Here is a 72,089-nt window from a genome sequence, read left to right as displayed (position 1 = left end):
TTTCTCTCTGCTTATTGTGTGGTACCCAAAGGCCTTTTAATTGGCAGCTAAACTTTAACTTAGTGTTAAAACAAAAACCTTGAACAGATAGATAAAAGCTATTTCTCTCTTTCTTGGCAGCATTGGAATAAGAAGGAAGAAGAGCTGCTGGAGTCCTCTCCATTAGCAAGGGACATCAAGAACCCTATCTTTTCTAACTTCTGTGTGATTGTGAATACATGGTGCTGTTGGTTTTCTCTCAATGTTTTATATATTTTTTTGATCTTAGATGAGTGAGTATCTGAGATGGAATGGAGTAGGTGATGACATATTAAGATCCTAAAGTTTGGAAAAGCCACCAGAGGTCCGTCACCTGAGGTCTATAGTAGAGTGTTTCGATGAGGAATAACCCTGAGGAGCAATCTGTTTGACTTGCCCGAATAGTAGAGGACCAACCAGGAAGGTGAAGCATGATAGCCTGCAAGCAAACAGATGACTCAACCACATATGAGTCTGTCATACTCCAGAGTAACTTTTATTGCAGAAATGTTTGGGTAGCCACTTCTTCAAGTGTGAGTCCACTTTCCCCAGGGCCTAAAGTGTAACAGAAAGAGTGTGCCCCAAATTGGCAATATATTTTGGTATTTCAGGTCTTGTTATACATTCTTAGCAAATATCTCTTCTTCAAATCTAACTAATGTTAATTGGTTAATTGATACAGAGTAGTGATCACTGGTCAAACTGATGTTGTAGGAATATTAACTTGTTGAATAATATTGAGGAAACATTCATTATATTGAATAATATTGATGGGGGCTCTTGAGAAACAATATAAGAAAAACATAGGCCACTGGGGTTTCCCCCCTAGACCTCTGAGGGGAGGTATATCCCGCTATGTTCTGGAGGAGTGGGTACTGATCTGTCCCACTGTAGGGGTGGGGAGAAATTGGGAGAGTAAACTTAGAGCCTATGGGCTACAAAAGTAGCTGACTTTATTTTATCACGAATGCTTCAAACTATAAATGGTACTTGTGAAGGCTATTCAGAGACCCATATTTGCTACAAAATACATGTGGGAAGGGGGCTTACACACCCTTTTCCCAATCCCTCATTCACTTCTTCCACTTGCACTACTAGAGACCATGTAGTTGGCATAGCAACATAGTAAGAGAGTGGGACCCAAGACTACTTTGGGTTATGGTAACTGGATTAGGTCCCAATTGATTGTTTCTAGATTCCATTTGAGGGGTATTCTCACATTATCTCTCTGCAGAATTCTTGCGGCCAGTCTGCATATCACTATTAGTAGGGGACTACATCCCATCCTTGCCCCTACCAATTAAAAAAAAATCAGTGTTTATAAACAAGCAAATACCATGGTTCACTCTATGACCATTTGGAAAAGAGATCAGCTTATTCTTTGTGTCTTTAGAAGAGAGAACTTGAATCAGTGGGTGGAAATTACAAGGAGGCACAATTCACATTTACCAAGAACTTTCTATCAATTATAGCTGTCCAGAAATGGAAAGACCTGCCCGGAAAAGCAATGAGTTCATATGCATAAGAGACATTTGAGCAGTGACTTCCTATCTGTCAAGAAATACCATAGAAGGTATTATTGCACACATGACTCCATCCGCCATCTCTATGGTTTGGTGTTGTTAAATCCTAGATCTAGAATTCACTTCCACTTCCCCCCATGCCCCACTCCTTGGATTCCCTTGTTTACTTCTGAACTCTGCACAAGAAGTCTTTTAGGATTCCTCCTGCTGCTACTTCCTTCTCAACCAAGTTTCTTAACCAAGTTATCTTGCCTTTATTTTATATATGCTTATTTATACACACGTCTCACCCTACAGTCAGTTAATCCATCAGTAAACATTTATGTATCAGGCACTATGCTAAATTCTGGGGATAAAAAGAAAGATAAAAACAGTCTTTGTTCTCAAGGAGCTCAGTTTAATTGGGAGGCAACATGCAAACAATTATGTACGAACAAGCTGCATACAGGACAAACTGGAGATAATCAACAGAGGGAAAGTGCTAGAATGACGAAGGATCAGGAAAAGCTTGACATTTTGGCTGATGACATTTTAGCTGATACTTGAAGCCAAGGAAATCAGAGATGAGGAGGGAGAGTATTCCAGGCATGGGGGGGGGGGAATCAGTAAAAATGCCTAGTTTGTCTTTGTACATCCTTGTCACAAAGCAGTGATTTTGGCACATGTTAGAACGTTAACAAATAGATAGATTGATTTGGAAGGAGCTTAAACTGCTAAATGATCTCTAAGAGTTTTTCCAAGAGTGAAGAACCTGGAAACTTGTTTCAAGGAAGGAGGACCATTCAAAGAGACATGTACATGAATTAAATACACATAAATGACTCATCCTGTCCCTTAGTGCTATTCCAAAGAAAGGGGAAAGGGGAGAAGAGAGAAGAAAAGGGAAATAAAAAGAAGAGAGGGAATAGTGAATGGGGGAGAGCTGGAGTAAAGGAAGTGGGGAGGGCAAAAATAAAAGGGGAAAAGCAAATAAAGGTCATAGATTTGGCTTTCTCCGGAAGGGATTTTAGAGATCTCCAAGTGCAACTATCTGACTAGAAAGAAAGTGAGCCGAAAGGGGGGAGGTGACTTGCCCAGGGTCACACAACTAGTAAGTATCTAAGGCAGGATTTGAATGGAGAGAATGTGGAAAAAAGGAGGGAGAGGTGGCTAATGCAGTGGTAACATTTTATTTCTTTTTAAAAAAAATAATATTTTTTACCAATTACCTGTTAATACAATTTTTTAACATTTTTTTAAAAAAAGTTTTGAATTACAAATTCTATCATTCCTTCCCTCTTCTCCCCTCTCCCTGAGACGTTAAGCAATCTGATGTAGGTTGTACATGTGCCCTAACATAAAACATTTCCATATTAGTCATTTTGTATAAGAAGACTCAAACAAAATAAAGAATGAAAGAAAGTGAAAAATAGTATACTTCAGTCTATGTTCAGACAATATCAATTCTTTCTCTGGAGGCAGAGAGCATATTTCATCATGAGTAGTGGTAATATTTTCTATACTGAAATGAAAATGACGAGCATACAAGTTAGTAGTTTCCCTATGTTTACATCTCACATCATCTTTCTAAGGCTGACTAAATTAAGTTTGTTTTTTTTTTAACCAACACTCAGTATAATATATTTTTTGCCTCTTTGTTTGAGGTTTCTTCATGTATTTCACATACTCAGAAATATCTAGAACAATGCAAAAGAACTCCATCATAATAGCGGAAGTCAGTACATGGGTTTGACTGTTCTTAGGGGAAAGGGATTCCTTCTGGAACATAAGTACACACTCTCAGGCCGGCCACATGTAGACACCAGCTAGGAGGCTCAGTGGATGGAGTGCTGGGCCTGCAGTCAGGAAGACTCATCTTCCTGAGTTAAAATCTAGATACTTCCTAGCTGTGTGACCCTGTGCAAGTCACTTAACCCTGTTTGCTTGAGCTTCCTCATCTGTAAAAATGAACTGGAGAAGGAAATGACAAACTGCTCCAGTATTTCTGCCAAGCAAACCCCAAATGGGGCCATGAAGAGTCAGACATGCCTGAAACAACTGAGCAGCAACAACAACAGACACCTCAGCAAGAATTGTCTAATTGATCTGATAACTGACTACCTTTCCCCAAAATCTGGGTTGTGCTCCTTGAGTTTAGTCTATAATAACCAGTAATAATGGCTTGAACTCACATAAGGTTTTAAAGTTTTAACATTTTAAGGTAACAAGACAGTGCGGTGATAGTTTGCTGGACTTGGGGTCAGAACGGAGTTCCTGGACTGACTTCAAATCCTGCCTCGGACACTTACCTAGGTGTATGACCATGGTCAAGTCTCTTAACCTCTCTCGGTATCAGTATTCTAACTTGTGAAATGGGTATTACAGTAATAGCAATACTCTTGTGAGGATAAAATGAGATAGTGTGTGTAAAACACTTTGCGAACCTTAAAGTGCTATAGAAGTGGTAGCTATTACTGTTTACAAAACACTTTACAATGTACATTTACTATTGTATAACAACCCTATCATGTAGGGCAGTGTTAGTAGTATTCTCCCACTTTTTCTAATACTCCAATGAATCTGTGATCCCATGAATGTGGCCAATCTCCTCAAGGATATAGATTGCAACCCATCCTGTCCAGGCTCTACAATAAGTTGGGGCCTTCTTTGGTTCTTCGGACATCAAGATGGAGTATGGACACTGGCTTTTATCTTGTCATTCCCTGCACATGTCCTAGCCACCTTATTTTTTGATCATCTATTTCTCTGACAACCTCCTTGACTCCACTCCTCCCATATAATTTCTTATATTCAGCAACCTATTCATATTCGATGTGGTCTTCTTCCTTGCCTTTAACTATGAAGACAGTAAGATTATCTGACTTGCAGGCATACACCATCGCTAGGCAGATAATGAGTGCTAATAAATGCTTGTCGACTGGCTGTTAACTGACTTGAAAAATATTGGTATAAAAATGGGCCTTTGTTCCAGAGAGGATCCTGGGGTCATTACAATAATTTAGCAATTTCCCTAAAGTGATTCATTTTGACATCCTTTTCCTATTTAATTCTGGGCCCAACTCAAATTCTCTCTCTCTCTCTCTCTCTCTCTCTGTCTCTCTCTCTCTCTCTGTGTAACCTGAATCTCAAAGTCCATTGACCTGTGACCCTGTCTGATGGCTGCTGGGATCGAGTGGGATCGAGTGGGAGAGAGGAGAGGTTCATTCAGTCATTCCAATATCATCACTTTCTTGATTATCTTCAATTCTCTTGAATCTCTTTTGACTCTGCAATAGCTTCAGGCATTTTCTGGCTTCCAGCTTTGAGGGAGATAGATGATATCCACTTCATTTGAAGTTGCTGAACAGGGAATAAGACTCTAGAAAGAAGCCAATATGAGAGGAGCTTGCAGTCTCCATCACAGTCCCTGTCCTCAGCTTGCTACACTAAAGACTTTGGCGGAATTTCCCTTTGGGGGAGATACGGGATTTTTGTCACTTGGTTGAACAAAGTTATCTTATTTCCAATGGGAGCGGCCCTTCACTATGTATTATCTGGTGTATATTCTCCTATGTATACTTTCTCTAATTTGTGTTTTGCTATTTATTTGGATAAATGGGTTTCTTTGCTGCTTTCTCTGAGTATTCAATGTGGAATTGGTATTTGGTGGGAAGGAAATGAAGTCTTGAATATAAAGCTCATATCCCCCTTTTCCCTATTAATGAACAGTGATTAGAAGTTTAGCTTGGACTTAAAAACTATATCCTTTAGACTAATAATATTTGTTATTGTGGTTTAGACATTGCAGTTGTATCCTCTTCATGACCCCATTTGGGGTTTTCTTGGTAAAGATACTGGAGTGGTTTGCCATTTCCTTCTCTTGATCATTTTATAGTTGAAGGAAATTGAGAAAAACAGAATTAAGTGACTTTCCCACAGTCACATAGCTAGTAAGTGTCTGAGGGAAGATTTGAACTCAGGCAGATGAGTCTTCCTGACTCCAGATCCAGCACTCTATCCACTATGCCACCTAGCTTCACCAATATAAACAATTAAACTTGGGCTATTCTCTCTCTCTCTCTCTCTCTCTCTCTCTCTCTCTCTCTCTCTCTCTCTCTCTCTCTCTCTCTCTCTCTCTCTTGTCTGTCTATACATCCATCTATCTATCTATCTATGTATTTATCTATTTATCTATCTGGCTATCTATCTATGTTTGTTATTTAGACTTTTTGTAAGTTGCAAATCCTATCCTTCCTTGCAGAGAATAAACTGGTATTCCTTGCTAGAAATGTATGAAGAAAAGCCTGTAGTTCCTTAAAGCAGAGGTTCCATAACCTATAATCAAAGAATATATCCCTAGGCCATCCTTCATATTAGCAGTCAAGTTATTTAAAGATAACAATTTATACTGAGGAGTTCTCTCTTAGGAGTTCTTACTGATGGCTTACTCTCCAGCATATGTAATTTACTACTTATCACTATTTTCCCATGTACCCCTAAACTGCTGCCTTCTTTCCCTATGTTCCAAAAATTATGATAATGATCATCTCAACCTGAATGAAATAAAGTTGTGGGTTTTTTGGTATTTTGGGGGAAGTGCCCAATTTCCTGGGACTATAGATAGTAGATTTCTGAGAGTATTCTTATCATATATTCACAATCCCATTTGGCCAATCGCTGCCCTAAAATCCCTCAAAACTGAGGCTGAATCATCTGTGACATGTTAAAGATTGATTTTTTTTTTTTTCGGTATAAAAAGGGAAAGCTAGAAACCTACTTTTCCTGCTATAATCACCATAAGCCAGCTGGGAGTGGTCAACCTCCCCACCCCCAGATGCTAATCTGAGTCTTTAGACCTTTTTGCTTCACTGATAGCCGGTGGAGAACCATCTTTTGGCGATAATATCCAATCTGGAATGATACCATCTTTTCTTGGCTGCTGCAATAACCATGAGCCATCTGGTAGTTATCATCTTCCACCCCCACTAGCTGATCTAAGACCTCTTTACTTTAGCTGGTGGAGAGCCATTTTGGTGCTGTTGCCCAATCTGTGATGTTTTAATCCCTTCCATCCATATGGGGAGCTGCCACCCCCCCCACCCTGATCCCCAGAACATACATTGACTAACATAAGTTGCCTCTGTGCTGCCCTCATAGCTGGTGAAGATCCAAGAGAAGACTCAGAGCCAAGCAATATCCTGTCTCTAGCACCCAACTTCAGAGAATATCTTTCAGCATACCTTTTTGGGATATGTAAATTCTCTAAATGTGGCCTATTTCTTTTCTCCCTGGGTATGCTGATTAGTTTATCATAAGAGCGATCATTTAGAGGGCAGTTACTTCTAAATGTAGGAAGTAATGTGAATAGGAACACTTGAAATATTCTATTCAGGGGTGGGGACCCTGCAGCCTAAAATATGGCCCTTTGACTGAATCCAAACTTCATAGAACAAATCCCCTTAATAAAAGGATTTGTTTTGTAAACCTTGGACTAGGCTACACCCGAAGACCTAGAAGGCCACATGTGGCCTTGAGGCCACAGGCTCCCCACCCCTGTTTTATGTAAAGCACTTTGCAAGCTTTCAAACATTCTGTGTGTTTGAGGGAACAATGTGGTGCAAAAAATGCTTGACCTAGAATCAGAAAAACCTGAGTTTAGATTCTGTCTTTGACATTTAGTAGCTGTGTGACCCTGGCCAAGTCACTTGGATTCTCTAAGCCTCAGTTTCCTTATCTATAAGTGGGGATAATAATAGCATCTACATCACAAGGTTTTTACAAGGATCCAATCAATTAGGCAATTTTGTTACAACCATGTTAAGGTTAATATATTCTTTAAAAACTATGCAAAAGAAGTTCACAGCTTCTTATACAATGACTTTTTTTGGTTTTTGTTTATTGCAATCTTCATTTTTGTTGATGATTGAATTCATAATAGAAAAGGTATTTTAAAATAACTTTACTCTCTGACTCAAAAGTTCATTATTGGGAAAATACCTTGATGGAAGGAATTCCCACCATGCTGAGATTATCTTCTCATTGGTCATTGGATGAAGATCTCATATTAAGCAGGAGGCAATATAGCATAGTGAGGTCAGGAGACCAGTTCATTTCTAGCTCTGAAATTTATTAGATATGTGAGCTGACAAGTTCCTTATCGTTCCTATGCTTCAACTTTTTCTTCTGTAAAGCTGAGGTCCTCTCGCCTTGACGGGTAGTTAGTGATACAGTCGATCAGGCATTGACCTGAGAGTTGGAGACAACCTGGGACCAAGCTATACCTGTGGTACATTCTAGCTGTATGACCTTGAGCAAGTCAATTAACCTTTCTGTATCCAAGGCAACTTTTAAAGACCATAAGTTGCAGAGCAGTTGCTCATCTGAATTGGTAGAGGGAGTTGCCTCACGAGAATGCCTTTCACTAATGAAAACACGTTCATTTTCCACACAGCTATCCTTCTTCAGACTCCTCCATCAAGCCATCAGCAACCTGATCATCCTACAAGATCACATCAACCTTGCTACTCACACCTCATCAGTACCATCTACTTCTGGGACCTGGGAGCCCCTCCCCAAACCTCTAAGCAGGGCACCTAGGACAGCCATCTCTTTATCTCCCACCCAGATTCACTCATTTGGATTTCTCCACCATGCCCCTGTGCTAAGTACCCCTCCCTTTCCAACTTCCTTTCTTGTAATTTTTTCCCTTCATTAGATTGTAAGTTCCTTGAGGGAAAGACTATCTTTTATTTCTAGATTTGTATTCCCAGTACTTAGCACAGTACCCCACACATAATAGGCACTTAATAAATATTTATTAACTGACTCAAAACAAAACAAAAAACTCTAAAACTACCAACCTCACATTGTTTCTGGAAGCTGTCATCAGATGACTGATTTATAACTACCTCTTTCCAGGATGTTTTCACAAGTTATTCAAGGTCACAAAGACCAAAAAACTTATAGCTGTCTCAGGTTGTCATGAGGATGAGGGGATAAGATTTGTTATGTTGACCTCAAAAGGCAAGAAAGGCAAAAGTGGTGTTATTTTGTATTGGGAAAAGTAATAGATTTGCAGTTAGAAGACCTAACAATCCAACATGGCCTTCAGTCTATGCAGCCCCCTTCCACTTTTGTGGCGATGTTGGCAAAAAAAAAACTCAAAACAAAACAAAAAACTCTAAAACTACCAACCTCACATTGTTTCTGGAAGCTGAGCCATTGCCGGTCGTCTTGACTTTACCCTTGCCATTGGACTCTGATGACTGTGGAAGAAAGACTTTGCTAAGCTCTGTCTCACTTAAAGCCAGTTCATGAGCAAGTCAAGACATCACCCTCGTGATGTTATTGGTCCCCTTTGAGAATGAAGGAAGAACAACAATCTGGAGGGAAAAGTATTTGCAAACCTTAAAGTTCCATATAAGCCATCATTGTTAAATACCAACTATTAAATTAATGTCTGCAGATGTCCTAAAAACTATGATTGTAGCCCCCCTTTATTGCTTTGCTTCTACTTTGCCAACATCACCACAAAAGTGGAAGGGGGCTGCATAGACTGAAGGCCATGTTGGATTGTTAGGTCTTCTAACTGCAAATCTATTACTTTTCCCAATACAAAATAACACCACTTTTGCCTTTCTTGCCTTTTGAGGTCAACATAACAAATCTTATCCCCTCATCCTCATGACAACCTGAGACAGCTATAAGTTTTTTGGTCTTTGTGACCTTGAATAACTTGTGAAAACATCCTGGAAAGAGGTAGTTATAAATCAGTCATCTGATGACAGATTGCTGCAGTGAAGTGAGATCCCCTACCCACTTTCTTGGCCCCTGTGCCCTTGTATAGCAAGTATCAATCTTGGGGATCACATTTTTATGCAAATATACCTGTCAGCTGTTTGCATTGGTCTTATGGAAATAGTTTTCTATGATGCCTGATGTGGGAAACAGACATGCATTGGCCCCTGACTTCTTCTCCTATCTTCGATATTTGAAGCACCGGGGCTTCCAAGCCTTATATAAATCTAAATCCACAGTGGAAAGATAGGTTATTCTGTTGTAAAGGAGATGAAGACTTTAGTCATTGAAATATAAATAGATGGAAATAGACGGGTAATAGAGGGAGGGATAGATAGACAGGTGGGTAGGTAGATAGATAGATAGATAAATGGATAGATGGATAGACAGAAAGATGGACAGACAGATAGATAAATAGATAGATAGAAAGAAAGAAGGAAGGAAAGAAAGAAAAAGAAATCTTGATAGAAGAGCTGAACATAACTGAACCAACTGAATTACAACAGCCTCAGAGGGAAGACAGTAAGATTAGAGAGGACTGGAAAAGGCTTCTTGCAGAAAGTGAGACTTTAGCTTAAAAGAAGCCAGGAGAGTTAGGAGGTAGAGATGAGTAGAGAGAGTTTTCCAACTAAACTCCCTTCTAACTTTGAAATTTTCTGAGCTTGTGATTCTCTAATTCCCCTTTTCATCTCTAAAATGGACATAATGATCATGTTTGTACTGTTTTTCTCATAAGGCTGTTTGTTGTGAAAATCAAATGAGATAATACATGTATGATAGCAACCAATATAAAGGCCAGCTAGTCAGCAGGAAGGGACCTTAGTGTTCATCCAGGCCAACCTTTGCATTTTACAGCAATTATATTGGTAGTGTCAGATGATGTACAGTAAATGATTTGACAGCCGATGGGTAGTCTTTACCTCCCCACAGTGTAGAAATGCTACCTCTATTTAGCTACACCTACACTCAGAGGCGTGGGTTTACACTTCCTGTTTCCCTGCTGAATCTAATTCAGATCTGCCATACTTAGATGTTCCAGGGTAAACTATTTTTCAGCTTGATGTACTGCTGTGAGAACAGGCTTCTATGGCTGTCACAATCAGGATCTTAAGCGGTTTTTGTGGGTTATCAGCAAATCATGCTTACCCCTAAGTTTACAAAGCAATGAATGGACAAAGGCACTCTGAATGTAGCCTCTCATCTCAAAGACAAACCTCTTTCACCTAGCCTGTAGGGCTGCCAGTTCAAGGCAAAGAATATTTATTAGGTTCTTTCTCTAGATGAGACATTGTTTTGTTCTAAGGGGATATATGTGCACAAATAAGATTGCTCCTGATCTCAAGGAGCTTACCATTTCGGAAGATTAGGATAAATTAAGACACAGATCATTACAATAAAAGTAACCACATGATCAAAGCACTGGAGAGGTTTAGACATGTAACTGAATTTAAAAAAAAAAGTAAATTGCATGTAACATTTGGATTTTGGTTAATGGAATAGATCAGAGAATCCAATTCTGCATGATTCCTCTCATGTACTGAGAGGAGAATTTTGCAGATGGGAAAGTATGATCTTTCTCATACTCAGTGATTTGCCCCAAGCCACACTGCTAGCAGGTGCTAGAGCTATGATTCAGATTGGCCCTTCTGATTCAATGCACTACATGGATTGTTTTTATTGTATTTATTTAGTATGCAACACAGACCTGAATACTTCTCCTGTCCTTCTTTCTGCTGGTCTTTATAAGTTCCTTTAGGGACTAGAACCTGAAAGATAACAAAATGGAATGGTAAGAAATGTATTTGGAGTAAAAAAAAAAGACAAAAAACAAAACCTGAACCTTGAATTCCAGCTCTGTTTCTTACTAACTGTAAAATTGTGGGCAAGTCAATAATCTCTTTGGAACTTAATGCTTTTTTTTAGAGGTCCTTTGCCACATGTTCAATTTCATTGTTTTAACATTAAAAATAAAAGTATCAAACCATTCTAAGCATATTGCTCACTTCTTGAAAGTGGAGAAGACGTTGAGATTGAACTCCACAGCATGGCAGCAGCTTCCTTATAAGCTGGTGTCATGTTGCCTTTTTAAGTCAGAACAGCTTGCAGACTGAAAGACAGTCACCATTTAATTTTGTTTTCCCTGTTAAGATGTCTTATAGAAGGAGCTATCAGGATGTTCAACTCAGATTTAACCAAAACATGTGAAGGACATGAGCAGTGGGCATTCAGCAAATGGGGGACCTCAACAAACTCTTGTGCTGTTCAGATGTACTTCACGTCTTGTTTATAAACAATTCATAAAAAGGGCAAGACAATCAGTAAATTGACCAGTAACTAATCAAATTGACATGAGAAAAAAAATCAATTTGCAAAGTACCAAACTTACAGTAGACTAGTTTAACCCAGAACTACAAGTCTGCAAGATCTTCCCAACCTCTAAACTGACTTCACTTCTTTAAAGGTAATCTACAAAAAACCCCAAAAAAGCAACTTACCCCACCTCCATTGCTGCCTCCCCTTCCAAATGCCCAACAGTGCATTTCACACATTCCCCAAAAGATCCAGAGCATCAGAGCTAACCTTGGGGATAACCGAGTCCAACCCTAGCTTGACCTTGAACAACCATAATAATTTCATGAAATCTAAATGAGACCAAATTTTAGTTTCACAAATAAAATGTGTATTCATTATTGACTTCAGTTTTACTCTAGAATGTCTTTTTTATTTGAAAAACAAATACTCCCAAGTCAAAATTTGGATCTCTTAAAGTGCACCAAGTTCCTTGGGAAAGCTGAGTCCCACGATCAAGGGTGGGAACGCTATACTTTAGCTTTGGGGCTCATCTCAGTTTCTTCTTTTGCCATCCCAGGTGTAAATCTAAACCATACTGGCAGTGAACTGATCATGAAAGGAGTCCAGGTCTTCCCTGAGAGATTCCAGATTGCTGGGGGCAGTGCAGCGGTTCTTCTCCAAGAGGGCATGAGCTTCATCAATGTCAGATATCATGTTGGCCCCCAACCACAGGCAGACTTTATCCACAGGAGGAACTGAAGCTTTGAGGTAAAGGCTATCAGGCAGTAAGAATTTAGTTTCCAGGGGCTTTGTAGTTTCTTTTTTCTTCTGCATGTATTTTGAAATGTGTAATGTCTGATTTCAGGAATCTCACTTTTAGTCTTTTTTTTTTCTGAGTGAGGTTAAGTTCCATAAACTTGTGCTTCTGATACAATTTCTTGAGTACAGTATCTGCAGACTCATTCGGAGGCTGTTTAATAAAAGCATCTACATCTTCTATGAACAATGCCTCAGGGATGTCCAGGTCCCTGCAGTGCCTGTTTCCCCCTGCCAAATCCCTGGTGCTCAGGATCTCCTTTGAAGCCCACCATCTTGGAAGGAAGCTTGATCTTTTGCTCTTTTTAAACTAGAGGACTGAATAGACAGTTAGGTAGCATAGAGGATAGGATGACAGGCCTGGAGTCAGGAAGACATTTGTCTTCATGTGTTCAAATTTGGCCTCAGATACTTACTAGCTGCATGACCCTGAGCAAGTCATTTAACCCTGTTTTCCTCAGTTCCCTCATCTGAGCTGGAGAAGGAAATAATAAACTACTCTAGTATCCTTGCCAAGAAAACACTAAATAGGGTCATGAAAAGTCAGATAGGACTGAAAATGCCTGGACAATAAGAAGAGGATTGAATGATGGGACCTCTGAAGTGTCTTCCAGCAAAGGGATCTGTACATAGTAGGTGCTTAATAAAAGTTTATTATAGATTAGTGGATCCTTTAGAAAAAAATAAAGTCCCATGTGGTTTCCTTCATATGTTGAGTGACAGATTGCAGAAATGACATTTTTTATGAAATGGGTCAGTATTCAGCACCCAATTTAAACTTCTTCCAGAGAACAGTTGCATCAGTATGAATCATCTCTAAACTAGAACCTAAAATTATGTGATAAGACCATCTGCACAGAATAGTTTCTGTTGAAAATATATTGCACAATTAATTAATCAGGGGCAGTATAAGCTCTTTGTGAGTAGGGATTGCTTCATTCATTGTAGCCTGGCACAATGCCTGACACATAGTAGGCACCTAGTAAATATTTGTTGATGGATTTATTAACAGAAAATACTTATGGTTTTTTTGGAATGAAAAGATGAAAGTCTGAGTACTGATTTTTCTACCCAGGGCTAGGATTAGGAATGGGCTTGGTGGGGGTGAGGCACAACAAAGAATGTTTTTTATATTATATTTTTAAAATGTGCCTTTTTCATGATAGGAAATTTCCCCCTCCATGAAACATAGGTATTTGTGTGTGAGACCCCCAGAAGTGGATGACATGGCAGGGGGTGGGGTAGAGGGAAGAGAGACAATTTTCCAGTCTTGTCTAGTGCATGCAAATGCTTTGTTTTGCTTCTGTTACTAGCTGTGGGATCCTTTGTAAGTAACCTCTCTCAGCCCCAATGTCCCTATCTCTAAAATGGAAATTATAACACTTGTGCCTCCTGACTCCCAGGGGATATGGTGTGCTTTGGTGGAAATAGCTCTAGACTTGGGAACAAAGTGATGGGTTTGTATTCCAGCTCTTCCCTTTGCTATCTCTGTGTCTATGAACAAGGCATTAGTGTGTAAGTGTAAGATGAGGATAATGGACCAGATAATTTTTATGGACCCTTAGAGCTCTATGATCCTGTGGTTGTTGTGATAACCGAATGAGAGGGTGCACATTTAAACCCCCAGGGAGGGGGAGGGAGGCTTTTGGACACTACCTTGGTCCTGTTTGACAATGAGAATGGGACACTGGGCAGTCCCATGCTCTTCACCCTACTGGTTGTGCACCTCACCTAATACCAGGAGAGGATCAAGGGAAATGCCAAGCTCTTTATAGTTCATCCAGATCCTCTACCTCTGTTCTTCGACTCCTCCCCTTTTCAGAGAGCTAGTGCTGACTCCTTAGTCTAGGAATGTGGATTGTGTAGCTTTATCCAATTAAATTCTTATTTGATTCCAGGCTTCCCACCACTCCACTGAGGGTAACTCTACCCTCCTCCTTCTGTGCAGTATTTAAATAGGATTTTAATTACAATAACAATAGCATAATGGAGATAGCCACACTAGGACGTTTGATTGCACATGGTTTCTTTACCTCTTATCATAGAATCAAAAGGAATGAAATCAAAATGTTAGGTGACATAGAGGATGGAGCACTGGAATCAGGAAGTCAGGAAGACCCAAGTTCAAGTTTTCCCTCAGGCACTTACTAGTTGTGCAACCCTGGGCAAACTACTTAACTTTTTCCTGCCTCGCTTTCCTTAGTGTGCAAAGTGGAGATAATAATAAGACTCACCTCCCAGGGCTATTGTGAGGATGAAATGAGGTGATGTTTATAAAGTGCTTTATAAACCTTCAAGTGCTATATAAATGCTATTATTAAAATGTATTAAAAACAACTTCCCTAGGGAATACACGCTCCCAGCCCCTCTCAAATCTAGGTGATCTTTATTCAGTCTGTATGCACACCTCAGAACAGGAGTTTCCAGTCACACTTTATGTGCCTAGACTGTCACTCCATCAGCTGCTATCACCTCTCTTAGCAAATATTTTCCATCACCTTTCTACTCTTGGCCTTCATTAGGGTCAATGTCTGGTCATTTGAGGGAACTCATGATCAGCAGCAATTCTGGTGGTCTCTGGTTCTTCCTTAAAGGGGAGGTAACAACTGGCTGGATGCAGGCACTAATTCTCTCTGTAGCTTTTCCTTGCTTGCAGCAGCTCCACTCTGGTCATACTGCCAGTCTCATCTGCCTTACCATGACTCATGAACCAACTCTGCCTTATCCTAGCTTTGCTGTTAGTCTCCTCACAGAAAGCTGGCTGCAGGGCTAAAAGGAGGCTCTCTGTTTACCAGGGCCACCTTCTCTCCCCTTTGCCTCTTCTTCTGTCATAGGTGGTGAATTGAACACCCTAACATCAATTCCAGCCCCGGGACAATCTTTGGCTTTTTAAGTCTTGGCCCAGCTATGGTAGGTAGGACCATCCAAAACATGAGATCGATGGCCATCAGATTATGTATAAATATATGCAAATGCATATGTGTATGTGTATGTATTTGCCTATTTATATGCTCCAGGAAGGGTGGCTAGGTGGTGCAGCTGATAGAGCTCAGGAGCCGGAGTCAAGAAGACTCATCTTCCTGAGTTCAAATCAGATACTTACTAGTTGTGTGACTCTGGACAAGTCACTTAACCCTGTTTGCCTCAGTTTCTTCATCTGTAAAATGATCTGGATAAGGAAATGGCAAACCACTCCTGTACCTTTGCCAAGAAAACCCCAAAGAGTCAGGTATTACTGAAAGACTGAACAACAACATGCTCCAGGAGCAAATAAAAAATGCTCTGTTTGATATTCAAAACTCTTCATCACCTACTCCCCTTGTACCTTTCTGGTCTTCTTATACCACCCTTCCTAATATGTACTCTTCAAACCAGTGACACTGGCCTCCTAGCTGTTCCACGAATGAGGTACTGCATCTCTCAGCTCTGGGCATTTTTTCTGGCCTCCCTGATGCCTGAAATGCTCTCTTCTTTGCTCATACTAGTGACCTCCTTGGCTTCCTTTAAGTCCCAACTAAAATCCAACCTGCTACATGAAGTCTTGATTCCAACTTTTGATTCCATTGCCTCCCCTCTTTAAAATTATTTCCTATTTATCCTATATATAACTTGCTTTGTGTATATTTGTTTCCGTGTTGTCTCCCCATTAAACTGTAAGCTCCTTGAGGGCAGGGACTGTCTTTTGTCTCTTTTTTCATCCCTAGCATTTAGCACAGGGCCCATAGTAGGTGCTTAATAAATATTTATTGAATTTACTTGTATGTACATGTGTATATGTATATATGTACATGTCTATGTATATGCAATGTGTATACATGGTTTAAGTAGTATAGATATAAATACATATGTACATGTGGATGTATACTATATATATATATATATATGTATATATGCCATCTTTATATGTGGGTATACATATATACATGATTCCCATTACATATGTGAAGTTCTTTAGTAAATGTTTCAAGTTCCAGGCTTGCACATTTCCTAAGCTTTTTTGTTCTCAAATTATAAAGTATTTCCATAAATGTGTATGTGATGATTGTTTTTACTTACAGTTATAGAAATAGAGTCTGAAAGAGTTCTCAAGACATAATTTAGTGCCTCACACAATGGCCTGAATGCGCACAGCCAGGTCCCAAGTAGCATGAATAAAAAAATCATATGAAACAGTTGCGTATATTTGGATTCACACTATTCAAAGTTATGATTAATGTAAAATACAGTCATTGGTTCTATCCCAATGGAAATATGAAATGTGAATTAGAATAATGAAACCTCTTCATAGATTCATTATTCACACAAATCAGGACAGAGCTGCACTCAAATGAACGTTTACTGAATGATAATGATAATGACTCACACTTATATTGTGATATGAATGCCTATGTATGTATATTGTGTTACAATATCATTTTTGCTTCTCCCAGCAACCCTCAGAACTAAGCATTCCCATTTGCAGATACAGAAATTGAGGCTTATCGATATAAAATAGCATGAAGGACATTGCTTGAAAGGGAGCTTAGATGAGAGTGAAGATATACCAAAATAAGTTTGTTCACTACCAGAAAAATGAATTCATCTAGGTGCTATATATGCTGAATAGTGGATCATGGGAAAGCATCTTCATATCAAAAGAAATTTTAGATCATGAAGTGACCTTCCAAGGAGTGAAATTCTCTGTGGTATCAGACATTGAACTTGGTATGAATTGCAGCTGCCCTAGACCACCTCAAATTGCATGCTGACTCAAGCTCCCATCTCTTGAGGCCTTATTCATGTCATCACCATGCCCACCCTCCCACATGCCACTACAAGCCCTTCCAGCATACACACCAAGAGGCAGGAATAGCAAACTAGTCTGTGCTGACATGCTGGGCTGTTCAATGACTCAGGCCTTTCCAATTTGGACTCAATCTTTTTAAATACTAAGGATCTCATAGGACCACAAGATTTGCATCTGAAAGCCCCCTTAGATTTCATTTGGTCCAACTATTTTATAAATGGGGAAACTGAGGATCAGGGGAAGAAAGTGACTTGACCATAGTCATTTCAGTAAGTTTTGGGCCCAAGTCCTCTGACTTAAAATCCCTGCTGTTATATCATGTTGTCTTTCAAACAAACCCAAATCACTTTCTCCCCAATCTATCCCTGTTGACACAGCTGAACAGTGAAAGAGCCCTTAGCAACGTATGATTGATGTGCCCTCATTTTAGACTGTGATTTTTGCCTCTGGGTATTCCAGTTTTTCTTATCATCATTTTGAAAGGCACAGGAATCACTTCCTGAGAGGTCAATGATGTTCTTGGTCTGTGGAGATGATGTAGTTAGGAGAGCAACTGTCTTCTTTGAATTTGGGCAACTTGATCACAGAACAGCTGATACAAGGCCCCACTTTCCCTCTTTGATGGCCCAGAGTGGGGTAATCTGTTGAGTGTCATTCAATGACAAAAATGTCTTTCTTTAGGCAATTTTTTTGGCTCCTTGTTCTGAGACGGCTGAGGATGATAGTTCTCAGCCAAAAGGGGATAAGGTCTGTTCTCAGAAACTACCTGAACACATAGCCCTTTACCTGTTCCACTGCCAAAATTGGGGATTTTCTACAATCCTCTTTAATAAGATACAGGTCTTATATAATATTCTGGCCTGGCCAATAGACAGGGGACAATAACACTTATAATCTCTACTTGACAGGGTTCTTGAAATTACAGCATAAGTTTGAAAGCAATAAAAATGGTGAAATGTGTTGATGAAGCTGATGACAATCACAGTGATAATGTGATATTTTAAATATATGAAGGAAGATGGTATTTAGAGAAACAGTTCTCATGGATCAGGAATAAATAATTATAGTTGTGACACAGTAAAAAAATAAACATACACACACAAACATCATATGTGTATGTGTAGGAAGACTTTGAGACCAGAGGGATCCTTATATATGTCCTGACAAGGTGTTAAGTGATGTTCCTTAACACACACTGATGAGTTCTGTTTGCTAATGTCTTGCTTTTAATTTATTTTCTCCATCCATCCAACTCAGTAGCTGTGGTGATTGCTCGCACATGGCAGCTGGAGGATGGACTTATCCAGGTGAACCTGAGTAGGAATCTCAAGATCCTGAATTCTCATTCTGCTTTTGGAGTTATTCCCTCCTTCTACATAAGTGAGAAAACAGTGATCTTGAGACAGATGTTTCCAGCTTGGGAGGCAATCTCATGTATGTGAGAGGTCAGGAGCTCCTTGGTTCCTAAGTCAGTACCAGCTGCACAGTAGGCGGGGCTTCCTATAGCCACCACAACACTTCTTGGAGGAGACAGTACAGAGTGGAGATGAAGGTGAAATATATTTTCAGCTGTCTCATTAAATATTCTGTGTTTTGGTGTTTTAAGTATCCACCTTCCAGGAAAGTATCATGGGAATTCCAGGTTATCGTGGCATGCTAAGTCTTTGCTACTTGAATGCTTTTGCTCCTATTCATGCTCACATTTCATATTTTTGTCTTTTTCCTACTACCATTCCTTTGGAATGCTTAGGAAGTGGGAAGAGGATGTCACCCTTTCCTGCTACCAAATAGCACCTTATGGTGCTGGTAGCAGCATAATTGCAACTGATTGCGGAAACACATGGCTTAAGTGGACATGTGCTTGTCCACATGGTCTAAGGGGAGAATGCCTAAAAGTGGACTTTCTCAGCCCAAGAGATCACAGCAGCTGAGGTACTAAGAGTTCCTGAAGATGCACACAACACGAGAAGCAGACGCATGTGCCTACATGGCCTGAAAAGGGAATTCTTGGACAATATTCCTGGACCCCACCCTCCTGGGTAGTAGCAGAGGAGCAATTCAATTTCCTAGGTAGCATGATCCCAGAATCTGTCCTTCTGACTACTGTAGAGCATCGCAAGTCCCTTAAAATATACTCTGAATATGTCACCTGCAGATTTATCTGGAACATTTGAGGAGGTTATTTATATTTTCTGCTTGGGCCACCTCCTGTGGTAATGAGTTGGGAAGAGTAATGCGTCCTCCTTTTCCCCAAAACTTAGCCTTTCTATTGTAATCCTTGTTTCAATTTTCCTGGTGCCTGACTCATTAGTGCATGTGTTTCATCATTTTTAAAATCTGGAAATAGTAGGCAGCAATGAAGCATTTAATTCATCCAGAATAAAGCTTTCCCTGAACTTTCTCCTGAATAGGTTACCTAACCAACTTAAAATCTTAGAAGTTTTCAGTTTAGACACATTTTTATGTTACTTGGATTTCCTGGGAAATTGAAGAGAACTATCAGAATATTTCAGATAAATGATTCTCCCAATGCCAAAATAGCCATGTTCATGGGATCCTAGATTTAGAGCTTGAAGGGACATGAGAGATCCATCCCGCTTTCCATTTTATAGAAGAGGAATCGCTCAGGATGGGGGAAGCCCCTTGTTCTAGTTCATACAGGTAGTAAGTGGCATAGTCAACATTCCAACTTACGTGTTGATTTCAAATTGAACTCTCTTTCCATTACACTTCATGAATATCTCACACTCTTAAAGGTCAGTAGAATTTTAATAGTCATTTCCTCAAAACAGCCCAGCTAGGAAAATATTAATCATATTATAATCACCATTTTGCTATGGAAGAAACTGAATTTCAGAGAAGAGTAGTGATTTCCCAAAGGGTGTACAGCTGGTATATGACAGAAGGCGGATTGGACCCCAGGTCTTCCTGGATCCTCCAAAACCAGACCGAAATATGTGACAATGTGACTCACACCTAAGAGCAAATACATCTTGAAAACCTAACCATACTTTTGGAAAGATTCCAGCTCAATTTGAAATTTGGGGTTGTTGATTTCTTTTTTTATTTTTGTAATAGTTCAATTATTTCCTAAAGGTAAAATATTCCTGTGGTGCATAATTATATTAAATTTTAATGCAATTTACCTCAGGCACATAAAGCTATCACATCCATATCTGAAAGTTAGTGTTTTGTGAAATCGCTGAGGATAACGACAGTAAAAATGTCTTGTTTTGTATCACTGAAATTTGCCTTCCAGTTCCCATGCTTGTTACCATGTGTGAGTCAAGTGCTTATTCACAACTCAGGCTCACACCGATGTTCACAACTGATCTCCATGAACAGAATCCAGTGGGACACAAAATTAGTGTCATTGTCACGAATTATACTCAGTGGTCCAAGGTTCCCATGAAATTTTAAGTAGAACCGCTTATGTCTAGGAACCATTTGGTCGTTGCCTCTACTTTATGTACAGAACTTGGAAAACTTCAGGGACAGGGGAATTAAAATAGATAAAGACTGAGCTTGAAAAATAATGATTTAGGGGCAGCTAGGTAGTACAGTGACTAGAGCACCAGCCCTGGAGTCTGGAGGACCTGAGTTTGAATTTGGCCTTATATATTTGACACATTACTAGCTGTGTGACCTTGGGCAAGTCACTTAACCCCAATTGTCCTGCCTTCCTCACTGCAAAAAAAAAGAAAAAAAAGAAAAGAAAAGAAAAATAAGAAAGCAAAAATCAAAAGAATGGTTTAAGGGTTGGAATCTGCCATTGTGATACAGTTGGAAAGTGCCAGCTTTGAAGTCAGAAGACCTGGGCTCAAATCCCACCTGTGTAACTGCAAGCAAGTCACGTTACATTTCTGGATCTCAGGTTTTCTGTCTATAAATGAGGGAGGTGGGTGGGACTAAATAACCTTCAAGTTTATTTGCAGATAGATACAAATTAATAATCCTTTAAAGCAATGTACATTTGTGCATGCATCTAAAATATGTATATGTTATACACATAACACACATAACAAAAAATATCCACACATAATATGTTAAACAGTAAGTCAGTCAATATATATTAAACAGCTGCTATGTACCAGACACTGAGCAAAGTGCTGGGGAAAGAAAGGCAAGAGGTGGTCCCTCCTCTCAAGCTGCTTTTGGTTTAATGGGGGGGACAATGTGCAAACAACTATGTACAAACAAGCTAGACACAGGTTAAATTGGAGATAATATATGATGCAGGTAGGTGGTATAGTGGATAGTCCACTGGGTCTGGAGTCAGGAAGACCTGAGTTCAAACCTGGTCTAATATAGTTAGTTGTCTGCCTCAGTTTCCTCATCTTCAAAGTGAGGATAATAACAGCACCTACCTCATAGGGCTGTTGTGAGGATAAAATGAGATAAAATTTCTAATGTACATTGTAAATCTTAGAGGGCTATATAAATGTGAGCTATTGTTATAATTATTGTGTGCATATATATTTACCATTCCATCACTAACATCGTTCTGATGTCGGTAGAGAAGCGGACTTAAAAAAATGATAATCTTTCTCATGATTCATTCCATTGGTCATAATTCTTCTCCACAAGTTGACTAGTATATAAATTAATTCAATGCGAAGTTATGCACGGTAGTTATATGAAATTCCATGCCATCTTGGGGAGGAAGGGGGGAGGGAGTGGAGAAAATCTGGATCTCAAAATTATGTAGAACCGTGTGTTGTAAACTAAAAATAAAAAAAAATTTAAAAAATTTAAAAAACTATCAAAAAAAGAAAAACAAAATTATTTTGGGGGAGGAGAAAAGATAAAGAATATAAAGGAAAATTATGAAAGAGTAGGAATGAAGAGATCTAGATCTCAAATTTTATTACGAAGCATTAATTCTCAAAATAACAAAATTCTGAATAAAAAGTAGAAAACTAAAAAAAAATGATAATCCAGTTATGTACTGAGAATGAGGGTGAATTGCTAGATAGCCCATTTCATTGGTATTCGGGCAATGCCAAGAGATTCAGAGGAAGGTCCCAGTGTTTTTTTTTTTATTTTTTTTTTTGGAAGGTCCCAGTGTTTTGAGTGGATGCTTCATGGAGGACTAACAGATGGGACAAGAGTCCTGTGGGATGGGCAGACGCGAATGGTTTATGATCTGCATTGCTGAAATGAATACCTAAAGTGATGAGATTTTAAAATTCCATTAAAGTATCTGTGTATGTTATGTTTCTAAATATTTTTTCATATTTCCTTCATTCTCTTTTTGTTACTTTTTTCTGTTATGTGAGAAGCAGAATTTTTTTTTTGCTTTACGCTTGTCCAGGTGGTCTAGTGTTCAATCCAGGCTTTTCTCTGCTGACTACCATCTAGAATGCTATGTCTGGTCAACTGGAATTGATCAGATAAGAGTCAATAGCCAAACTGCAGTCAGTCAAGAAAAACAGTACATTGCACGAGAAGGGTCAGCTGCTCATGTGAACCAGGAATAGAGACACACAGAGAAGAAAATCAGTGGTCAAAAGTTTAAAGCTGAGTTTCAAAGCCAAGGCTTGGAAAGGTCTAGTCACCATGGCAACAGAAACAGCAAATGCAGAAGTTGGGAAATTTGGAGTGGACCTAATACACAGGACTTGGAAGGTCAGAAAAAAAAAAAAAAAAAACGGCTGCAGGAAGAGTGAAGCAACAGGGCTTCTTGTTATTATGGCTGGTGAGCGGTCATAGAGGATCTTATTTCACCTACGTTCACTTCAGCAAAAACATAAAAAGAACAGCAGACCAAATAATGATCAAGAAATCCAGAGACAGTAGAGTAAGTGCTTTTACCCAGACTGCACAAAAAGACAGCCAAAAGCCTCTAGACCCTCTCCATCAGAGAAGGCAGCAGAAGATGGTGATAAATAAACCAGAAGCCTGTACTCCAGGGGAACCTGAAGCCTTCAACCATGCATCTGGGTGGGGGGAGGCAGGGCAAAAGGCAGAAGAGTGAGCAGGGGAGAGGATCCCACAACCTCATAAAACCACAATGCTCTGACCACTCTGATTAGGTATATGAAAATAGGAGCAAGCCGCCCTAGGACTTTGACGCCCTAGGGAGTACCAAAGTCCATTGCACTTTGACTTGAGATATTACAGAGGGTCATGAACTTGCTCTGTGCTGGGGAGGTTGGAAGTCTGGAGTGGTCTGATGGGGAAGCAACAAGGGAGTTAGAAAGCCATAGAAGCAAGTCCTTAAAGAGAAAGGAGTATCATATCATCTTACCAGTCTACTGAGGAACCTGTACGTGGGCCGAGAAGCAACTATTAGGACTGAACGTGGAACAACACATTGGTTTAAGATCAGAAAAGGAGTATGATAAGGCTATACATTGTCACCTTACTTAGTTGTCTTATATGCAGAGTACACCAGGTAAAATGCCAGGCTGGAAGAATCAAAAGCCAGAATTGAGGATGTTGGGAGAAATAGCACCAATCTCAGATATGCAGATGATACCACGCCGATGGCAGGAAGTGAAGAAGAATTGGGAAACCTCTTGATGAGGGTGAAAGAGGAAAGTGAAAAAGCTGGCTTGAAGCTTATCATCAAAGAAACAAAGATCTTGGCGATTGGTCCCATCACGTCCTGGCCAATAGAGAAGAAAGAGAAAGAATGTCAGATCTTATATTATTGAGCTCAAAGATCACTGTAGTTGGCGCCTGCAGCCATGAAATTTAAAGATGCATGCTCCTTGGAAGGAAAGTTATGGCAAATATAGATGGCATACTAAAAAGTAGAGATAGTACCCTGCCAATAAATGTCCATATAGTCAAAGCCATGGTTTTTCCAGTAGCAATGTATGACTGTGAATTGGACTATAAAGGGAGCTGAACTCCACAGAATTGATGCTTTTGAATTGTGATGCTGGAGAAGATTTCTGAGAGTCCCTTGGATATCAAGGAGTTCAAATCAGTCAATGCTTAAAGAAATTAATTCAGGCTACTCACTGAAAGGTCATATACTGAAGCTGAAGTTTAAATACTTTGGCCACATAATGAGAAGACTGGACTTATTTGGAAAGACCTTGATGTTGAGAAAGATTGAGGGCAAAAGGGGAAGGGGACAGAAGAGAATGAAATGGATAGATAGTGTCATAGAATCAACTAACATGAGCTCGGACAGACTTTGGAAGATAATGGACGATAGGAGGGCCTGGCATATTACTATACTTGGGGTGACAAAGAATCAGACACAACTGAATGACTGATCAGCAACAGTTCTTTGGCTGCTGAGTCAGGGAAAGGAACCAGCAGAGTTCTGACAGAGATGCCACAGGTGGCTGGAAGTACATAGCAATATAATCTAAGATGTTCCAAAGAATTCTGAAGATCATAGAAATTTGACTTCAGATGATCTATGAAGGGTCTAATACTGGCCAGGACTTTTGAGTGCAAACACAGCAGGGCAATAGGAGTTGCTGGCAGGATTCCAGGTAATCCAAATCAGGGAGGGTAAAGGGAGGGAAGGAAAAGATAAATATTCATATAGTACCTTTTATATGCCAGAAGCTTTGCTAATTGCTTTACGAGTATCTCATCTTATCCTTGCAACACCCTGCAAGATAGGTGCTGTTATAATCCTTGTTTACATTTGAGAATACTGAGGCAGACAGTAGTTAGTGATTTGCACACACAGGGTCACACAGCTATTAAGTGTCTGAGGCCAGATTTGAACTCAGGTCTTCCTAGCTCCTGGCCTAGCTCCCCAAACAGGGCTTGACCATCCCATCTGGGAATGTGAGAAGGGGAGGAACCTGGCCCTGGAACAAAGTCCTAAATCAGGAACTAAGATTGGAGATAGAATAAACAGAAGACACAGAACACCAAAGAAATCATATGTCTCAAGAGAGATCCAATAGGTACAACCAAAGGAAGAAAGTCAATCTATAACAAACCAACATCTACAAGCAGTGCCTCAGGGGAAAAAAACCAAACAAACAAAAAGATTGGACACAAGAAATATGAGTATCTGGAAGAAATGAAGAAAGACAAATAAAATGCAATTATAAGTGAAATTAGAGAGAATTCTAGAGGAAATAATTGAAAGAAGAGTAGCTTAGAACAGCTTAGAGCAGAGGTTATGAAAATCTTACCCAAACAGTGGATTCTCTTAAAATTAGAATGGACCAAAAAGTACTCATGACTCAATGAAGCATTAAGAAATATTAAAACAAAGCCAAGAGATTGAAAAAATGAGGGTAATATAAATTATCTACTTTTTAAAATGTCTGACCTGGAAAATAGGTTGATAGATAATGTAGGAATCATCAGACTCCTTGAAAACCATGACCATATTAAACAACAACTTGGATTGCATATTTCTTTTTTACTATTTTTGTTCTGAACTTGTCAAGCACCCACAAAAATGAACAATCTTATAGTTTTTTAAATAGGAAAAAGAAGATTTCATTACACATCTCTATTAATTAGAAATTGGATTCTTAAACTTACAAATATATTCAACATTTTACTTTCAAAGTTGTACTACCTACTCTGTCTCCCTGTACTTCAAGAATCTCTGTAAGTCTGAAAAGTGTGTTAAAAAAATTTCATTTCAAGAAATCATGAATGAAAACTACCTATGTATATTAGAAAGAGAGGACAAAGTTGAGATAAGAAGAAACTATGTAGATCACCTGCTGAAATAAGTCCCCAAATGAAAACTTCCAGGAATGTAATAATCTAATTCCAAAACTTCCAGATCAAATAGAAAATATTGCAAAAGTCTAGAAAAAGCTAGAAAAAGGCTACTCAAAAGCATTTAAAAGTATCAAGAAGCCACAGTCAGGATCACAGAAAACTTGGCAGCTACTGCTATAATCCTGGAATGCAATATTATAAAAGGCAAAATATAAAGGGTTAAAACAAGAATAACTTATTCTGCAAAACTGAATATTATTTTATAGAGAGAAAAAGGACTTTCAAAAGCATCCTTGATGAAAAAACAACTCAGAGATGAATAGATACTTTGAAATTCAAACTCGGTATTTAGATGCTATGCCTTTTTACATATACATACATACATACATATATATATATATATACACACACACACACATACTTGTACATATACACACATATATAATATGCACACATACATATATATACACTATATATACATGATATATACATACATATATGTGTGCATCTCATACATACATGCACGCCTTGTCTGTAATATGAGCTGGAAAAGGAAATGGCAAACAGCTTGTCAAGAAAACCCCTAATGGAGTCATGAAGAGTCAGACATGACTGAAAACAACTGAACAATAACAAATATGCACTAAATAGCATAGCATGCTAAGTACTTAAAGGAAAAGTTAGTCAAATTACAGGGAGAAATAAAGAGAATAACTATAACATATGGAATTATCAATGTGTACCCCTTTTAGAACTAGACAAATCCAACAAAAAGCTAAATAAGAAAGAATTTAAGCATCTGAATAAAATTTCAGAAAAGCAAATGTAGCAAATTTCTGGGTCTTACAGAAAGAGAATAGTAAAGATCAAACATATTCTCAGATATGATTGCACATTTACAAAAATTGATCATATGTTCAGTGATTAAAAAAAACCTCATAAATGCAGAAAACAGAAATACTAAACACTGGATTTACTGACCACAGTAAAATCCAAATTACAGTAACAAAGAATCTTTGAATAAAAGATTCAAATTTAAATAGAAACTAAATAATGTAATCCTAAAGAATTGGAGAGTCAAAGAAGAAATAATAGAAATAAAAATAATTTCAAGCATAATGAGAACAATGAAATGACAACGCAAAAGTTTTGAGATGAATCAAAATAGTCCTTACGGCAAAAATTTATATTTCCAAATATTTATCAAAAAAGTAAAAAAAAATTAGATATGCATCTTAAAATATCCAATAAAGCAACAAATCAAACTCTCCCAACCAAATACTGAAAAAAAAAGTAATTCTGCAAATCTAAGAAGAGTTTGACAACATTGAAAGAAAACAAAACCAAATGTTGAGTTGATAAATATAGTTAGGATGTGTTTAAAAATAAATAATTTAATATAATAAGTGATTAATCTGATTTCAAAAGAGAGCAGAAAACCAAATTATTAAAATTAGAATTGCTGAAGTAGAACTGACAAGAAATGGGGAGGATGAGAAAATAAAAAAATTATTAGAAACTATTTTGTAAATTATATGCCCACAAAATTTATACATTGATAACTGTATTAATAGTTAAAATATAAAGTATCCAGATTAACAGAATAAGAAAAAGTATGAAAATAATCTAATCTCAGAAAAAAAAATGAATAAGCCATAAATAAATCCCCTCCCCCTGCTTTTTGATTATGTTAATTTCTCTTGGTTATCCATTTATTTGACCACTTCCCAACTTAATATATGTACAATGTTAGGCTCTAGGGATATGAAAGTGAAATAAGATTTTACTAACCCTGTGGAGTTTACAATCTAATAGGGGAGATAATATATGCATATAAATAATATGATACAGCATAGAAAATAATTATTGGAAAAAGAGATAAAGATAAAATTCTATGAGAAATTTGATGAAAGGGAGATTACTTTCAGCTAAAAGAATCAGAGGACATGTCTGGAGTCAGGAAAACCTATGTCCAAATTTGGCTTCAGACACTTAATAGTTATGTGACTCTGAGCAAATGACTCACCTCTGTATGCCTCAATTTTCTTATTTGTAAAATGGGGATAATAACAGTATTTGCCTTAAAAGGTTGTTGTAGGATCAAATGATATAAGATTTGTAAAATGCTTTGCAAATCTGAAAGTGTATTAAATTCTAACTACTGTTATTATTATTGCCATAATGATAATAGTAATTATTATTATCAACTCATCTGCATTGGTACTCATTGCTAAAGGAAGAGTTGGGTTCCAATAGGCAGTGATTGGACAGGGAAGGAGGGTAATTAGAGTCTATTCCAATCAGAAGCAGTATGTAGAACTGTGGCTCCTGTTCATGTAGAGGGTATTAATCATGAACTGCAGAAAGACATCAGAAAGAAAGACATTTTCATACCTTATTCATACATTATCTCTTTTGATCGTTACAACAACCCTATGGGGTGAATCAGGAAAAATCTATATTTTTCAAAGAAGAAAATAAGAATGCCAGATTTGGGTCAAGATGAAACATTGTGTTTAAATAACTTGCTTATAAATGACACCCAATGTAAGTTTCAGAGACAGGGTTCAAATCCTGTTTCCTCTTGACCTGAATCTGGCATTCTTTTTTTTTTAAATTTTATTTTTTATTTTTAGTTTACAACACTCAGTTCCATAAATTTTTGAAGTTCCAAAGTTTCCCTCTCTCTCTCTCCTCCACCCTTCACCGCAAGATGGCATGTAATCCAATATAAGTTCTACAAATACCTTCGCATTAAGCTTATTTACATAATAGTCAAGTGGTAATGAAGAATTATAACCAATGGAATGAATCATGAGAAAGAAGAAACCAAACCCCCCAAAAAAGACACAAAAAGAAAAAAAAGGAGAGCAAATAGTTTGCCTCAATCTGCATTCAGACACCATAATTCTTTCTCTTGATGTGCATGGCTTTTTCCATCATGAGTTTTTTGGAGCTGTCTTTGAACCTTGCATTGATGAGAAAAGCCAAGTCTAACAAGGTTAGTCCTTACATGTCTGTAATCATGTATAATGTTCTCCTGATTCTGTTCCCCTTACTCAGCATCAGTTCATATAAATCTTTCCAGGTTATAATGAAGTCCATCTGCTCCTCATTTCATATAGCACAGTAGTATTCCCATTCATATACCACAATTTGTTTAGCCATTCCTCAAATGATGGGCATCCCCTTGATTTCCAGTTCTTTGCCACCAGAAAAAGAGCTGCTATAAATATTTTTGTACATACCGGTCCATTTCCCACTTGTGTGATCTCTTTGGGATACAGCCCTAGAAGTGGTATTATTGGGTCAAAGGGTATGGACATTTTTATAGCCCTTTGGGCATAGTTTCAAATTGTTCTCCAGAATGGCTGGATCTGTTCACAACTCCACCAACAATGTAACAATGTTCCAGTTTTCCCACTTCCAGCATTTATGATTTTCCTGTTTTGTCATGTTGGCCAATCTGACAGGAGAGTAGTACCTAAGGGTTGTTTTGAATTGCATTTCTCTAATCAATAGTGATTTAGAGCATTTTTTTTCATATGACTATAGATATCTTTAATTTCTTCCTCTCAAAACTGCCTGTTCATATCCTTGGACCATTTCTCAACTGGCAAGTGACTTGTATTCCTATAAATTTGACTCAGTTCCCTGTATATTTCAGATATGTGGCCTTTATCAGAGACACTGGTTGTAAAGATTCTTTCCCAAATTTCCCCTTCTCTCCTAATCTTTGTTGCATTGGCTTTGTTTGTATGAAAACTTTTCGATTTAACATAATCAAAATTATTCATTTTTGCATTTCATAATGCTCTCCATATCTTGTTTGGCCATAAATTCTTCCCTTCCCCATAAATCTGACGGGTAAACTATTCCTTGCTCTCCCAAGTTGCTTATAGTATCAGCCTTTATTCCTAAATCATGAACCCATTTTGACTTTATTTTGGTATATGGTGTAAGATATAGGTCTATGCCCAGTTTCTGCCATACTATTTTCCAGTTTTGCGAAATAGTGAATTCTTAACCCAGAAGCTAGATTCTTTGGGTTTATCAAAGTGTAGATTGCTATAGTCATTGACTATTGCATCTTGTGTACCTAACCTATTCCACTGATCCACCACTATTTCTTAGCCAGTACCAAGTAGTTTTGATGACTGCTGCTTTATAATACAGTTTAATGTCTGGTATGGCTAGGCCACCTTCCCTAGCATTTCTTTTCATTAATTCTCTTGATATTCTGGACCTTTTGTTCTTCCAGATGAATTTTGTTATTATTTTATCCAGCTCTGTAAAATAATTTTTGGGTAGTTTGATTGGTATGGCACTGAGTAAGTAAATTAATTTTGGTAAAATCATCATTTTCCCCCTTTTTGGAGGGGGGAGGGCAGGGCAATTGGGGTTAAGTGACTTACCACACAGCTAGCAAGTGTGTCAAGTGTCTGAGGTCAGATTTCAACTTAGGTCCTTCTGACTCCAGGATGGGTGTTCTACACACTGCGCCACCTAGCTGCCCCCAAAATTGTCATTTTTCTTATATTAGCTCGGCCTAACCACAAGCAACTGATGTTTTTCCATTTATTTATATTTGACTTTATTTGTGTGAAAAGTGTTTTGTAATTATGTTCATATAGGTCCTGGGTTTGTCTTGGCAGATAGACTCCAAAATATTTTATAGTGTCTACAGTAACTTTGAATGGGATTTCTCTATCTCTTGATGTTGGATTCTGTTACTAATTTATAGGAATCCCGAGGATTTATGTGGGTTTATTTTATATCTTGCAACTTTGCTAAAGTTATTTATTATTTTAAGTAGGTTTTTACTTGATTCTCTAGGATTCTCTACGTAAATCATCGTATCATCTGCAAAGAGTGATAGCTTAGTTTCTTCTTTGCCTATTCTAATTACTTCAATTTCTTTTTCTTCTCTTATTGCTAAAGCTAACTTTTCTAGAACCATATTGAATAACAAGGGTGATACTGGACATCCTTGTTTCAGCCCTGACCTTACTAGAAATGCTTCCAGCTTATCCCCATTACATATAATGCTTGCTGATTGTTTTAGGTAGATGCTACTTATGATTTTAAGGAAGACTCCCAAATCTGGCATTCTTTCCATTACACCAAACTACCTATGTACATTCTTAGGCATAGTCCTTCCAGAGCTAATATTATATGAAAGCGCCATGGTGGGGGTGGGGGGGTGAGAGGTAGAAAGAAGGGGGGCCATATGGGATAGAATTTTAATTACCAAGGCTGTACATTTTCTAGGAAGGATAGCCCTCTAATTGAGCACATTGCTTTACCCCAGCGTAGGGTGTGATTCAACTCTGAATTGAAGAGAAAAATGTTGCATTACTGAGACATCAACAACTGTTTCTTTCAGAGTCCAAAACTTTCCCTGGAAGGTGAGTAAATGTATACTCTGAAAGAGGAAGGCTCCCTCTTAGGCTTGGTATGGTGCAAGGATTGTCACCGTGTCCCTGCCAACAATCTGGCTGGTTAAAAACTTCCTTTAAATCTGCTAAAGTAATGTTCACCAAATCAGAAATTCCTTGTTGCCTAGAAACCATTTTCACTTGGCCACTCTGAAGGCATTTAGGTCACCAGTGAATTAATCCCTTTAAAATTATAGCAATGTTGCCAATCACAAATCCTCTACTGCCCACCGAGAATTGGAAATGCAATACCTCATGTATGGGGTGCTTGAACTGGGAGGTCTGCTGTTAAAGAAATTTATGGAAATAAGACAACATGATTTTATAATTAGAAGTTTTATGACCTATAGCCAAATATTTCTTGCTGTTTTCTGTGCTTGTAATATCTGGGGCAGAGGACATATGAAATCAAGTTGGTGTTTGTGTGCTACTCCCACTCTAAAAGAATGTGGTACAGAATGTCCATATCCCCCTTCCAGATAAAAACCAGGAAAATAATGATTTAGTCCCATGGAATTGTTGGTCTTGTTGAGGGAGCTACTTGGGAAATTTCAGAGAAATACATTTCAAGTCATTTGTATTTTGGGAGGAGGAGGAAGATTCCAGGCTATATTTTACATGCCATACAGGTATTATAGGCTGACCAAGAACCATTGATCTATACAATGAAGCTTCCTGAATTAGGCATGGCTGCTTTTCAAGACACAACCATATGACGGAAATTATGAGATCTTAGACCTGGAAGCGACCTCAGAGGACAGTAACTTCTACTAGCTGTAGTTGAACCAGAGTCCCTCACCCACATCCCAAACAAGGGGTCAAGCAGATTTTGCTTGACCTGGAACAAAGGAAAGCTTACTACATTTCTAGAGAAACACTGTACTCTTGGATAAGTCAAATTGTTAGGGAACATTCCTTTTAGCAACTCTTAGTCCTGACGCACAGTAAGTAAGCTTTTTATAAATTCCTGTTGACTGATACCCTACCCTCTATAGCCAATATAAAAGATCCAAACCCCTTTCCCCATAATAGTCATTCAGATACTTGAAGACTATTTTCATGCTCCATCCCCAAATCTTCTCCAGGCTACACATGCCTAGTCCTTTTAGTTCCAAGTATGGTGCTTTGCCCTTTGATAGGGAATACAGACCAGACCTGGTGATTTCACCCGTAGAGGAATCTCCTTTTGAGGCACTGTTTCTACCTCCTTAGCAACTTAAAATCTTGAGAGTTTCCTACGGCACTGCGAGGTTGACTTGCCCAGGTTCACAAAACCAATGTGTCAAGACCCAAGGATTTCTAGGCTCTGAGGCTGGCTCTCTAGCAACTTCATTAAGCTGCCTCTCACTTTGCTTATAGTAAAAAAAATGCTTATTGAAATTAATTAAATTTGACCATTTCTTATAGTTCTTTTGTTCATGTGACATTGAAGTGACTAGGCTGATTGTGTTTTTGAAACATCATCTAAAAGGAATCTCTCTGATCAGTGTAAAAACTCCACACTGAAGCTTCTCTCTGCCAACCTCGCACCACTGACAGGCCATTAATGGCTTCCTAACTGCAAAATTCATAGCATTGTGCATGTCATAGCCTTAATAAGTGTTTTTCAAATGAATTTTTATCTGATTATGCTCCGGAACCCATAACTCACATGTAACACTGCCATCACTGTGTATACACAAAGCTTGCTACCCGCATGTAAAAATAGGAAAATGAGTCATTGAGTGAATTTGATGATGTTCCCACCAAACATGGTATGAACCCATAACTCTTTTGCAGTAGGAAGCCTGGGCAGAAAGACTCAGGAACAGAAGGTGTAAGCTAGTCAAAGAAACAAAGGTGCTATTAATTCTGTCCATGGTTTAAGTACATGACCTAACTCTTTTATGCTAGTCTCTCAATTTAAAAATATGCTATATAGTTATAGTAAAGAGGCTAAAATTCAGTCACAGTTTTGGTTGAGTTCTTCATATATTATGGTACTACTTTGCATTTGTGAGACGGGAGAAATTGCTCAGAAGGCATGGATGCCTTGAAGCCTATGACAATAGAGGGAGCAAGCAAGTTGAATCAATGTTGGAAAGGTTTTGAGCTTGATCCTAGCAATAGACCAAGGGTGCTTTCTCAGTATCAAGGCTCATCACCAGCAGAGTGGCCACTATAGTAAACCCAAAAAGCAAAGAGAAATAAATAATGGCCTTCATCTTTGTGCTTTGTAAGATAGCATGATTGCAACCCATCCTTTTTTGGATTCACTTCATGAATAGTAATTTTTTTATCCCCTTAATTTTATTTTGTGTATGTTTCTATTTTTAAAATGTTTCTTGTAAGCCACAGACTGTAGGCTTTTGTTTTCTTATCTGATGTCAATCTTTTTCTTCATTTTAATGAATTGTTTAATCCATTCATATTTAAAGTTATGAGTCAGACTTAGATCTTCCTTCTTATATCTCTAATAATGTTTTTTTTCTCAAGTTGTGATTATGAAACTTGAAAAAATTGCACACACAAATTGATTCACCTGTATAGGTTAGGTGTTGCTATTCTGTTCATGATATCCCAGACTTGCCTCTTCACTGCTGCCTCCAGAGAACTTCTGCCTTCTCCCCAGCTTCTTGTGTACATTTAGAAAATTTCTACTGGTCTCTCTGCTGTCACTCTCAGTGTCCTTGGTGACAGCATTTATTCACTCCTCCTGCATGTCTGTTGTTTGGAGGTGTTTGTAAAGTAAGTAATCTCTTCAGTTCTGGAATTCTTTCTAAAAATGTTTCAAAGGTCTATTTATTATTGATAATCCATTTTTTAATTTATGGTTAAAACTCAGATTTGCCAGATGAGTCACCCAGGTTTGAGCTCTATTGCTCTGTAGAACACATTATTCCATTTCCTCTTACATTTTCTAATGGGTGCAGAATAGTCTTGCATTTCCTTTTTGTTTGGCAGCCTTTTTCTTAATATTTGCAGAACTTGTTTCTGAATCAAATTGTTAGATTTGTGCCTTGAAGTTAGTAGTCTTGGGGTTTTTTTTCTGGAGTTGATCTGTGAATTCTTTTATTTTCTATATTCAGAAGTTCTGGTGAGGAGGGGTTCTGTCCTATTATTTCCTGCGCTATGGTGTTAAAGTTTTTTGTCCTGTCATGTTCTTCTGGGACACCTACAATGATTAGGTTGTCTTTATGCATCCTGTCTTAAGAGCAGTATGTTTTGCTTGCATAACGAGCATATTTTCATTTCATTTTTTTCTTCTATATTGTCCTTCCCTTCTGTGTAGCTGCATCTTCAATCTATTCTTCTCTCTTTTGTGTCTTTGGTGAATTTTGCATTGCAGATTTCTGCTTTTCTATTCTGCGCATTGTTTTTCCAGTGCAGGACATAAATTCAGCTCTCATAATTCTCATTTCTCTTTTGAACTACTCAGGAACAGAATGGTAGTTCCATGTTCCCTTCATATTCCAAAGGGTCTTTTGTCTCATCAGGTGTTGAATCATTTTCCTTTGTTCTGCAGAATTTATTTATAGATGTCTGAACTTGTTTACTAGATTTGTAAGCATTTTCTTCTTGTGTTACTGTTTTCCCTTTTGATTTAATATGCTTATGTTCAAGGTCTTTGAGTTTTCTTCATCTTGAGATTTTTATTCTCATAATTTCTGCCCCCACCCCCACCTTGATTTCCTCTTATTCACTTTCTTACTCTGTCTCCTATGGTAGTGGTTTCCTTGGGGGCTAGATCTCAAGGTGTCTCAGCCTTCTTCCAAGTTGGGCAATTCTTGGTTCACCAGTGTAAGTCTCTGGCCCAATTAACTTTTGAGTGGTCAGAACTGGCCCCAGGTGGATGAATGCAGAGTGCTTCCCTTCATGCTTGTACACACACACACACACACACACACACACACACACACACACTCCTCACGCACATTCCTTTTCTCCTACACACACAGTCCTGGTGTCTTGTCCCACTTCCCCTGTTTCTCAGTTTTCTGACCTAGCACCAGCAGTTCAGAAAGCTGCTGCAATGGTGCTAAAACTTTGTCCCCCAGCATTTCAGAGCTTCATTCTGGTGCTATGGAGTTGTGGCCCTTACCAGGCTTTTGCTCCTGAAGGGCTAGCACCTGCCAAGCTGGCTGTCTCTTGCTGCCAGGGTCTCCATGTCATTGGAATAAAGGGTGTGCAAGGTTGAATTTTGTTGCAAGTCCCAACCCTTGAGTCAGGTTCTTGGCTCTTGTTGCTGGTAGTATGGGAAGTGAGGGAGGAGTACTGAGAATTCAGACTCAGTAAGCATCATTTCATGATTTTTTTTACCTTCTTTTGGATTCTGGGTGTCTTAGATCATAGAGACAACTGAAATTGTTTTATCTTTGGCATATAATTTATGCTTGAAGGGGCTTGAGAGCTCATGAGGATCAGAGTAAATACCTAGTACTCCATCTAGTTGCTCATATGATCTGGAAGCCTACCAGCCTTTATTTCTGTGAGACCCCCTTCTATTTCTTCTCTGGCAGTGGAAATTGGCTGAAGGGGGTGGGGGCAAAAGCTGCTGTAGATGAAAATGATTATGATGATAATGATGATGATGATGATGATGATGATGATGATGATAGCTCACATTTATATAGTACTTTAAAGTTTGCAAGCTGCTTTACATATATTATCTAATTTTATCTAGCTCATTTGTGTGCTAAAAATTATATAGTTCGTAGACCATCTATAAATTCAAACTTGGCTGTTGGTACTTTAAATGTGAGATCTTTATTTAATGAACAATGAGTGGATGTTCTGTTGGAGAAGTTGAATCATATTAATCTTGACTTTCTCACTATAAACAAAACCAGAAGAAAGAAGGAAGTTGCAACTAAATGGAAGGATTACTCAGAGGTGCTTCTTGGAGAGGCAAAGAAAAGAGTTGTTATTTTTCCATTTATTTTGAAAGTAATAAGAAACAATTTCATGGGGGCATTTGGTCGTCTGGTATTGCAATCCTCATGATAATTGAAAAAGATTGATATGAAAATCATGGTTTGCTATGCTTTTACCAAAAAACAAAAACCTTGCTAAGACCCTTCAAATTAGATCAACATGAACTGATATCCAATGACTTAAATGCAAAGGATTAAATAACAAAAAACTCGACTTACTTGCCAAAGGGAGAAACATGGTAGCCAAAGGCCACAGCAGTTTAGAATTTAAACTCATTTATAAAATATCATGGAGATCTATGATGGAAAATTATGAACCCCGTAAAGCAGAGAGAAGCAGTAGAAAATAAAGCCTACTTAAGGAAAGTTTATTGAGAGACTGAACTAAGCAAAGTCAATCCCAAAAGCAATGAAAGATGAAAATGGAACTCCAACAACAAACAGAGAAAAATGGAAATTATCTCAAATATATTTATAACAAACTATTTCAATTATCAAAGATAGTGGAATCATCACCCTTGGACTTCAAAATCATAGCTAAAATTTGTTTATAGAGGAGGTAGAAATGACACTAAAGAAATAAAGACAACAAAAGCAGTCAGAGCAGAATAAGCATACCAAGTGTATATATTCTGGAGGTGACCCAATTGTGATGGTGTTGATGGACTGATGTATTGATCATTTGGAGGAAGAGAAAGAAGATAGTAAGAGTATGGGGAAAAGTGGAACTAAATTCTGAAATATAATATGTGTGTGTACATACCCATACATATTTCTGAAAAAGGCAATTAAGAGAACATCATTAATTACATGCCTGCTTTCCCAAGTATATAGATTTTTATGAGCATAATATATATATGCATTTAAGGGCATTCTTAATAAGGAGATTAGAAGGGAACAAACAATTTTGAAAGCAATAATACACAGAGGACCACATCTTTACTATCATGCAATTAACTGAAAAATGAGAATACAAAATCCCACTGTACTGTCTATTGGTTATGAAAAAAACAGATTTTATAGAATACAGGGTTTACTTAAATACTCTCTTCCAATAAGGTGCCTCTCATCCATATTTCAAAATCATTCAACATACCATCACCAATATAATAACAGCATTGACTTGCTCTAATCACAGACATTATCGTGTGAAGCAAAAAACAGAGTTTATATGCTTGCTAAATGTGGTGCCAATATGACAGAGGGGATCCAGCACAAAGTCCAAGCCAAAGAGCGATTTACTATGGATGGTGAGGTCCTCTAGCTTCTGTTTGCACATGACTGACTGAATTAAGCCCTGGAACACTGCAGAGATTTCTGGAAGAAATTCACAATTTTCATTTATTAAAATACTTTCCATATTGTGAAGATCAAATGAGATAACATATATATGTAGCACACTTTGAGAACCTTAAAACAATACATAGATGCTAGACGTTATTATTTATAACTATAATGTCCAATTCAACAAGATCACAGATTCATTTGAGTATATTTAAAAAAAAACATTTATTGAGTACATCCTATGTGCCAAGCAATGTGCTAAGAACTTTATAAATATAATTTCATTTATTCCTCACAACAATCCTGGGATGTAGTTGCTGTTATTATCTCCCTTTTATCGATGCGGAAACTGAGGAGGACAGAGATTAAATAACTTGCCCAAGGTCACACAGCTAATGAATATCTGAGGCTGGATTTGAAGCCAGATCTTCTTTACTCCAGACTCAGCTCTTTAGCCACTTTGCCACCCAGCTGCCTCTTCTATTTGAGTAGATGAAACCATTTCACTTTGAAAAAAATTAATTAAATATATTTATAATTTTATTATTTTAAAACACATCATCTAAATCAGTGAAAACCAATTATACTTTATAGTTACTATTTCTAAATGTTTAATCTAGTTTCTTTTTGCATAGAGGGCAGGTCTTACTTTACTGTTTTCAAATGAGCCAGCTTCTGCACATGGCCTTAATATATGGTTATGCAACTTCAGGCTGTGCCTGAATCCTCTTTCGACTAAGGAGGAATGGTTATATGATGTCATTTCACTTGAGTTTCCTCTGTCCCTATGAACCTAACATCTTAGATTCTTAGGTTGAGTGGGACCTTAGTGGTTATAGAGACCAACATACCATGTCAGATGAGGATTTCTACATTCTCAACAGGAGGCCACATTGCCTCTGAGCACTGAGTAAGGAATACTGAATTCAGTACATTTTGGGCAACCTCAATAGTTAGCACACACACACACTTTATGTGCTTATGTAGTGTATGCTGGGATATTCCCCTCTTTCACCATTTATTTAATCCTAGTGAAAGATGTGCCATAAGGAATGAAACCTATAGGAAAAGCATAAGGGAAGGTGGGGAAAGTAATCTGTGGGCATGAACAGCAAAAGAAAATGAAAAGATGTGAGGCAAGAGAGGAAGTAGGCTTAATAAATGCTAATTAATGGATTGATTCATTGATTCTTATCCTTCATGACTATTTTCTATGCCCTTTCTTAAATCTGTTTAAAAAAACCTGCCAGTCTTCCTATCATTCTTTAATATTTTTGACTATAAGTGCAATACTCTGTTGGTCTATATGCTATCCTTCACTTTCACTGTAGGAGAGGCAGATCTTCTTTTTCCAAACACATGTGTCCACAGTGTCATTTACTCTACAATGCTTTAATTTACTTACATCCACTGAAAGCCTTATTATTGCCTTTGGCTTCACTTGCACTTTTGATTCATCTTTGATTATGGTACTCTATGATTTTAGCCACATAATATCACTCAAAGAATATCTGTGTTAAAAAGATGAGATTTTATGGCAGAGCACTAGCTCAGTGTGACTTTCCAAATGCAATCCAGCCTACTCTCCTCCCCCACTCCCATTCAACTCCTGACTTAGTTCATTATTCAACTACAGTGTTTGTCTAAGATGGGTACGCTGACACAATGCCTATTTTCCCATGCCAAGATACCTTAAGCCTACCTATTTGTCGAGGGCCAGCTCTGAGAAAGTCCATGGTAAGAAAGGTACATGCCAGGTTTTCCTTTAAGCCTGAGCCTGTTCTAGCTACCCTTGAGAACGTGCAGAACGGCATGCGGAGATCCAGCTATATCTTGTTTAAGCCTCCCAGGCCTGTGCAAGGCAAAGCCATCTGAGGCAAGGTCTCTGCAAGGCAAGACCATACAAAGATAAGAGGATGTGGCAAGGAACCACCCTCATAGCTGTTATCCGCATGGGAAAGAACAGTAATATTTCAATATGGTTAGCATCTATAGAACTAAGTAACAACATGTCCAATGGGCTACATGAGCCACATGGCAGGATGTTCCAGTAAAGTAGCAAAGCAGTGCAATGCTTGGTCCACTTATCTGTTTTCATAGAGTATATAAACCGACCACTTCTGCTCAATAAACAGAGTTGTGCCTGACCCGTGTTTTTATTTCACTCTCTCCGGAAATCTTTTAGCACAGTGCCATCTCCGCAGGCGGCACCTACTCACTTGGGCTATCTATCCAACAACTGCATACATAATCTAAACATTTCTCTTTTTTAAAAAAAAATTGTTGTTTTTGTTTGTTTTCTTTTCCTGTGTTGTGGGCCAAGCTGATTACTTTTGAGTAGTCTTGTATCTCATTGAGGAGTCCCTGAAGTGTTTCAGGGATCAAGGTAATCAATACAATGTCAATTTGAAAACAAAAGTAAGACTAAAGAGAACCTCACCATCAATATGGATCCCTCTTCTATTTGAACTTTGCAGAGAATATACTTCATGACACAAGTAAATTATAATTTAAATATATTTGTATATATTTATATGTGTGTGAATCAGAGCATATACCCATATATATGTCCAGGCATATGTATATATGTACACATATATCAGAAACCTGGAGGAAAATGAGAGAGCTCTTTTCCCCAGAAATAAAATATCTCAATATTTCTATAGCACTTTCCTTGAAAATGACACTATAAAGTCAGTAGGGACACGATAGTCACCCACCTGCCAGCTACAGGAGTGTGAATATTTTCTGAGCTCTGGTTGTGCAGAGAGCCCAGCAGTACCTCCTAACAACTGTGATAATTACAATTTTGTCTCTCATTCTCCAGAAGAGGAGATCATTAAAAAAATAATTGAGCATCTCAGATGTAGGCAAGAAGAAATGATTAATTGCTAATCAGGGCTCTCAATGACTGGATAGAACGTGATCACAGCACAAAGATGCTACATGGTCCATTAGAATATGTGCGTTTGGGTTCCAGAAAGATCACACTGGATGTTTCTAGAAGAGAATGTTGTAGGCAAGGTTGACCTTCACCCAGACAGTGGTTCTGGGAATTCTGTTCCTAATGGCAATTCCAAGCAGGATCACTAATTTACCCCCAACCTCTAGATGTCAGTTCACTTGAATTCATTTCTATATAATAAATATATAAATGAATGGAGCAAGAACACTGTCCTAGGACCTTGGAGAGATAAAAAGTTTACCTTTATGGAACTTGACAGTCTAATTGAAGGGGAAGTGACAAATTCAGAAATCTATAACATACAATTAATTTCAACAGCTGGGTTAGATATGGGAGAAATGAAAAATTTAGATAAGACATAATAACTGACCTCATGAAAGCTACTTTGAGAAAGAGTATAAAATGCATGCAAAAGTAACTGTTATAGATAAGACAAGGCGTCCCAAAATTAGGAACTTCCATTGACACAAGAATTTTTAAAGGTTTTTTTCATAATATTCTATAATTTATTGTAGGAATTTATTTTATTTATTATGGTAATTTATTATTATTTCTCCTACCTGTGCAAAGGTATTTTAAATACAAATAATTATAAGTAGCTATCATGGGGTCACAAAGACTGAATGACCAAACAATGATAATTATAATTTTTCTGTGAAATAAACATTTTCATCCTCCTATCTCTAGTATATGGAAATCTTCAAGGTATTCCTAAATGCCAGTCCTTCACTAAGACTTTGGGGATACCCTGTATTAATGTATTCTAGCAATATCATTGTTTGGACCCACTCCCACCCCACTGGCTTAGGGTACACTCCTTCTTCAAACTACTTTGTATTTCCTTATCTGTGTACTTTTTCTCTTGCCTCAGTAAAATGAAGTGTGTGAATGCGGCAAAAGAAGGACTAGTTTCATTTGTCTTCCTTCATGTTTCCGGGGCTTAGCAAAGTTTCTTGTGCATAGGCATGTGGGGGTGCACTGGTAAATGTTTAACAACTAGGTCCCTGAAAAAATAAAATCACACAGGACACACTTTAAAGTTTAATCTTCATTATTAACATTTTCTACCTCACTTTCTTTTGTCTAGATAATCAACAAAGCAATGAATGAAACCCTGATTTGTAGCATCTGCCCCTCTCTGAGGTGTAAATGCTGCTTGGATAAGCTGGCTTCAGCACATCCCTGGATAAGGACAAGAACCATACTTGTGATTTCAGTCATATCAGGAGCTAGCAGATAAGGAAAGTACCTCAATCAATGCAGATTGTCACCTTTTCTATAATTTAAGTCTTAGAGACAGCCAGAAGGCATAATAAAGAGAGTGCCGAACCTGGAGTCAGGGAGACTTGAATTTGAATCCTACCTCAGACAGGTACTATTTGTGTGACCTTCAGCCAGTCACTAATCTTTGTAGGCCTTGGTTTCCTCATTTGTAAAATTGGAATAATTATAGCACTTACCTATCACCTCTCGGGGCTGTTGTGAGATTACAATAAGATAACACTTGTAAAGTGTTTTGCAAACTTTGAAGTGCTATATAAATGCTAGGTACTGTTGCTGTTCAGTCATTTCAGTCAGTTCCCACTCTCCATGACCCCATTTGGGGTTTTCTTGGCAGAGATACTAGAGTGGTTTGCCATTTCCTTCTCCAGCTTATTTTACAGATGAGGAAACTGAGGTAAATAGGGTTAAATGACTTGTCTAGGGTACCACAGCTAGTCAGTGTCTGAGGCCAGATTTGAACTTAGGAGGATGAGACTTCCTGATTCCAGGCCTGACACTATCCACCGTTCCACCATTATTAATATTAGTGAATTGCTTAGACCACTTGTTATCTAATCGACTTGTTCAGGGTTACACGTTCAGGTCCACCGTGTGTCATTTGCACAGCTGGAATCTTGGTCTTTTTGACTCTCTCTGGATCTGTGTCCACCACTCCACACTGTCCCTGAAGTGTTTCAGGGATCAACGCAATTGATACAATGTCAATTTGAAAACAAAAGTAAGACTAAAGAGAACCTCCCCATCAATATGGGATCCCCCTTCTATTTGAACTTTGCAGAGAATATACTTCATGACACTTACACACACAGGACACTAAATGAATGATAAGTTGAATTGAATAATTGTATAACAAAGTTATAAAGTAAAGTTGTATATAAGGCCAGTAACAGCTAGGTGGTGCAGTGGATAGAACACTAGGTCTGGAGTCAGGATGACCTGAGTTCAAGTCTGGCCTCAGAAAGTGACCCTGGGAAAGTCACTTAACCCTGTTTGCCACAATTTCTCATCTGTAAAATGATCCGGAGAAGGAAATGGCAAACTCCTCTAGCATCTTTGCCAAGAAAACCCCAAATAAGCTCATGAAGAGATGGACATGACTGAAATGACTTAATGTAACAACAAGGCCGCTTGCCGCTGCTGAGGCTGTGTAAGACCAATAACACTAGCACACAGGAGGGCTGCTAGCACAGGTTATTTGATCTACTTTTCTAAGGCAAGCAACTTAAAAGGGTTTACAATCTCACTTTAATTAAACATACATATATCATTCACTTAATTCAGGGGAAAAAGTCAGCACCCTTAACTTCAGAGAAAACACAAACAGAAATTACAAGCAGAAATCATATAAATAGAGCAAATAACACAAAAAACAGAGCAAATCAGCAGACAGGGCTTCTAACTGTCAGTCCATAGCAATACATACATAGATACCAGAGAGAGAAGCACCAATATCTGGTTTTCAAAGCCGAGGGGCCCCTTAACAGCTACTCAGAGTCTCATCCGGCAAATCACATGAACCATCTTCCAATGAGTGAGCCCCCAAGCAAAATGCTAACCTCAGAGTACATATACACTTCTTCAGGGTCAGAGGGCCTCACAACCAAGTGCCTCAAACTCATGTGACTTCAGCTTTCTTGTGATTTAAGCAGGTCATCAAAGACTCTTGATTCAATCAAAGGCAAGGCTCAGTCAAAGGCACTTGATTGCCTTAGTGCTGAGAAGCACTCCAAAAGAAAAAATAGCAAAAAGTTCTACTTTGCTTGTCATTACACTTAACAACAATAACAATATAAGGTCTAAAGGTGATGATGGGAGGTCGGAGAAGGGAAGAATTCTCTGTTCCAGGAGTTTCCAAATAGAGAACTACATGGCACATAGTAGACAGTTAACTGATTCTTGATTGACTAAAAGACACCAAAATCAGACTTCACAGACTTCACAGGGACTCTAGCATCTCTAGTGGACAGTGGTAGTGTTTGCTACATTTACTTGCCTCGTCACTTTTTGAGGCACAGGTACAAAGGCTCATATCAGCAACTCTGAATTACTAAGTAATTTATGAGATTTTGAGATCTTAGTAGGCATACCCACTTCTTTGAGTAGTTGCTGGGAGAGACCAGGATGGCAGTGGGAAGTGAGGCTACAATCATACTTTAATAAGGCATAGAGGGTATAGAGGCAGCAGACACAGGAAGAACAGAGACAAGTGGTAAAAAGGGGGATGGGATACAGAGGCAGACCATGGGGTTGGGCAGTGGTGGGGAAGAGAATGAGGAGAAAGAAAGGCACAGATAATCGCCTAATGTAACCTCAGATTAGAGTTGGGAGGATTTAGTGGCATAGACCCAATGGAAATAGAAGGAGGCTTCAGAGAAAGGGGTTTTAGGTCTCATTTTTATAGTGTTTGGGGAGAACAGACTAACTCTTATCTGTACCACTTGGTGTTAGTTCATTAGCATAACCAAATCATCTCAAAGTTGTCAGTAAAACTTTAAAGTTACCATGTCCACTTTATCTCAAAATTATCAGCACCATTTGGTGTTCTACTGGTCTTTTGGAATTTGTCTGAGATTTACATATCATAGGGCCAAAAGGTCCTAACAGCAAAGCTAAGACAGCTTCCCTTGATTCAGCACCTATTATCAGGATGTGATTTTGGATAAATATATGATATACTTTGCAAAATTATGCTCCTTTGATCTTTGGAAAGGTCTGTAAGTGACTCCAAGGTTCTTCTTTACAATCTTACTTCCTAACATTGCCACTTTATACTGCCTACTTATAAACTTACTGGGAGGGTGGTCAGAGGAACCAGAACAAGATACAACACTCCAAGATCTAGGTCCTCCCCAATATTGTGTCTATTGGAGTCCTTTAGGATGACAGTCTTTTTATAGATGGAAGTTATCATGAAATGAACAAAAAAGCACATTAAAAATTAGTCACCACTAATCAAGAATGGTCAGGAAAGCTCTTTTTTTCTTTTTTGGTGGGGAGCAGGCAATTTTGACTTGACTCCTTTCAAGGTTGTATTAAATTCTCCATATGAGACACTGCAGTGTTGCAGTTCTAGATGTACCCAGTCCTTGTGAGTCATGTCTGTGGGTCATATGGGAAGATTTCCATAGCAACAGGCTCACAAGAAATAAAAATATGAGGAGTCAATGTTACATAACTAGTGGGTTAAAAAAAATTCTTCTTGTGAGGAAAACATAAAAAAATGCTTCCTATTTTCTATGGAATTTATTGTAACAATGTGTTTCTGGCTTTTAACATTTGAATTAATAATGAACAATCCCAATTAATTAATTCTCAAAAGAGTAACTCCCAACCCCATCAACCCTCCCCCAAAGATTCTTTTTTCAGTTAATCAGATTTTCAAATGAGAACCTCTTGATGTTGTTCCAATTAGATTTCAGGATTTATACTTACTAAGTAATCAAAAGGGAATAAGACAGTGTGGGGTCTCAGGATGGAAATATACAGGTCTAAGGTATGTGCCATACTTCCAGAGGATTTTCTATTGCCTAATTAAGAAGGTCTCCCCAGTGTTCTACAATGTATTTTTACAATGCATTCACCTTCACCAGGATAGGAAGCAGGGTGGTTAGTGGATAGAGGGCCAGCTTCACAATCAAGGAGACCTGAATTCAAATCTGGCAATATTAGCTACATTACTCTGGGTAAGTCATCTAATCTCTCTATGTCCCAGGAAACATTCTAAGACTTTAAATTAAAAAGAGCTTGTGAGCTGCATCACTGGAGAGAATTTCCAAAACAGGAGTTCCCTGTATCAAAGAAATCACATGTCCAGACCAAAATCAAATAAACAAAAATAAAGATTGCCTTCATCAAGTAAAGCATTGATTCAGGAAATATGATAGCAAGAGACACCAATGGGATAAATAAATGGGCAATTCTAAATTCAAGTCCTTGTGAAAGTGACCTTTCTTTAAAAACTTTCCCAATAGAAACATCTTTAGGCCATATTGGCTTAGTGCCAAACCAAGCAGATAATTTCATGAAAATACCTGTCAAACTAAAAAATACCACTTACTTGATGAAATATCAACAAAATTGGTAAATTGGTTGCCTTCTTCACCTTTAAATCTACTGTATGGTGCCAGCTTCAGACTCTATATTCTCAGGATGGAATTATTTTTTCTCTTCTATGCTTTAGTATGACAAGAAAAAAGCATCTGTTATTTTTATTTGGTTGGAATAGCTTTAGTTTTGGTATAAAGAAATCATTTCCTGACACATTCTGATATTATTTGCCTTTTACAAGATCATTTCAGATCTTTGAAAATGAAAATATGGATCGGTTTGGAATCAACCCCTCAAAAACATTCTTGAGATTATTTAGATCAAGAGTTCCTAACCTGGGGTCCATGAACTTGTATTTCTATATTATAGGTTTCCTTTGTAATATTATGTATTTCATTTTGTGTTGCTAAAAACATGATTCCAAGAAGAAATCTGTCCCTAGGCTTCACCAGTAAACCCAAGGTGTCCATGCCACAAAGAAAGGTTATGTAGACTAATATAATGTTAGACTTCCTTTGGAGATGAGGAAACAGATTGAGAAAAGTTAATTTAGATCTCCAGGAAGAAGGTAAGATGCAGCATTCATGACCTGTCCACAGTTATTAATAGGGTACATTCTGCTATTTAAACAGTGAATATAGTCTTTGGATCCTAGTAATTAGTCATATTGGTGGCAAGATATGACCCCTGGGTATTTATGACAGAGCAAGTTGCAGTTATTGAAGGGAAAAGTAAAAGTTCTACATGTTTTTGTAAAGTATAGAGATAAAGTTAAACAACTACTTGGCATGATTGCTTGGAATTAGAGATAATCTTGTCAGCCAGTTCGTTTAAGGGAAGATTTGAGGACATTGCTAACACAGAACCCAGTGGAACCTATACCTGGATTTGTGAAAGTAAGGAAAGAGTGGGTATTGAGCTGGAGAGGGTATAGCTGGCTGTAGGTTTCCACGATCTTCCAGACCGTGCTTTTATCTTCTTTGGGGAACAATGAAGAGAGAGGCTAGGCAGTGGTGGATATCTGATTGTCACAGTTCTGAGCCCCCAGGAGTATCTGCATATGGGGAAAAAATATATGGAGATGTATGGAGAAAACAATGGGTCCAAAATCTAGATGTAAAAGTATGTGTCATAGGAGTCATGTGACTTGCTTGTCATCTAGCTAGATAGTGACAATGCTAAGACAAGAAGGTAGTTCTCTGACTGACTCAGTCTAATGCCTCTTAAATCCTCTACATTAAGTGCATACTCATCCTTTTTATAAAAATCCATCTTGCTATTCAGGCTAAATAAAAAAGGTCTTTACTTTCAATGATCATTATGAGGTTATTTTTAGTATCTTAACCCCATTGCTCCTCAGAAAGGGTCCTGCTGTGATTTCCTACTACATGACAAGTCAAGATCTTTAGATATTTCTTCAAAACCCTCTCTCAAACCCCCAAACATTCTAATGACACCACATATGTCAACTTACTCTGGGGCTATTATAGCCACAGAGAGAGAAACACATTCCAAACACTGGTTGCACCATAGCGGTTTTCTTTTTCTTTTGCGTAAGAGAATTAAGGGAAAAATCAGTTTATTTTAATTCACATGAGTGAACCTATTTGTATGCACATTATTATCAATCTTGGTCAATAATACTAGTGCATTTCCAAAGTCAGGTAGTCTTACAAGTGGGGACATTTTTTTTTTCAGACCCATTTTTATTTGTAAAAGCAAGACGTCTGTTTCCATGGATAATTCCTTCAACCTCATTCATGGAGTGATAGGCCATTTTGAAACAAAATGGTTCCCAGACCAGCTCAAATTGTGGAGTAGGAGGAATCATTATAGCCCAGCTCTCCCTGAAAGTCTGTTTAGGTCTAATCAAGTCACTGTGGGCATCTCTGTTCACCTCTAAATGTTTAGCTTACTGTAGCAGTTCTCAAAGTATGGTATACAGATAGCTGGGAGTCTTCAAGACACTTTCAGGGTATCTTCCAGGTCAAAATTATTTTCCTAATAATACTAAGACTTAATTTGCCCCTTAAAATCCTTTTCCTTTTTCCGACTACATATCTGCATGAGGCTGGATTTTCTACATATACTTCAATAAAAATAATATATGGAAACAGAATGAATGCAGAAAAAAATGCAAACTGCAAAATTATGAGAATCTAGCTGTCTTCTACTAAGCCAGACACTTAAAAGATTGGTTAAATATGAAAACAATGCCACTGATCACTATTTTGTTAGATATTTATGTCAATGTTATAGGTTTCTTGTTTTTATTTTAATTGATAAATATTTAAAATGTATCAGTTTTAATTTCTAACATGGCAAAGATAGATAACTATAGCTCACCTAAACATTGATATGGTAGGGACATGACAGCAGTCTGCACATAGGTGAAGGGTTATCTCATGGAAGGGGGATTAGATTTTTTCTATTTGTCCTGATAGGGCAGAAGTAATTCTCATGGGTGGATGCTGCAAAAATGCAGATTTTTGTTTTAATATGAAGGGAAACTTCCTAACAATTATGGATGTGCAAAAGTGGACTGGGCTGTCTTGCTGAGTAGTCAGTTAGCCATCACTGGAGGTTCCTTAAGCAGAAGGAGGATGGGATTTTGACAAGGATATTGTAGAGCGGATTCGTTCTTTGACAAGGAGTCATCCTAGGCGACCTTCTTGATCACTTTCCACACTGGAGCTCTGCAATTCAATAACTCTATTTACTGCAACATTGACAAGGGTCAGTGAGACATCTACAATTTGTATTAAAGAATATAAAAGATAAAATGCTAATCACTATAGTTTATTCAAACAAATCTATACTAAGCAAGATTTTGGGGCCATTTCAGTAAATAAATGGATATGATAAATGTATTTTCAAGGGGAATTAGGTGATTATGTCTTAGGAAATATCATAACACCACAATATTCTGCCTATAAAACAAATACTTGAGTAGGGGTTGTAATAATGCAGTGCCCTTTGCTAAGCCCCCAAGAAACAATTGAATTATTCAAGCAGAAGACTGAATAAATGAGCTTTTCAAAATGTTTGTTAAGAAAGAAAATAAATATGTGCATGTATAATTTACTTATCACAGTATTTGGTAGATTGCAAAGTTCAATGCATGTTGCTTAGCAATCTGAAAAGCTGATGAACATGTTGAAAATAATTGCAGAAAAAGTCAATGCATAAACAATCAACAGGGAAAGAATAACCAGAGGGTACAGTGGCAAGAACGACAGAGACTCTTGCCTATTACTTCATGCTTTTGCACTACAGCAGGTGTTTTTAACTTTTTGGTTTGTTTCACAGATCTCTTTGGCCATCTGGGAAGCTTATGGAAATATTTGTTGCCTACATTCATAACTAAAGGAAATGCTAAATTCTAGTTAGAGTTTAATGGAAATAAAGATGCAATTTTTATCCCATCCAAGTTCACAGACCCCTTGAAATCTATGCATGGGCCAAGGATAATAATCTCTAAAGTACAGGCTGCTAGGATAGTAATGACCAAAGGAGTATGAATATTGTATGCTCATGTTTCTCTGAACTGCATACAAGTGTAACTCAGTGAAATTATACATATTATATATATATATATACATACACACACATATATACATACACACACACACACATATATATATATATACACACACATACATATATGTACACACACATTTTTTTTGGAGGGGAAAGGCAGGGCAATTGGGGTTAAGCGACTTGCCCAAGGTCACACAGCTAGTAAGTGTGTCATGTGTCTGAGGCCGTATTTGAACTCAGGTCCTCCTGACTCCAGGGCTGGCGCTCTACTCACTGCGCCACCTAGCTGCCCCACACACATTTCATATATATATCTATATCTATATCTATACATGTATATATACATATATATGTATATATATGTATATATGCACACACATACATGCACACATATCATCAACCATTTTATTTTTTTCTTTCTTTTTTATTTTCTTTTTCTTAGGATTTTTAATTATGTCATCTTATCTAATTCTTTGATCAGGATCAATGTGCGGAGTGATATGTATTCTTTTTACAGCGTACTATAATTCATTTTTATTTTTAAAGTTTTATTTTTCCAACTTGACTAAATATATCTTCTTTTCCTCCCACCCCAATCCCATTGAAAAAGATGTTGTTCTTAAGTCTTTCAATGTTGTCTTTACAATATTGTTCTTCTCTAAATTGTTCTCCTGGTTCTATATATTTTACTCTGCATAAGTTTATGAAAGTCCTTTAGAGGTTTCTCTGAAACCACCCCCTTCATTTTTATAACACAATAGTATTCCATTATACTTATATGCAATGATGCATTCAATTTTTCCACAGTAGGTGAGTGTCCCCTTTATTTCCAGCAATTTGCTACCACAAAAAGATCTCATATAAATATTTTTGTACATATAGGTCTTTTTCCTCTTTATTTGATCTCTTTTAGATAAAGACCACATAGCAGTGATACCTATGGGCTAAAGGGTATGCTCAATTTCAAAATTTTTGGTCCTAAATTGCTTTCTAGAATGACTAGACTAGTTCAGAGATCCACCTTCAGTGCCTTGGCACACCTGTTTTCCCACAACCCATCCAGAATTTATTTTCCATTTTTGTCAGCTTTGCAAAGCTGATTAGTGTGAGGTACAATTGTAAAGTTATTTTAATTTTCATTCATCTAATTATTAACAATTTAGAGCATTTCATATGGGTTTTGAGAATTTGTATTTCTTCCTCTGAAAACTGCTGATTTCCCATCCTTTCATCTTTTATCAATTAGGAAATGGCTCTCATTCTTATAAATTTGAATCAGATTCCTACATATCTTGGAAATGAGACTTTCATCTGAAAAACTTGCTGCTAAGATCCCTCCCACCCCTGCCAAGTTATCTGATTCCCTTCTAATGTTAACTGTATTGGTCTTGTTTGTGTAAAAACTTTTTAAAAAACTTTTACAGAATCAAAATTTTTCATTTGAGCTTCTGTGATCTCCTTCTTGTTTGCTCATAAATGCTTCCCCTCTCCATAGATCTAGAGGGAATTTTCTTCCTTATGTCTCTAATTTGTCTATGATATAAACTTTTATGTTTAATATATGTAACCATTTGGTGCTTATCTTGGTATACAGTTTGTCATATTAGGCTATATTTGGTATCTGCTAGGCTGGTATCCAGTTTTTTTTTCAACAGATTTTGCCAAATTCTTATCCAAATAGTTGAGATCTTTGGGTTTATCAAATATTATTGTGCTTATTTGCTTCTGTATATTGTGCATATATTTTGTTCCTTTGATCAACCTATTTCTTAATAATATAAAATAATCTTGTTTATTAATGTTTATATTATAGTTTGAGATTTAGTACTGTTAAATCCCCTTTCCCCTGAGAGTCTTGAAATTTTGTTCTGCCAGATGTATTTTTTAAATTATTTTTTCTAACTCTATAAAGTAATAATTTGGTATTTGGATTGGCATGATACTGAATAAGTAAATTAAAGAGGTAATATTTCATTATATTGTCTCAGTCTACCCACAAGCAATTAAAATTTCTCTAGTTATGTAAATCTGTCTCTTTGTATGAAGATTATTTTGTAGTTATATTTACATAGTTCTGTGTTTCTTGGCAGATGGACACCCAAGTATTATATATTCTGTAGTTATTTTAAATGGAATTTTTCTATCTATTCCTGCTAGGTTTTGTTGGTAATACACAGAAATACAGATGACTTAAGTGAGTTTATTTTATGTTCTTCAATCTTAATCTATAACTTGTTATAATTCATGTTTAGGGCTTCCTAAGTAAACAAGCACATTATCTAGAAAAGAAGAGATAAATCTGTTTTCACTTTGCCTATTTATTTCTACTTTACCCATTTATTTCTACTTTGTCCAGTTTCTTTTCTTATATGACTGCTATGGTTAACATCTTTAATATGGTATCAAATAGTAATGGTGAAAATGGATGGTCTTGCTCTCCGTTTGATCTTACTGGGAAACTATTTTAACTCCATTGCATATAATACTGGCTCTTGGTTTTAGCTACATATATTCTGTGTATTATATATTATTACTTATATTGATATTACAATATATTAAGGTAAGACCCTATGCTTTTATAGAATCTAGAAAGATTCTTATAGTATCCATGACATATATTCCTGTGCTTTCTAGTATTTTTGAAATCTAGTGTCTATGGCATAGAAAGATTCTTGTTTCCTAGTATTTTAGAAAATAGGAATGTATGTTGTGTCTCATCAAAAGCTTTTTCTGAATCTATTGTCATATGATTTTAATGTCTTTGTTATTAATATGTCACAGTATATTGATAGTTCTAAAAGTAATTGGGTAGGATGCTTCTTTTCCTTGTTTTTTTTTTCAAATAGCTCATTTTGGTCTTTTCTCTCAAGCCATCTTCTCTTCCTTACTGCCCTATTACTGTCAAGCATACCACTATTCTCCCAGTCATCCAGGCTCATCACCTAGGATTCATCCTCAACTACTCACTCGTTCTTGTCCCCCCTTCCCCCGCCCTGTATTCAATCATTTGTCAGGTCCTATTGATTCTACCTTTGTAACATCTTTAATGTATGCCACCTTCTTTCCTCTAGCTTTGATTCAAGTCCTCATCAACTCCCACCTGGACTATTTAAAAAAAAACTTTCTGGTTTGGTCTCCCTGCCTCAAGTCTTTCCCCACTCCAATTCATCTGCAGTTCAGTTGTCAAACTGAACTTCTAAAGTACAAATTTGACCACACCAACTCTCCCCCTGCCCCCGGCCCCCACCAATAATTGAAGTAGCTCCCTGTTACCTTCAGGATCAAATACAAAATTTGTCTTTGGCTTCTAAAGTCCTTAATCACTTGGCTCCATTCCCAGCTATGTGGTCTTCTTATCCCTTCCTCCCACCAATTTACTCTATGATCCAGTAAAAGTAATTTCCTTCCTTTTCCTTACACAAGATAATCCATTGCCTCACTCAAGGCATTTTCACTGATTTTCCCCCAAGCTTAGAATTCTTTCTACTCTCACGTCTTCCTTTTTTATTCCCCGACTTCCTTTAAGTCTCAGCTAAGGTCTCACCTTGTACAAGAAATATTTCACAGTCTTTCTGCATCTATTAATGTAATCAGGTGATTTTATGATGTTTAGTGCCTTCTGAGATTATCTCCGGTTTATGCTATATATATTGTAAATAATTTTGTTTGTACATAATTTTATTCACGTTATCACTCTCATCAGACTGCTCTTTGAGAGTAGGGACTATTTTTTGCCTTTATTTGTATTCTCAGTGTTAGCATAATACCTGGCATATAGTAACTACGTACAAAATAATTGAACTGACAGCTAATAATAGACTTAATAGTTCTTTAAATATTCATCTGGTTCTGTTTTTGTCCCCCTTATTAAAAACTCTCTTATGGCTTGTTCAGTTTCTTTGTTCTGAGATTAGGTTATTCAGGATTTTGATTTTTTGTCCTGTTAAAATGAGCATTTTATAGTTTTGCAAATGTTCAACTATTGTATTTAGATTATCTTTATTCTACAGTTGTTCTGAATTCATCATTTTCATTTTTGTAACTGGTAATTTTGTTTTTTCTTCTTAAAAATAAAATAATCTAATGATCTACTTATTAAAAAACCCTCATACCCAGTTTAATTTAGTAATTTAATATTTTATATCTTATTTTAAAATTCCTTTTCTTTTCAAGGTTTCTATTTTAACATTTTATTGGCTTCTTAAATTTATTGGTATTCCAGCTTTTTTTGTAGTTTAATACCTCATTTGTTCCTCTGTTTTTTCTTTCTGATATTGGTGAATGTTTTTACAGTTAAACATTTTCCCCTAAAGACTACTTTGGCAACATACCCTAAATTTTGATATGTTATCTCACTATTGCCATTATCTTTAATGAAATTGTCTACTATTTCTAAGATTCTTTCTTTAACTCATGCATTCTTTAGGATTAAAATATATGTTTCCAGTCAATTTTAATTGCTTCTTCAGAAGAGTTTTATTGAACATAACTTTATATCATTGTGGTTCATAAAATATGTATCAAATTTTTTGTATTTGTGAGGTTTTTATGTCTTAATACACAGTTAATTATTATAAAGGTGCCACATGCAGCCTCAGCTGATGTCTGAGCTTTTTTTTTGATCATGGCTTTTATGTATTTCAAATGATTTTTAAATATATTTCTTGACCTGTTTTCCATATACAGAAATATTTTCTTTTATTTTTTTTAGATTTTAAAGTTTATTTTAATATTTCTTATTATAACATGGACCATTCTGACTTTTGAGAAATCTGACCCTAGAATCAGGAAGACTTGAGTTCAAGCCTAGCTTCAGAAACTAGTTATGTTTTCCTGGGCAAATCACTTAATCTCTGTTTGCCTCAGTTTCCTCAACTACAAAATGGGGATAATAGTACCTACTTCCCAGGGTTGTGAGGATCAAATGAGGTAATATTTGTAAATATTTGTTTTTTTTTTTAAAAGCTTACTACAGTGCCTGCCTGGAACATAGTAGGTGCTATAAAAATGCTTTCTCCATTCTGGTCTCCCTTTCTAATGTTTCCTCTATTGCTTTCGTTAAATTTAAAAAATCATTTAAACTTCTAAAAATATTACTTCAGTTTTCTCCTGGGAATTCTTGGTGAATTTGTGCCCTACCTATGTTTTTCTTTGAGGATTTGTTTGTAAATATTTCAAAGCTGATGTTTTCTTGTAAATTTGTATCACTGATACCATAAGAACTCTTTTTATGGAATTCCTTTTTGTTTCCTTGTTCCTTCTGCCTTACTCCCTGACTTTGGACTTTCTATTAGTGTAAGGCTCTTTGCTTTTCTGGAGGAAATCTCTTGAGGCCTTGCTTGGTCCTATTTTATATATTCTTGGGTACTACTTCTGCTTTCTCTGGTTATTGTTATGCTATTCCTGGGTCTCAAGGACAGCTAAGACTAGGGACATGTAAACTTTCAGTGCACCCAGGTGGTATGACCCAGGTAAAGTATGATCACTGCCTTCCTGGTTTTAGCTCTTCAAGTTCTTAACCTGAGTTTGAGTCTAAGCAATGGAGTTGTGGGCTTTTCCCTGGTTGAAGCTCCAGGAAAGTGCAGCCAACATATTAACTTTCTTTCCTATCTTTGCCATTCACACATTTAATTAGTGTGAAATATATGCCTTCATATAAGCCAATAACCACAATTTTGAACAGAATAGGGTCAAGAACAGAAGCCTCTAGCGTTCCACGATGCGCCTCAAGCAAATCGCCACACGGTCATTAATCAAACCTCTTTGGACCAAAGCAGTCAAGCACAACTGATTCCTTCCATCTATTATTTGGATTCCTTCCCAATATTATTCTATTATTTGGTCCACATCATCAATCTTGTCCTTAGAGCTACTATCAAAGAGTTGTCAAATATTTCCTTACTGAAATCCAGATATGCTCTAACCATTGTACTCCTTTGATGGACTAGTATCAGTGTTTTTTTAGAAGAGTTTAGTCTGATGTGATTTTTTTCATAATGAAGCCCTGCTAACTCAGTAATCACCTCTTCCTTAAATAAGTATTTACAAACTAGCTTTCTTGTAATGTGTTCTTGAATTTTATCAGGAATCAATCAAACATCCTGGATTTTTGAGTATAAAAACTTTTCTCCTTTTTGAAACCTGAGTCATTTGTCTGCTTCTAGTTCTAAAATGCCTCTGCTGATCTCTTCCAAAAGGAATTCAGTGATAATATTCCCAAGATTCTGGGGTGTCAATCATAGAAATCAAGGGGCCTTGTACTCGCTGAAGCCATCTAGGCGCTCTTGCCATTTCCTGAATTACTTTGCATTTCAATAAACCGTTAAAGATATTTATTTCATCCTTCCCAGTCTGAAGTTAATTCTTTAGACAATGAGAGAGAAATAGTTCAGTTTTACCTTTTCTTTTCCTTCGTTAACATCTTGCTATCCATCTCGAGACAAATCTTATCCCTTTCTTGATCTTCCTATTTCTCCCAACATTACTCTTTTTCTATTCTTTAGCATTTATTACAAACATCAACTCCTCATGGATTAGCCTTTCTTATGCCATTCTTAGCAAATTATACCCATCTTTTATATTTATTCTTAGTCACTTAACCTCAATTCCACCACTTTGATAGGTTCTTTTTAAACCTGTGCTTCTTGTGCAGTGATGCTACTCTTCTTTGAAATGACCTCTTCTTTTTCATCATCTAAAACTAGATCAGAAAAAAAATTGATTCATGGATTGAACACGATAATGGCACTTTCCAGTCAGGATCATTGTGATGATCGAATGGGATAATATGTAAAGCACTTTGCAAACCTGACTGCATGATATAAATGCTAGCTATGATTGTTTTGGAGAGGTTCCCATCTTCTATAAATGAGAGAAAGATGGAAACAAAGAAGGAAATGAATGGGTAGGGGGCGAGGGAGACTGATTCATAACAGCAATAGCCTGTCTTCCTTCCTGGTTTGCAATCTGTACTAGTAACTCAGTATCCATTTCATTCATCTGGTCCATCAGTATGTAGTACTCTCCCACCACGATAACATCTTATTTCTCTTTCCTTTGTCACTTACCCAAATATTCTTCACTATGTTTCCCTATTCAGGTTCATGTATGTCCACACAGGTGAATACCTCTTTGTTCTTTGATGAATGATACTACTCATAAGAGGTAGGGTCTAAATACACAACCCCTTTGGATTATTTAATTTAATTGGTCAGGTGAATTGAAAAGACAAATTGAGTAAGAAAGAAAGGAAACAAGGAGGGAGGGAAAGAAGGAGGGAAGGAAAGAAGGAAGAAGAGAAAGAAGGAGGGAGGGAAGGAAAGAAATACAGAAGGAAGGAGAAAAGGAAGAAGAGGGGGAAGGAAGGAGGGAAGTAAAAAAGGAAGAAGGGAAAGAAGGAGGGAGGGAAGGAAAGAAGTAAATAAGGAAGGGGGAAGGAAGAAAGGAGGGAGAGAAGGAAAGAAATATGGAGGGAAGAAGAAAGGAAGGAAGAAGGGAGGCAAGGAGGGGAGGAAGGGAAAATTTTAAAAAGCAAATCTTTTTGATTGAGAAGTTAAATGTACAAACCATTACCATGTTGATCTTCCTAAAACACTTATTTTATAAGCAATTAAAATTATTTGCTGAATACTCACTTTACTCACAGTAGCATGTCTCTGCTACTAGAAATACAAAAATTGGAGACATGCATGGCAGCAGCCATTAAGGAGCTATTACTCTAATTGGGGAGGTAAAACTAAAGCATATGCTACAATAGCAAGCAATACAAGAGTACATAGTGCAGTGCAGGGACTGTGTCTACCAGCTGGACTAACATGTTCTAGGAAGGTTTCTTCTGTTTTCTTATTTATAGAGATGGCTGTCTTAGTCTTTTTTCCCCCTTAAAATCATGTGACGGAGTCTGGTAGTTTACTGAGTAAAATTCAAACTCATCTGCTCTTAAGTCTTCCAAATGTTTGCTCTCAGTGCACCTATCCCTTCTATGCCCCAGTCCAACCGATATTTTCCTACCTCCATGTTTTTTTGCTTACATTATTGTAAATACTTGGAATACCTTCTCTCCCTCCTCAGTTCCTGAATTCCTACCTATCCTTTAAAGCCAAAATCAAATGCTGCCTCCTCCTTGAAGCTTTCCCTGATTCCCTAGTTGGAAATGGGCTCCCTCAGGTCTTACATATAACTTTGTTCTGTAAGCTTTCTAATGAAGTTGCGAGGTGATATTGTGCATTATAGTCACCATTTTCCTGTACCGAACCCAAGAGGGTAGGGAAAATTTTGTAGCTAACATTCATATCTTCTCCAGGATCCAGTTTTTGTTGTTGTTCAGTAGTTTTTCAGTGGAGTCTGGCTCTTCATGATCCCATTTTGGGTTTTCTTGGCAAAGATACTGTAATAGTTTGCCATTGCCTTCTTCAGCTTATTTTACGGATACGGAAACTGAAGCAAATAGGGCTAAGTGATTTGCCCAGGGTCAGACAGCTACAAAGTGTCCAAGGCTGGATTTGAACTCAAGAAGATGAGTCTTCCTGACTCCAGGCCTGACCCTCTATCCACTGTACCAGTACAGTGATGTAAACAGCAGGTACAACAAGCATCTGTTGAACAAATGAATGAAAGAATGAATGGTGTACTTGTAACCTAACACATGCCAAATATTCCAGCAAGCAAAAAAAATGTCCCTGCTGCACTCCGTGCCTCTATCTGAATATACTTTGGGTATCTGAGGTTGAAGTCCTCTTGTATTTATTGCCTGAACTGCAAAACTTTGTACTTGATTTTATATCCCCTTGTTTTCGAATTGCTTTATATCCTAAGAGTTTTAAGCAGCTGTAGTCAAGTGCTATGTCTTAGACATTTTGGTTTCTTTCAAAGCATTCCTAGAACATCACAGGTGTCCAATAAATGCTAAGAAATTGAAATAAATGGCCAGGATGCTGGAGAAAATGAGCTCAAAGATAAGTGGCTGGCCATGTGTCTGGGTTGTAATCTGAGGTATAGGTTTTCCAGAGAGCTACCTCTTCTTGAGCAGCTTTCTCTTAAAGGCTACTGGATTTTTTACCTTGTAGACTTTTTTTGACAAAAGATAACTCAGCCATCCAAGGCAAAGCATTGGCAGAGCACCTATTTTGAACATGACAAAATTACAAGATTCATGTAGTGGAACACACAGGAGATTGAGGATAAGAAGACCTACCTCTAACTATCTGCGTGACTTCAGGTGAATCCCTTCATAGTACTTTTAGTTGATTTTCTTGTTTTCTTCTTTTTGGCAGAGCAATTGGGGTTAAGTGACTTGCCCAAGGTCACACAGCTAGTACATGTGTCAAGTGTCTGAGGTCAGATTTGAGCTCAGGTCCTCCTGACTCCAGGGCCGGTGCTCTACCCACTGCACCACCTAGATGCCCCTTTAGTTGATTTGCCATGATAACTACTCTGAAGGGTTGAACTCTCTACCTTGAAATTTTGCAGGAGCAAATCTGATCAGGAGGATCACTTTAAATGATGGGTATTCAAAATCAAATCTGAACTTGCTTTTCATGATATCAAGGGAGAAAGCAGTGAGTTTGGAGTCAGGAAACATGTTCCAGCCTTGACTGTGCTACAAAATAGCTATGATTTTGGAAGATTATTTAACTTTTCTGATCCTGAATTGCTTAAAATGTAAAATAAGGATAATGCTATTTCCCTAATCTACCTCTCAGGGTATATTGAGTGTCAAATGAGAATTGATATAAAAGTGTTTTAGAAAAAAAAAGTTGATGAAACTAATGAATAGGGAATGACATGGAATCAGTCTCATTGCTTTAGAGTCAGATTTTTTAAAGAGGCAAATGTAAAGGATAATCATGAAACAAATTGGATCCATCCCTTTTTCTGACTTCCTTCCTTAGATTTTACAGAAATAACTCTAATAAACATGATGATTCAATTGAACTCAGAAAAAGGAAAAAAAAAACATTAATTGCCTAAGACATGAAAGGCAGGGTCCTGGGGGTTAAAATTTTTTTTAAAATCCCTTCATTCAAGGAGTTTGCATCCTGAAGAGTGTGGGGAGAATGGGTGGGTAGCAGTCACAATACATGTGCAGATAATGAAATGCAAGGTAATTTGAGAGATGAAGGAGAGAGAAAGGGGGAAGAGAGAGAGACAGAGAACAAAAGAGGAGAGCTCAAGTTGCTTACAATCAAATGGGGAAGATAACTCACAAAAGGAAGTCAAAAATGTGAGGGGCAGGAGCATGTCTGATAGAGTGGAATCCAAAGCCTGCAACTGATGCAAGATGAGTTTGCTGGGCTTCTGAGCACTCTTTATATGGAGGTTTAAGGAGAAGTGTTTTGCTCCACCCTCTAGCCCCACTGTCATATGGGCAGAGCTTCCTGAGGGTGTGGATGAAGTGAGTATGAAAGCAAAAGCAATCTCCTAATGAAGAGTTTTCTGCTGATGAACTTTTCCTGAGGGAAGGACTAGGGAGATATTATGATGGTGGAGCAGACTCCAAAGAGTGCAGCTGCAAATGCAAGCCTATAAAGACCATCTCTACACTTCAGAAGCTTACATTCTAATGTGGGCAGACAGCACAAAAAGAGAAGCTGGAATGTGAGAGAGGGGAATGAGGGTGCCCAGGAAAGGGTGGGGCAGTTGTTGAGGAGGAGGAAGGTGAGAAGTCCAGAAAGAGAGTTGATGTGTGAATGAAGTAAATCATGTTTGGGGCTGTGAAAACAGTGGTCTGGGTAAAGGAGTCATGAATCATGACATCTGAGTTTCAGATGAATGCTGAACTGGCGAAGATAAGTTTCGAAAGGAATATCATAAGGACAGCATAAAAACTTTTAAAAAGTACATTGTGAGCTAGGGTGGGGGAAAGGAATAGTAAGGGCTTTACAAAATAGAATAGAAGACCTCCTAAAGAAGGTAATCTTTTAGTTAGGCTCAGACTTTAATATGCAGTTTAATAGACAACCTATAGAGCTTGTCCATCAGTAAAATATCTGGGACAGACACGGAAATATGTGTAGTGAGCTGAGCTTGAATGAATCAGGAAGAAAGTAGGCAGGATTGCCTTTGGGAAATTGTGGGTTTTTTTTCATTAATTCTATACTTTTCTTTAGAATGGGGAACGCTTTTTTAAAAAATGCTAGTATACAGTAGTGGTTTTTGGTTGTGAGTCGTGGAATACCATGATCTCTGAAGAACTGAACTTAAGGATCATTCAAAGACCAATGCAAATGTACATGACTTGTATGAGTGGGCTGAAACACATTAAAAAGAGAGAATCACATTGGGGAAAAGATGCAGACTTCATCAAAGAAATATTCCATCAGAAAAAAGAAATGAACCAATCACATGTCAAGAGGTAACAACAAGGGAAATTGAGGGAAGCATTCAAATAAGGTGACCTCTGGGAGGGAGTGTATCAGTAAGGCAAGTGTCACATTATCAATGGTGACCATGAATATGCCTGTATAGTTCTATATCACAGAATATGAGACTCTCCATATAGAAGGCAGAAGAAGTAAAACATTTATTCAGGCACCAGAAGATCAAATCCCAAAACCAATAACTCCAATTCAACATGGCAGCAATTATATCCCAAAACCAGTAAGCCCACTTTATCATAACAGTAAGGAACTTAAAACACAATATCACAGCAGGGAGCCAAACCAAGCCATCCCATAATCTTCCCCTCTGCTGGGGCCTTCCCATAAAGACTCACTGTCAAATCCTAGCTGCCTGCTTGCCTGCATCCTTTCCTCCTAAAGTTCTGAGAGAGAGAGTTTAAGGGCCACCCTCAGAGTGTACACACTCTTTTTGGAGCCTGAGGGCTTCACAACCCTCCTGACCTAATTAACAAAAGAGTGTAGGCCTTCCTACAAAGGAGCCTCTCCTAACCAAGCTTTCTTTAACTAGCTGTACCTGAGACCTGTTAATGGGATTAATGGGGAAGATCTTTAATCACATTAACACCACAGGGGGTGAGCTTTTTTTTTATGATCCCAATTTTATTTATTTATTTATTTTATTATTTTTTATATTTAGTTTTTCACAAGAGTTTGAATTACAAATTTTCTCTACATTTTTACCCTCCCCCCACTCCAAGATGGCATATATTCTGGTTGCCCTGTTCCCTAGTCAGCCCTCCCTTCTGTCACCGCACTCCCCTCCCATCCCCTTTTCCCTTCCTTTCTTATAGGGCAAGATAAATTTCTACGCCCCATTGCGTGTGTATCTTATTTTCTATTTGCATGCAAAACTTTTTTTTGTTGTTTTTGAACATCTGTTTTAAAAACTTTGAGTTCCAAATTCTCTCCCCTCTTCCCTTCTCACCCACCCTCCCTAAGAAGTCAAGCAATTCAACATAGGCCACATGTGTATCATTATGTATAACCCCTCCACAATACTCATGTTGTGAAAGACTAACTATATTTTGCTCCTTCCTAACCTATCCCCCTTTATTGAATTTTCTCCCTTGGCCCTGTCCCCTTTCAAAAGTGTTTGGTTTTGATTACCTCCACTCCCATCTGCCCTCCCTTCTATCATCACCCCTTTTTTATCTTCTTCCTCCTTTTTTCCTGTGGGGTAAGATACCAAAATGAGTATGTACGGTATTCCCTCCTCAGATCAAATTTCATGAAAGCAAGATTCACTTGTTCCCCCTCACCTGCCTTCTCTTCCCCTCCTACAGAACTGCTTTTTCTTGCCACTTTTATGCGAGATAATTTATCCCATTCTATCTCTCCCTATCTCCCTCTCTCAATATATTCCTCTCTCATCCCTTAATTTGATTTTATTTCTTTTAGATATCTTCCCTTCCTCTTCAACTCACCCTGTGCCCGCTCTCTCTCTCTCTCTCTCTCTCTCTCTCTCTCTCTCTATATATATATATATATATATATATATATATACACACACACATACATATACATACATAAACACTCACATATACATATATATACATAAAGATATATATATGTGTGTGTATATATATATATATATATATCTCCATATTCCCTTCAGCTACCCTAATACTGAGGTCTCATGAATCATACATGTCATCTTTCCATGTAGGAATGCAAACAAAACAGTTCAACTTCAATAAGTCCCTTGCAACTTCTTTTTCTTATACTTTTTCTTGATTACCTTTTCATGCTTCTCCTGATTCCTGCATCTGAAAGTCAAATTTTCCATTCAGCTTTGCTCTTTTCACTGAGAAAGCTTGAAAGCCCTCTATTTTATTAAAAATCCATATTTTGTCTTGGAGCATGATACTCAGTTTTGCTGGGTAGGTGATTCTTGGTTTTAATCCTAGCTCCATTGACCTGCGGAATATCATATTCCAAGCCCTTTGATCTCTTAATGTAGAAGCTGCTAGATCTTGGATTATTCTGATTGTGTTTCCACAATACTCAAATTGTTTCTTTCCGGCTACTTGCAGTATTTTCTCCTTGATCTGGGAGCTCTGGAATTTGGCAACAATATTCCTAGGAGATTTATTTTCGGGATCTATTTGAGGAGGCGACCTGTGGATTCTTTCAATTTCTATTTTTCCCTGTGGCTCTAGAATATCAGGGCAGTTCTCCTTGATAATTTCTTGAAAGATGATATCTAGGCTCCTTTTTTGATCATGGCTTTCAGGTAGTCCAATAATTTTTAAATTATCTCTCCTGGATCTATTTTCCAGGTCAGTGGTTTTTCCAAGGAGATATTTCATATTGTCTTCCATTTTTTCATTCCTTTGCTTCTGTTTTATAATATCTTGATTTCTCATCAAGTCACTAGCTTCAACTTGCTCCAGTCTAATTTTTAAGGTAGAATTTTCTTCAGTGGTGTTTTGGACCTCCTTTTCCATTTGGCTAATTCTGCCTTTCAAGGCATTCTTCTCCTCATTGGCTTTTTGGAGCTCTTTTGCCATTTGAGTTAGTCTATTTTTTAAGGTGTTGTTTTCTTCAGTATATTTTTCAGCATTTTTTTGGGTCTCCTTTAGCAAGTCATTGACTTGTTTTTCGTGGTTTTCTCTCATCCTTCTCATTTCTCTTCCCAATTTTTCCTCTATTTCTCTAACTTGCTTTTCCAAATCCTTTTTGAGCTCTTCCATGGCCTGAGACCAGTTCATGTTTTTCTTGGAGGCTTTTGTTGCAGGCTCTTTAACTTTGTTGGCTTCTTCTGTCTGTATGTTTTGATCTTCGTTGTCACCAAAGAAAGATTCCAGAGTCTGAGACTGAATCTGGGTGCGTTTTTGCTGCCTGGTCATATTCCCAGCCAACTAACTTGACCCTTGAGTTTTTCAGCGTGGTATGACTGCTCGTAGAGTTAAGAGAACTGTGTTGCATGCTTGGGGGGATGCACCAGCTCTGTCACACCAGCACTCCTCCTTCCCCAAGAGCCCCCAACCCAGACTGGACTTAGATCTTCAGCAGACTGTGCACTCCTGCTCTGATCCACCACTTAATTCCTCCCACCAGGTGGGCCTGGGGCCGGAAGTAACTGCAGCTGTAGTTCTGTAGCTGCCCCACTTCCACTGCCCCCAGGGCAGTGGCAAACTGTGAACTCCTTGTACTCTCGCAGCTTTTCCTGCTAACCTTCTCTGTTGTCTTTGGTGTTGGTGGTTTGAGAAGTCTGGTAACTGCTGCAGCTCACTGATTCAGGGTGCTAGGGCACGCTCCGCCTGGCTCCTGATCTGGTTGGTCCATGCCCCCCTTGCTGGGCTCTGTTCTGCTCTGCTCCCCTCCACTCCTCTCTGCTCCCAGCTCCATGCAGGATAGACCTCACCCAGAGACCCCCCAGGCTGTCCTGGGCTGGAGCCCTGCTTCCTTCTGCTATTTTGTGGGTTCTGCAGTTCTAGAATTTCTTCAGAGTCATTTTTATAGGTTGTTGGAGGGCCTCAGCGGGGAGTTCATGCTAGTTCCTGCTTTCCAGCCACCATCTTGGCTCTGCCCCCCAGGGGGTGAGCTTTTATGAGGTCATGGCGACAGTGACACAGGATGGGAAAGTATGGGTGGGATATTAGCTATCCTTGGAAGGAATGTTTCCCTTCTAATGAAAGGAATGTCCACATGAATGAGGTCATAGCTCCCTTGGAGTATTTGCTTATAAAAGGAGAAGGAAGGGTGTTCTTACCTTGGAGAGCACCTTGAGTAAAGGCACAAAGATGGCTAGGTTAAGGCATAGTCCAGTGACAGAGTTGTCCAGTTTAATTAAAATATAGAGTGTGAGGGAGGAATATTAGAGTAAATACGAAGGGCAGGATGACCTCAGATTGAAGAGAGTCTTAAATGTCAGATAATGGAGGGTGAAATTTAATCCTTGGGCAGCAGACACTGAAGACATTTGCCAGTAGAGTAGCATAACAAGATCTATTCCTAAGAAAGACCTGGCAGGGTATGAAGGATGAGTTGGAGGAAGAAGTGAAGGGAAGGTAGAATATTAGGGAGGATGTTACAATGCACATGACCTGAATTAGGGTTGTGAGAAGATTAAAATTGATCCTGTATCATTTATTTATTGATCCTATTTATAAGTAATTGACTTTGTCTTGTAACTGCTTTAAATCATGGTTCTTTGTGTCTGAAATTGGTTGGAAGTTCAGTTGGCTGTAATGGGTTAAGTTTAAAAATCCAGTTCTCCTACCTCAAGGAATTTTATTGACCTTAGAGAATGTGTGTGAACTCATAAGGAGTTTGACACTAATATCTTTACTCCACCAAGTTGTCCCTCAAGGATGTCTGTTTGCTATCCAAAAGACTGGGCCACTATCTCAACTGCATCAGACAATGAGAACTTCTTAATCTCATTGGGGAGTGGGGGATAGTCGTTGCTAGCTCTCATTATCAAACTTCCAACCAATCATTTTGTTCCCTGGACCTTAGCTCTGTAACCATTCATGTTGCTATGACATCATCTACCTTGCTCTGTTCTTTGTTTTGTACTCCCCAAAACCTGTAAAAGGGGAGCTGTCCACTTGCTTGGGGTCTTTGGCATTAATGGAGGCAATCCATTGACCCATTTATTGGCAGGTAGCATTATTAGCATCAGCTAATACAAGTTATCCTGCTTAGTGATCTGCCTCAGTTTATACTTTTGTTAAAACCCAATTGCAACAGGAGTGAGAATAATTAAGATGGGAGGTATGTGAGATTTGTTGCCTAGGGGGAGTCAAAAGGATATGGAAAAGGATATGAGAGGTAAGGGGGTGGAAAGAATAGAATATAACAGTGAAATTTCAAACATGAGATTGCCCAATGACATTGCCACTTACAAAAATAATAGTCAGAAGGAGTAATACATTTAGGAAGAAGATCATGAACTTGGTTAACACAATAAGTTTGAGATACTAGTGGGACACCTGGGCAATGTCCTGTAGGTATTTGGCAATGTGGTGAGTCTGGAGCTCAGATAGAGGTCATTACCAAACAGATTTTTTTGAGTTATCTGCACAGATGGAATTTTGAGTATTTTCCTTAATATTCTCCTTTCTGAAGGAATTTAAGTCATTAAAGTGAATAAGATTGCCAAGAGAGAGATTATAAAGTAAGAAAGAAATAAGGGACATTGCCAGAGCCTTGGGAAATACCCACATTATGGGTTAGGAGGAGGACAAAGGAGAGACAAAAAATAAAAATGACTGAAGGATTAGTAATACAATTGGGAAGAGAGCCAAGAAAGCATGGTATCTCTGGACCTAATGGAAAATAGTTCCCACTACAAGAACTGATCAGCAATGTTACATGCTACAGAAAATTCAAGGTTATTGAGGACAGAGAAAAGGCCATTTTATTTGATGATTCAGAAATTATTGGTGACCTTTCAGAGCATAATTTCTTGTTTTTTTAAATTTTATTTATTTACTTTTATTTTACCACATTCAGTTCCACAAGCTTTTGAGTTTTAAATTTTCTTCCCCTCCCTCTCCTCTCCCCTCCATCAGACAGCATGCAATCTGACATAGGCTCTACATATACATTCATATTAAACATATTTCTACCTTAGTCATTTTGTGAAGAAGAATTATAACCAATGGAAAGAAACACAAGAAAGAAGAAACAAAACAAAACAAAAAAAGAGAGAATAAGTATTATGCTTAGATCTGCATTCAGATTCCATAATTCTTTCTCTGGATGTGGACAGTATTTTCCATCATGAGCCTTTTGGAGTTGTCTTAGTGTCTTGCATTGCGGGGAGGAGACAAGTCTATCAAAGTTAGTCATCCCACAATGTGGCTGTAATTGTGGATGATGTTCTCTTGGTTCTGCTCCCCTCACTCAGCATCAGTTCATATAAGTCTTTTCAGGTTTTTCTGAAGTCTGCCTGCTCATCATTTCTTATAGCACAATAGTATTCCATTACATTCATATACCACAACTTGTTCAGCCATTCCCCAATTGATGGGCATCCCCTCAGTTTCCATTTCTTGGCCATGACAAAAAGAGTTGCTATAAATATTTTTGTACATGTGGGTCCTTTTTCCCATTTGTATGATCTCTTTGGGATACAACCTTAGAAGTGGTATTTCAGGGTCCAAGGGTATGCACATTTTTTAGCCCTTTTCCTGTTTTGCCATGTTAGCCAATCTGACAGGTGCGATGTGGTACTTCAGGGTTGTTTTGATTTGCATTTCTCTAATCAATAGTGATTTAGAGCATTTTTTCATAGGATTATAGCTTTAGTTTCTTCCTCTGAAAACTGCCTGTTTGATGCCCTTGAGCTTTCCCAGTCACCAGAGGAGTGAAACAAGACTGACCTTGTGCTTGCTCCCATGATCTTTATTTAGCATGATGTTTTCAGCCATGTTGTCAAATGCTTTCAATGAGGATGAACACGGCATCAAGGTCAGCTACTGCACTGATGGCAAATTCTTCAACTTGAAAAGGCTACAAGCCAAGACCAAAGTGGAGGGAGTGTTGGTGCCTGATTTTCTGTTTGCAGATAATTGTGCACTCAATGCTGCCTCTGGAGCTGAGATGCAACAAAGTGTGGATTGATTCTCTGCTGCTTGTGCTAATTTTGGCCTAACAATTAACACCAAGAAAACACAGGCGCTCCATCTGCCAGCACCACAGCACCCATACATGAAACCATTGATTACAGCAAATGGAGAAATTTTGAATGCTGTGGATAAGTTCACTTACCTTGAGTGTACTTTCCAGGGATGTACACGTTGATAATGAGGCTGATGCAGGCATTGCCAGAGCTACATAGAGTAGGTAGGTATTTTAATTCCTCTCCAAACTACATTCCTGATTCATTACCACAGGGCTTTGTCTACCATACTAGAACTACCTCTTCACCCTAGAAGCTCACTCCTCCCATGGACTACTTTTCACAACTGAAGTATGTATTCTTCACTCCAAGCACCTCACCTTCTGATTGGCTGGTTCCTCCCAGAATCTCTAATTTAAGGTGGAGGCTCTGGTCAAAGATGTCTTCATCACTCCCTAGGCTACACTGCTGACTCATCTCTAAAGGACTTTCTCCACCATGAACTAGGGGCTGGGTACTTCCCCACCCCCTCCACACCTTTCAGCTGCCTTTTATTTTTTGTCTTCCCCACTTAGAATATAAGATCTTTGAGGGCAAGGACTGTCTTTCTGTTTTTATTTAAATTCCCAGCCACAGTGCCTGGCAGATAATGAGTACTTAATAAATATTCTTTGAATGCCTGACTTAAAACAGGTTTGAATCATTGGGCTTAAAAGTAGAAGATAGCAGGGAAATGTGATTGCTCTAATGGAGTGAGGAAACAGCTGGAGGAGTTGCCTTTGAAATTACAGGAGATCAAAAAGCTTCAGCAACATTTGATGTTTTAAGCAAGGAAATGGAAAAGGCAGAAAAAACTGAAGCAGAAATCTACCATACTTCATGGTCCTAAAGTGGAACACTAAAGTAAGTTTACATTCTAGTCCCCCAAATATTTTTTTAAAGTTTAGTTGATGCAATTTATTTTTACATCAGACATTTTTAGATATAGTACTATCCTTCCTCCCTTCCAAGGTCTTCCCTTGTAACAAAGAATTACAATAAAAACAGGTAAAACCAAGAGACTCATCCACCACATCTGTCAGTAAAAGAGGGAAGTGCATTTCCTTCTTTCTTCTTCACAGTTGATATAGATCATCCAGCTTTCAGCTCAGTTTTATTGTTCTCATTTACATTAGTTTTATGCTTTTTAAATTTTTCCTCAATTTATTATTTATTTTAAAAATTCTTTTCTTTTTAAATTTTGAGTTCCAAATTCTCTCCTTCCCTCCCAGCCCCTCCTTCACCCACTGAGAAGGCAAATAATATAATAAATATGCATGTGAAATCATGCAAAACATTTCCATATTAGCCATATTTCTTTTAAAAGAAAGAAAAACAAAGTGAGAAAATTATACTTTAATCTACACTCAGAGTTCATTCATTCTCTCTCTGGATATGAATAGCTTTTTTATCATAATTACATTGGAACTCTCTTGGATCACTGTATTGATTGGAGTAGCCAAGTCCTTCACACTTGATCATTGTTACAACATTGTTGTTACTGTGCATAATAATCTGCTGTTTCTTCTCATTTCACTTTGAATCAGTTCTTATAGGTCATGCTATGGTTTTTTGAAACCACCCCCTCATCATTTCTTATATCACATAGTACTCCATCACAATCATATGCCACAGCTTGTTCAGCCATTTTCCAATTAATGGGCATTTTATTTATATTGTTGTAGTCATTGTCTCTATTATTATCCCAGTTTATTTGGAGAGTTCATACAAGCGTTCCTATATTCTTAAAAATTCCTTATATTCTGGTTCTTATAGAGCAGAAATATTCCATTATATGCATATCCCACAGTGTGTTTATCTATTCTGCAAATGATGCACTTTGATTCCGATTCTTTGATGTCACAAAAAGCGTTGCTTATATACCCAGGACCTTTCTGAGTCTGACTTTCTTCATATCTATGCCCAGGGCTGAGTTCTTCGGCAGGTAGATAAGAGTGCCAGGCCTGGAGTCAGGAAGACATCTTCCTGAGTTTAAATCTGGTCTCAGGCACTAACTAACTGTTTGATTCTGGATAAGTCACCTAACCCTATTTGCCTCAGTTTCCTGATCTATAAAATGAGCTGGAGAAGGAAATGTCAAACTGCTCTATTATCTTTGCTAAGAAAACCCCAGAAGGGGTCATGAAGAGTTAGAGGTGACTGAAAAATGACTCAACAACAACAACAAGCTGGGATCTCTGGATCAGATGATACGAGAAGTTTAATTGCCTAAGTAGCATACTTTAAGGAGATTCACTGTCCCCAGAAACCATATGTCCTATGCCCTAAGAATCTCCTTATTTGGTTAGAATCCCTAGAGCACTATAGGTACTCCTTAAGCAGTAGAGGGAAAGAGAGATAATCTGCTTCCCCATCCAAACACCACCAACCTTTTTGCAGAGAGAAATTTGTGATAGCTAACTGTCTGTTTCACGTGAACAGTCCTAACTTTTGAAAGTTTGTTCAGCTGAAAATGGCTAGAAGATCTTTGAAATTCACTAATATGTCATTTTGTGCCTCCCCCACCCAATTGCTCTTTTCTTTATCTATATTTGACATATTAATTTTCTGTTTTGTTTTTGCACATTTTCCTCTCCCACCTCAGTTCAGCTAGTAGACCCTCCTTCCTGTAGCTCCCACCACTAAATGAGGCTGGATAATCATACTGATGCTTTTTGAACCTGCTAAAATTACTTCCCTCAGCCCCAGAAAGTTCCTGCCATTTTAAATGAATGTTGAATAAAAGACATGAAGAGTTGCTTCAATGGAAACAGCAGTCAAGGCGAGGGTAGGATCTGCAGCCATGGAAACAGGCATTAGGGAAAGAGCAGCCGCTGAAATAGTAGCAGGGGGCTGCATCTTCTCACTCTCCTCCCACTCAACCCAGATCCATTACCTCACCCTCTAATTCTCCAGGTTTTCATGTTTGGGCCATAATCTAGCAGCATGAACTTTTTCTTGTATATACTTGCTGCCTACCCTATGCAGAGTTCAATGGCATAGATAACAAAAAAAATCATCAGCATTAACTGTGCAGGACATTTGAGACATCTGATACCTGTTGCCACCAACTCTCCCTTATGTATGGCAATGTGAGACCAGATGGATATGGTCAATTGAAATTGAATCCACAGATAGTCCTAAAGCATTCAAGGGTTCCTTGGATTGTTTCAACATTCCTCCTAAGCCTAACTTTTGTGAGAGCTGCTGATAGGATATCTGTGTTCTCTCTGCCTTTGGCATCCTTTTTGTTAAGATCTGACGGGATAGTTCATAATTAAGGAAAAGATCCAAAAGCAGCTAGGTCATTGGAGAAGTGGCATCAGTGGCTTTGGCTGATTGAGTCACTATCAGGTTTTCAGAAACTGATTATTCACTTCATCATGGTTAGGAAGCTTTAATTGACATCTTTTGAGCAAAATAATATCCCTTATACATGTTTCATATCTACACGACATCTCTCAAATGTGTCCCTTTTCCTCCATTCATACAACCATAACCCTAGTTCAGACCCTCATTGACTCTTTCCTAGACTACAACAATAGATTTCTAACTGGTTTCTAATTTCTCTGCCTCCTATCTCTCTCTACTCCAATCCACCCTTCTTTCACCCACCAAGGTGATTTTTCTAAAGTGTAGTTCTGACCATGTGTCCTCCTGGCTCAGTAAATTTCAGTGGCTTGCTATGCTTTTCATGAACATACATACATGCATACATATATACATGTATATTTCTCTGGTTGGTATTTAAAGCCAATCATAACATGGTCTTTTCCTACCTTTCCTGTCTTCTTGGATTTTACTATCCTTCACAAACTCTCAGATCTGTTTACAGTGTTCTCCTTGTTTTTCCTCACACAAGACATTCTATCCCTTGACTCAGAACCTGTGGACCTTTTCCTGCCATGCCTGGAAGGCTCAAGCCTCACTTCTGTCTCTTAACTTCCCTGGCTTCCTTCAAGACTCAGGTTCAATACTAACTCATGTAGGAGGGCTGTCTGGGTCTCCTTCACCTCCCCCTTCCTCATTGCTCATGTGTCCCCTCAGAGACTACTTTCCATCTACTTTGTATATATCTTGTATGTTCATAGTTATTTCTCCCATTAGAATGTGAGCTACTTGAAGGCAGGGACCATGTTTTTGTATTTTTTTTGTATTTTCAGCATTAAGCAGAGTGCCCAGCATATAGTAAATGCTTAATAAATCCTCATTGACCCACTGATAAACTAATTGTTACAGACAACTGTGACATGTTAATTTCATCCTTTTTGGAAATAGGTAATCATGCCATTGCTAAATACTAAGATCTCCTTCTTAATAATGCTAATCACACCCATCACCTGCTCTTCAATACAAAGAACAATTCACAAGGTTTAAGGACTAGTATCTTCCTCTTCTATCTCCACTATTATTAATTTCTTTTTATTCTACCCATTTACTTCAAACACTCCTCTTCTACTATATTATGCTACAACATCCCACCAAAATAGAAAATAATAGAATTTTGGAACTAGAAGAGATTTTAGAAATCATGGAATCCAACATTCTCAATTTAGAGAGAAGGTAATTGGGTGGCAAAGAAATTAAAGGAAGTATTATGAGAGAGAGAGACAGAGAAAAAGAGAGAGAGAGAGAGAGCGAGCGCACATTTAATATGTACCAGGTAATGTGCTAAAGTGCTATGTATATACCAATATAAGGATGCTAGGTAATCCCTGTCTTCAAGGAGCT

The 72,089-nt window shown here is 37.9% G+C and overlaps 1 pseudogene; it reads right to left on the bottom strand.

Annotated features, from left to right (window-relative positions):
- Positions 1-12,143: 12,143 nt before the first annotated feature.
- Positions 12,144-67,128, bottom strand: LOC118836707 (annotated as a pseudogene).
- Between the last annotated feature and the right edge of the window lie 4,961 nt (positions 67,129-72,089).

Source organism: Trichosurus vulpecula, chromosome 2, assembly GCF_011100635.1.
Source record: "Trichosurus vulpecula isolate mTriVul1 chromosome 2, mTriVul1.pri, whole genome shotgun sequence".
NCBI lineage: Eukaryota > Metazoa > Chordata > Mammalia > Diprotodontia > Phalangeridae > Trichosurus > Trichosurus vulpecula.
Note: the sequence above shows the minus strand (reverse complement) of the source record. Positions and strands in the feature narration are given on the sequence as shown.